A 72,089-nucleotide genomic window follows, 5' to 3' on the forward strand; every position below is an offset into this window, starting at 1 on the left:
GATCATAAATGTGAAATTGCTTCATAAAAATCAGTGGCAAATTTTGCTCAGAGCAACACAGAGATCGAGATGCTTTAATATCGGTCTGTGATCTTTTTAAAGCAAACTGAAGGACGGTTTTCTGGCTTTGGCATCACATGGACAAAATTAGCACTTTCTGTAAATAAAAATGCATTGACATTTATAACACAAAATGCATACATTTAAATTAATGAAAAATACATTAAAATAATAAATCAATCAAATTAGATAAAATATTATAGTATTACTTTTTAAATAATCATAAAATGTGGATCTCAGTAACAATATCACATATAACTAAAATAAAATATAATCCATTAAACTAAATTAAATTAAAATAATAAAATAAAAATATATCACATATATTTTATATAAAATATAAAAACAATAAAATATAAAATGTAATAAAATGTTGTTGCCAATAAAAATATTAAATATATGGATCACAAATAAAATAAAACGTGGATCTCCGTAAATATTTCACATATAATAAAAATAACATCATATATAATCAATTAAATTAAATTAAAATAACAAAATAAATATAAAAACTTGTGGATGTCCATTATAATATCACATATATTTTATATAAAATATAAAACCAATAAAATAAAATCTCAAATAAAATATGTGGATCACAAATCAAATAAAATAAAATAAATGTGGGTCTCGTTAACAACTTCACACAAGAACACAGGAGGGACAGCATGAAGGCCTTTCTCCTAATATTATTTCAGCACGTTTCTGGGAAACCAACATAAAACGCAACTGTTGCAGTCTGAATTTAATGCTTTAATAAGAAGAAAATACAGTAAAATACAAATAATAAATCTTAAAAAGAGAACAGACTATCTGAAAGCTGTCCGGACAGCAGAAGCACAGATGAACAGAGCTCTGTCCGTCTCAGAACCGCTGGGCTATTTTAAACACATCATTACTGGACACCTGATCCCAGAATAACTTCCACACGGCTCGAGACTCTCGCTTGAGATCTCAGCTCGTCACACTCACCAAACATCATCACACACACACACACACACACCAGACAGAGCCGTGTCAGCTTCAAACAGATGTTTGTCATCAGTGTGTGCCGATTCTCAAGTGTTCACAACACACAGTGTCTCAAAGCAGTTTCACAGAGAATCAGAGAAATAAAATTAAAAAAAATAGTAAATGAAAAAAAATAAAATAAATAAAATAATTCAATTAAAATAAAAAAATGTCCATAATAATATCACATATATTTTATATTAAATATACAAATAATAAAATTACATCAAATGTGGATCTCCATAACAATCTCACATCATATCTTATCTTAATATCTTCATGCATCATAGTTGAATATAGAGCTGGGTGATCATATATATATTTTTTGCAACACTATATATTTTTGATGCTTTACTGCAATGCACTTCACTTAGGATCTGCCAAAAGCATCGATGCAATTGTATTTTTAGCCAAATGACCAGAGACAAATTTGACTGCATGCATGACTTTTGACATTAACAACATTATATAGATTTTATATGTTTTTTTTTATTTGCACATAGCTGTCAGCAGACCCATGAAAACAGAGCTGTGAGATGCTCGTGGAGACACACTGCTCTCTAGAGGACACTCACATCACTGCAGTAAACACACACCTCTGGATCTTCTTCACTTACTCCACTACAGTAAGCTACATGAGTTAGTACACAATACAGCCTCGTGGTGACAGACTGAAGTACCAAACGTTTTATTGGAAATCTCATTAGAAACAAAACAAAAAGAAAGAAAATAAGACCCATTGTGTCAGTGTCATTACAGAGACTTGCATTAAAATAAGCAGACTTTTATTAAAATAATGCAAAAAATAAAAAAGAAACTAAAGCTGGAGTGAATATTTATTTAAAAGCTAAAGAGAAATATAAAAAAACTAACACTAATAGAAATGACAAAGACACACAACAAAATACTAAAACTTTTACTAAAATTAAAATACCAACAAATATAAAAAAAGGTAATTTTATGTATTAAAATTGCTAATACTGAAAAAATGAAGCCAAATATTAAAAATTGTGAAAATGTATGCTGAGTAAGTGAAATGAACGGTTGCTTCTGGTGATTATGTTTTGGTTGCACCAGCATCTGAGGTGTGGAAAACTTTTGACCATGTTTATAATGAGAATAATGACCCACCACTAAATGAGCCTATGTCTGTTTAGAGTGCTGAGGTGTTACGATGTTACAGAGGACTTATTATATTTCTTTGTTCCAACTTGAATAAAATGTTAAAACGTGTAAATGACTCATTCTTGACAAAAGGCAAAGGAGCTGTGTGCGTGCGCACATTTGAATAATGTCGGGTGTAAACGGGTTCGGGCTTTTAAACAGCTGTCAATCAAAATGTACTTGTCGGGCTCGGGTCCTGTTACAGCTCTAATCAGTATCCGGATTGGTATTGTTATTAGCATCAATATTCTTTTCTGCATTGGTATCCGTATCGGTATCGTTATTAGCATCGTTAACCGTATCGTTATCAGTATTTGTATGCGCATTGGTATCAGTATCAGTATTGGTATTAGCATTGATATTCATATCTGCATCGGTATCCGTATCAGTGTTGTTATTAGCCTCGATATCCGCATCGGTATCAGAACAGGTATTGTTATCTGCATCAGTATCCATATCGATATTGCTATTAGCATCGATATCCGTATCCGTTTCAGTATCGGTATCAGTATCCGTATCGATATCGTTATTAGCATCGTTATCCGTATCGGTATCAGTATACATATCAATATTGTTATTAGCATCGATATCAGTGTCGGTATCGGTTTCCGTATCGATATCATTATTAGCATCGATATCCGTATTGGTATCAGTATCGGTATTGTTATTTGCATCAATATCCATATCTGTATCAGTATCCGTATCGATATCGTTATTTGCATCAATATCCGTGATTACATTGATATCCGCATTGGTATCAGTATCAGTATCCGCATCGGTATCTATATCGTTATCAGTATCCATATCGGTGCATCCTTAATATTAATGACAGTAAAATAACACTGGACTGTCTATGCATCCATCAGTTTTTCCATCTGTCCTTCCATTAAATGAGCACCAGACAAATCCATTACACTCATCAAACCCTGATGCAGCTCATGTGTGTGTTTGTGTGTGTGTTTCCTCTTCTACTCAGCTCCCATAATACCCAGCTGTGAGTGGATACATAAAACACTAATGTGTGAGAGAGAGATTCAGTAGTTCTCTGTCGAGTCTCTAATGGGACACAGACACACATACTGAGTGAGAGAGGCGGATAATAAATGATTATTAGTCAAATATCCTAATAAGTCACATGCCAGCTAATTTTTGGCTCAATTGACATAACTTAAGAAAAAAAAAAGCTGGGAATGATATCAGTGTGAATCAGATTAAAGAGCAGGTCGCTGCAGGTTTGTGTTACACGACGAATCCTGCAGCAAAGGTCAAGCAGGACTTAAGAAGGGAAAGACGGAGCGTTTCCTCTTCGACTGACATTTCAAGCTGGAAGTTTGTGTCTAATTGGTCATAAAGTCCACAGCGTCTGGAGCTGGATGAACTTTTCAGAGTCTAGAGACTTCAGACTGCTTCTGTGCTCCAGGGACACATATGTATTATGATTTCAATAGGATGCTTGTATTATTACCTACATTATTATTTTGAAAACCATATTTAATTTTATTTTATTTAAAAAAAAAAGTCCATACGTCCATTACCATTAGTTTTTTTTTATAAAATAATAACATATATTGTATATATGTATTTTTTCATAACTGCAAAAAAAAAAAAAAAAAGTATTTTTAGAAGTATTAATTTTTTTATTTCCATAATCGTATTACAGCAAAGTGGATATTAATGCATTATGGTGATGATGATTTCAAGACAAAATGTGAAATAAGAGGGGGTAAAAAATATTAGGGTCTTAAAAATACTTTTTATTAAAAATAATAATAATAATAATAATTTGGGGTGAAATATGAACTATAAAAAAAACATATTACTCCAATACAGTAAAAGTATATAGCATATTTGCAACAAGTATACATAATGTAAGTATTTGTTGTCCTAAATGTATACTGATTATAATAAATGTTAAATGGTATATGATTTTCATGATTTTATTTTTGTAATGACGATATTAGACTATTTACAGTATATGCATTCATGGTCTTATAAATGGGTTACTTTATGCTTACGTTTTTTCTTCTAAATTTGAGCTGTAATATAAATCTAATGCTTCTTTGTGAGATTCACTCAGAGATGCTGGATCCAGACGGCCGTTTTTGAAGATTATTACTTTATTATTCAGGACTGTTGAGTAAATATTTTAACAGTGTTTGTACGAATCATCATCATCATTATCATCATCAGCTGTTCACACAAGACATTCAATAGTGTCATTTACAACAAAACTAAACCACCTACAGCTAAAAAAAACAACTAAAAATTAATATATAAAAGCAAACAGAAGTCACTCGTTTTAATTCAGGACAAAAGTCACAGCTAGTTTTAAAACAATCTTTTCATGTGTTTTTTTTTTTTTTGTGTGTGTTACAACAGGAAATCATTTAGTCCAAAAAAAAAAAAAAAATGTAATTCTTAATGAGTAAAATTTTTCATTATGGCTTTATTTTCATTGCTATTAAACACATTTCTCTCGAGGCGTTTAAAGATGCGATCTGAAACTGGTGAACATGCAGCATAGCAAAGATTCCCGTTAAACACCAGGAGGAAGTCTTTCATTAATTCATTTCCTCGAACAGTAACATCGGATACATTTGCGATGATACATTGTAGTGGTTTATAAAAACAGATGTGTTGAAGATGCTTAACGAGACGCACTTTGAAGTGCACTTCAGCAAGCATTTATTAAAATAATAAAAACGATCTTTAGAGGCTTTAATTAAAAAAGATTGATACGCTAAATGTGAACATGGTACAAAAACAAATCAATTTCGACCGCGTTATTGCCGGAGAAAAGCTTCCTCACTGGGTTTCAGACTTCTTTTTGTTTTTCTTAAGGAACGACGGGGTGTGAAACTTTTTCTTCTTTGACGGGGATTTGTTGGACGATTCGTCGCTGCAGTGATCACCAGCCACGTCTTCCCCTGTCACAGGCTCCTCCCCTTCTGACTTAGGGGCGGGGTCTGTCTCCTCGGGGGCGGGGTCTTCTGCAGGGAGGGCGGAGTCTTCGAAGACATCGTCGGGAGTCAGATCGGGGAGGTTCTGTTTTAAAGTGGCGTCGTCACTCTCGTCTTTAAACGTCTGCTCCTGCCGTGTCTCTGTGGAGGTAACAGGAATCATTTATATGGAAGTATTTTTAATACATTAATCAAGATTTGTATTGCATTGATTTTGACAGAACAAGACTATAACATTCATCTATTCATTGTTACACCTTAAGTTTAATGCAGTAAACGACAACCAATCAATTCCAGACGTAACAAGAAACTGCAAATATTTGAATGCATTTTAACTTTGGTCACAACTGCTTATAATGCTTTATAACATACATTCCTTTTTGCATTAAAACTGAAAAATACTTCTTTTTTTTTTACTTTCTCTTATGATTAAAAAAATTACATTAAAATTTCTAAAAGTTACAAATTTTCTATAATTTTTTTTTAAAGTAAATATTAAGTTTTTTTTTTTTTTTTACCTTTTATTTAAAACAACTATTTAAATCTGTGTCATATTACATCAAAGCAAAACTTGTTCAAATCAGTCAGTTAAATGTTATTTTATGGATTTCTATTTATTTGTTACATTGATTAACCTCCTCCTTGTATGAATTTATGTGGTTGTTTTTTTTTATTTGAAATTATATAAATTTAAAATGTTATTTTATGGAATTCTATCTATTTAAAAAAAGTCATAACATTCTATTGACCTCCTCCTTATGCGACTTATTTTTATTTACTTTTTTTGTCTTCTTTTGAGTGGTGACATTACTGAAAAGTAAAATTAACTAATAATGTAAAACTCTATACTATTAACATCCAATCAAATCTGGATAAAATTCATGCACATTATACAAGCTAAATGTGTTTCGTGCCGTTTGCGGTGTACATCTCTACTGGAGCGGAGCGGATCATCCCTCACAACAGATGAAGCCCAGAGGAACATGACAGAAGATGAGAGTTCGACAGCAGAGGAGTGAGCTGAAGGCGTGCAGCGGGACAGAAGAATCAAGCGTGTGTGTGTGTGTGTGTGTGAGGTGGGGTACTTACTATGGTAACAGGTACTCTTTTGCATTTCCATCTCCTGATTGTGATGCAGCCACGAAGAAGAAAAAGCACAAGTAGAGAGAGAATGAATGTCTATGCAGATCAAATCAAAGCCACTGCGTTAAATTAGAAAGAAACTAACAGAAACCCTGAAGAGAGACACAGAGCACTGGAAGTAAAGAACGGTGCTGAGCCATTCTTAAAGACCCCAGAGAAATGAGCATGAAGAATGAACGAGGACATTTAAGACCGACGATGCATTTCTGAGAACGGATTACACCTGAATTAAAGAAAAAAATAAATAAAAATAATAATAATAATAATAATATATATATAAAATTGGCCTATTATTATTAAAATAATTCTCATATTAATTATTGGCATCAATGTCAAAAAGGTGAAAATGTTGGTGCATACCCACATATAACACAGTGTTTATTATATAATCTCAATTGAACAGCTCCTATTTTGATCAAATGGGTGTAATCCACAGTAATAAAGACCAACAGGGTAGGACACAACCTAAAAAAAAAAATTGTTTGCTAAAAAAAAAAAAAAGTAAAAAAAAAAAAAAAGTATAATTTTTTTTTTTTTTACCCGAGCTTTAAAATTATTCTTAAGAATATTTTTTTTTTTGTCATTTATCTTCCATTAAAATCAGCTGTCATGCTAACATCAGTGTCAAGCCAGATTCTTGTACAATTATGAGGGTAAACAAAAACAAAACATGAATGCATACCCTTTGGTCTGTTATTACACACAGTGATAAATGTCTAAAAGTGTTAAGTACCGAACAGAGACACACATTAGTCATTAGTGTGGGCTCGTACCTTCCTCCACACGCACAGGTGAGCTCAGAGCATTCTCCTCTTCAGTCTCCGGTGTCTGATCTACAGAGAACACAAGCATCTTACAGATCAGAAACCTGCTCAAATACACCCATCTGGCATCAAAACACCGGAAACATTTCAAGGAAGTAAGGGACATGCTGCAAAAGTGGATAATACCAAAGCCCTCATAGACACTGAGTGAAGGGGAAGAAAACCAGTGCAATGCATGTGAATATGATCAAATGTGTCAAACTGAGGCGAGTAATGCACTCTTTCAGGAGACAGAAGCATAAACACTGATCAAATATATCAGCAATGATTCAATACAGATCTGATAACATCTACCTCAAATCACCATGAACTAAACCCCAAAAAACTAACAAACATTTTATTTCAGTTAGTTGCCAAGCCCACATTTACATAATAAAACAAAAAAAAAGAATAAAAAAAAATACATTTAATAAATTATAGAAACATAAAATTATTAAAATAAACTAAATTAGAAAAATTAAATAATAATATATAAATAATATATATGTGTGTGTGTGTGTAAAACCAAAATGACAAACACATAAAATGATTAAAACCAAGTAAAATCGATAATTTAAAAATAAACACTAATTTAAAGTATTAATAAAAATATTAAAGCTACTAAAAACAATAAAATGAAAATAGATCCAGAATATTACTAAAAACCATTATAGTATACTGATGATACTTAAAATTGAAAAAAAAAAAAAAAAATTAACAAAAATAAACAAAATTATTAGAAATTCAATACAATTAAAAATGATATAAATTTAATACCAAAGTATTTTAATGATAGAAGAAAAAAAAATTCTGAATAGATTATATAAATTTGATTCTTTCCGATTTAATAAATCATATGATAACAGTACATTATAGTTTATTGATATAACCTTATAACAGTAATGTTTCATTGCATTATAAAGTAAAAAGGAAAACCACCGAAGCACCATGAAACAAAGAGACGGAGTTCCACCAACAGCACATCAACATTGAGTCGAAACCGGTTCAGATTCAGAGACGCTCCAGACAGGTTTAATAAAGAGCATCAATCCCACTTCAGAGGACAGCGAGGAGCCCGCGGGGGAGCTTCAGTGCAGGACCGAGACTGTAGTGGGTGGGACGGAGACAGACAGGTGTACTGGACCACCACGGTTCGAAACCAGGGACAGCGAGAGGCAGGAAGAAAGACAGAGCCCAGTGAAGTCAGAGTGAACCCAGAGAGAGCTGCTTCCACAGGAGATACCTGCAGACGGCTCACACTCATCACAGCCCAGAGCTCGGAGCACGGCCGAGTGGAACTCCTTGTGAGGGGATGCTGGAGGATCTACAGGGCTGTCCCGACCTGACCCGGTCCCCCGGCTGGGGATTGTGGAGGGCGGGGGGGTTGCAGTGGCCTGTGGATCATCGTTGTCCTGTGTGGATGTGACGTCTGGAGTCTGGACTCCTTCGACCTGTGCTGAATGCAGTACAACAGTTTCTCTCCAGACCAGAGGAGGGCGCTGGAGGACTGAGCAGGAGTCACGCGCAATATATCCAAAACTTGGCACAAAAAGCTCATTTGTTTGGCCGACATTACTTGTGCTCATACAATTGCTCAGATTTAAAAAAAATAATGATTATCATCATAAAATATTAAATAAGTTTTTTTTATTTTATTTATATAAATATATTTTTTCTCAGCAAGGATGCATTACATTCATCAAAAGTGACAGCAAAGACTTTTATAATATTACAGAAGCTTTCTATTTTTAAATAAATGTTGTTCTTTTGAACTTTCTATTCATCTGTGAATCCTGAAAGATAAAGTGTATCACGGTTTCAACAGAAACATTACTGTGTTAAACACTGATAATAATCAGAAAAGTTTCTTGAGCAGTAAATCATCATATTATTCTGATTTCTGAAGATCATGTGACGCTGAAGACTGGAGGAATGATGCTGAAAAAACAGCGGAGCATCACAGAAATAAATTACACTTTAACACAGATTCACAAAGAAAACTGTTTTTTCAAATTGTAATAATATTTCACATTTTAACTGTATTTTTGATCAAATAAATGCACCCTTGGTGAGCAATAAATACACTTTTGAGGATGCATATAAACATATATATCTCATCACAGCTCATTGTTTGCATCCGCATCAGTTTCTGTGAGGAGAAGTGTGTTGATTGGACAGCATTTGTGTGTTTTTACCTTCTGTTCCTTTCTGTTTGAGCTCCACTTCCTTGCGATACTCGTCCAGCTCCTGGTCTGTGAGCTTGTTGAAGGGGTTGGGTCCAGTTTTACTGACCACGACGCGAGGCTGGTACTCCTTCTCAATGATGGCTTTAGACGCGGTCACTAGCTCCCCCTGCAGGACAACAGAGGATAGAGACAAGCACAGGTTCAGCGGTGTACATTCACAACAAAAGATCAAGAGTTAAAGAGTTTAACAGGGTGTCATCCAATAAGAGGCTGGACCTGACGCACACTTAAATCTGTATTCACCTTTTATTATAAAACTATTGTTATTTCTGCTGGAACGCAAAATCCCAGCACAGACCTTATAAAAAAAATTATAATAAAATAAAAATAAATAAACAAACACTTTTAACTTGTTTTAAAAAATAACAAATATTTTTAGGGGGAAAATCAACAAAGGAAAAATAACTTCCAGAACTACTAAAAATAAATTAATAATTAATTACTTGTAATAAAACTCAAGATGGTAATACATTGGCAGCTAGGGTCAGCAAACATCATGAGAGACATGCAGAATTATTATTATTGCATGTGTTAAGAGTAATTTCACAACAGTATCATCCTGTTAAATTTGATTATAATCAATGAATCCAACAAAACGGAAGAAAAAGGGCAAACATGGCACTGCAAACCAATCAAAATGAATGAAAATGGACCCAGCTGTGGCTTACTGGTCGTGTGCTGTTCTCACGTCCCATAGAGTCACTCTCTGGGGTCAAGAGACACAGTTCAAGGTTTACACACACGGGAACAGAACGTGCTGGATCTAATGGGAAGAGGAGAAGTGTGCGGACTCACCTGGACATAGGAGCGGTCAACTACGGCACCTGTGAGCACCTGCGACTGTGGACCTGCCGTCTTTTTGTCCTGCAGGTTCTGCTCACGGATCTGAGGACGGAAAAAAACACGGTCAATACAATTAGAGAAATAGTTCATTCAGAAATTAGAGTTTGCTGAAAATTTTTATTATTTGGAGAAATGTAGCATTGAATCAGTTAAAAAAAAAAATAATAATAATAATAATATCAAGCCACTTATTAGTTTAGATCTGTTTAAACGCTGCTTGATTTCTCTCCTGATTCAGACCACAACACTTTTTCACTGGAGGAAGTGTTATTCTGGATTATAGACTCTATGTGTTTGAGTTAAAATCATCTTAATGCTGGATGTGTTTCAGGTTTTGTCTTCTCCAGATGTTCACTGATGGACTGGAGTGCTGTGGATTATTGTGATGTTTTTATCAGACTCTCATTCTGACGGCACCCATTCACTGCAGAGCATCCACTGATGAGACACTGATGCAGTGCTACATTCCTACATTTCTGGGAGAACCATTCCTGTGTTGTCTTCAGTGAAATGTCTTAAATCTACACGATACCTTGTTGCGCATCTCTTGCACCTCTTTGGGGTTGGTGTTCAGCGGGACGAACTGATTGGCCACAGCAGCCTGCCGGAGACTGTCCTCCTTAGTCCACTGAAATCATCAAAGCAGAGACATTAAAAATCAACCAAAACTAAAGAAAACCTCAAATAAAGACTCAAATTAAAAATACAAATGGTGAAATCATGCCTCTCAAACACAAACATAACTGGTCGATTATAATAGTCCACTGAGCAACGCACCAATGATGATGTACACTTTGCTTCGGGTAATTTAAAAACTCCTCGTGCGTCACAATAACACACAAATTATGAATTCAAAAAGTCAAATTCTTATCTTAAGATAAACTTAATATTACACCACTTGGAATCTGTATGTATTGCCAATCACCACATTATAAATTTGATTATACATCTCTATAATCTATATTTAACATCAGTGAAATAGCAGCCACTATCCTCATCATCATTGATACTGCTGTTGGGCGTATAGTAAGGAGAGAAAAGGCTAAAAGAAAAGAAAGAAGAGCACAGATAGAGAACAACAGAATATTTAAGAGGATGATGGATCATGAGGGAGGAGGGTGTGAGGTGGAGATAGAAGCTGTTCTCGTGATTAGAAAACCCCTTCAGCTAGTGTAACAGGACCACACCACAGACTGTATGAAAACATGGACGTAGTGTCCGTGACGGCACCCATAGGTTTCCGAAGAGAGTTTTTTAAACCAAAAGTGGGCGGAACAGGGCGGAGCCATCTTGGCGGCACGTCACCGTGCGTCAAAAATAGGCAAAAAGGCGGGAGCTAGTTGCTGAAGCCACGCCCACCTAGCAATCCACCTGTCACTCAAGTGGCCACGCCCTTAACAATGCAGAACTTTAAGGCTTAATATAATTAAACGGATGAGTTATTAAAAAAAATTCACCCCCCTCACAGTTGTAATGAAGGGCAAAATTAGATATTTAGACCAAAATATGTTTTTGCACCAAGCTGTAAACATGTTTTTTCCTGCTGTAAAGTTGGGTATTTTAACATGGGGAGTCTATGGGATTGACTCTCTTTTGCAGCCAGCCTCAAGCGGCCGGCCGATGAATTACAGTTTCAGTCACTTCTGTGTACACACACACACACACACACACACACACACACACACACAGGTTTCATCTTAAAGTTTGAGAGGTTTCCTCAAAGCTCTGATGCATGGAGTTAATGGACTTTAAATTACAAATAAAGATGTCCAGATGGTCAGCAAGTACTAAATATTTTCAAAGCGAAGCTAGTTGGCGTTTGGTCTGGGTAAGAACAGCACGAGTTACTTGCCTTAACCAAAATGATATAAAGCTTTAATCATGGAACCAAAAGTGATGGAGAATCGGGGCACATGGGATGAACAGGTAAACATGAAATACTCACTGATCACGATTAGAGCCCCACAACACAACACGCTCTCCCCAAACTAGAGACAATCGTTCGGAGAGTTAACAACCACTCATCAACCAAGGCTTCTCCTTTTGTTTTTTGGATCATGATTTTGACATTTGAAAGTTATAACACACTCATGCACGGGAAGAGTTCAAGAAAATGCCAATCCAATTCAGGAGAAAGACCAGGAAACTCATTACACAAAGAACAGAAATTAAAAAGCCAACACAAATGTTTTGAAGAACATGGAGTCATCAAAAGCCAAGCAACATCATAAGCAGACCAGAAAAACCTCTGATATTTCCTTAAAATCTGATTGAGTTATTCTCTTGGCAGTATTTTAATATAAAACACTACATCTAGAGACTATTATCTTAAAAAATATAGTCATATAAATATGCTAAATTCTTTTTACTAAAAAGCATAAAAGTCTGTACTGTAAGTCTACTGTAGTGAAAACAAACAGCTCTCTTAAAATTCATTCTGAAAAGGCTCTGAAGAGACATTAAATGGAGTTAACGGATCCATTAAAACGCTTACAAAAGATGCAAAATAAAGCAATAACTGAAACAAGCAACAACAGAAACGGGGGGGTAACCAATAGCAGCTGCGGAAGGGATTAGCCACACCCACTTTACACATGCCACGCCCTCCTGGTCCTCCAGGGGAACACCCACAATGCATCTGCTCAACCATGCAACACAGCATGCACTGAGCAGCTGGAAAGAACCCCGACACGGTCTGTTTCGGTCCATTTTGATATTTTGGCTGTTCACAACTGGTCCAAGATACACTTTTATGTTTTCGGTTTATATCACTTTATCTGTGCGCATCTGTAGATTTCAATTTCAGTGTTTTCTTTCTCCAGTCTAGTAACACTTACACCAAACTTTACAGTTGTACTCCTATATCTTTATTCTGAAGGTTTTTACTGAAGGGATTTTTTTTTCTTTTCTTTTGGCTCGACAGTATTTTCTGATTCATGTAATGATGAAAAAAAGCTAAATCCAAAATCCCCTCAATAAACAGCTTCAACTAATAACTCAACAAATTTAAATGAACCTGGCTTTATCCAATCCTCAGATTTCGGTTATGGAAATTAATGCAAATTAGAGAATATTTCATTAGATAATGCCTAATTTGTGTTGCATATTTAAAAACTGCATTTCTATTAAAATACTATTACAGTTTTTAATAATATTTATAATATTTTGTGTTTTCATTAAAATTTTATGCATTTTTAATAGTCAACCAGCTAAAATAAAATATTTTCAAGTTTTCTTAAATAGTTTATTTTAAATGTGACTTATTTCAAGCAATGTATTTTTAATTTTTGCTAACTATAATAACCCACGATGGTGTTATCCATTCATTTTTTAAATAAGGTTAATTAAGAGTAAATTAAAGGTAAATAAATGTTAGCTCTGCCTTAAGAAATCAGCCGCCCAAAACACTGGAGAGGAAGAAAAACACACCCGAAACTCCTTAAATGAGTGTTTTGTGTGCCTCGGTGTCGGGGTGCTAACCAGCTGCCCTCGCTAGCTCTGTAGCGCTACGTTTCTGAACTATGAACAATAAGGTTGGCACAGACCAAGCAGTTGGTAATACAGCTTGGCACGCAGACACCGGACGAGAGAGACTGCAGCAAGGGTTTGACGTGATCGTGTGTAATGTTCGTCCACACCTTAGTCTTCGCCTTGGGGCTAGCGCTGCCGTCCTGCCCCTCTTCTGCAGATTCGGAGGCTAGCCAGCGAGTCTTGTCCCGCGGCTGCCGCTGGAAGCTGTGCTTTAACGGGGAGCGCACACCCGAGTCACTGTCCTCGGCGTACGAGTAACCCGTGGCTGAAGGGGGAGTCTCAACATCACTGTACTTCTTTGCTTTATCACGCAGCGCAGGGCAGCGGTACGGATAACCCGTCCTGTATCCCTGCAGAGAGAGACGCACGTCACATCTCGAATCAAACAGAGAGAGAAGAGTCTGACCTCTGACCTACCAGATTATCCAGCATCCTCATCATAGCCTCAAACTCCTGCTCCCCGATCTGCCACTTGGGGTGTGAGCTGGACCCGTCTCCGAGCGGCTCGAGGTGCGGAGGACGGGATTTATACTTGCTCGGGTCCAACATTATTAGGTTGTTAGGACCTCCTGCACTGGCGAGGGTGCGCACCTGTAATATCAGACCACAAAACATTAGCATCCAGCTACACAACTTTAGCTCGACTAAAGGTCAGAATAAGGTCAGTGATATCTCCAGATGAACTCTTCCTGGACTGAAGCAGCTCAGCTTTACTTGATTCTCCATCAATCATGTTTATAGAGTATGTTTAAGTGGAGGGTTACCTGAATCTCGCAGGCTGTGACCAGGTTGTGAATGTAGTAAAACGCCTCTTCGACCGTTTCCCCGACAGACACCAGACCGTGATTCCTCAAAATCAACACCTGAACACACAAATTCCAACTAAATATACTCATCAAATATACTCAACCTCTTTAATATCCAGTCTGTTTTCACAGTGATGATCACACCTTTTTGAGTTTGTTTTGGACATGCATTTGATTCATCACTTTCTGGCATTGTGTTTTAACATCAGATGTGTATTTGTGGTACCTTGCTCTTGGGCCCCAGGTTCTTCTGTATGAGGACGCTCTCCTCCTCGTCCACCAGGATACCGTGGTAATCGTGGTATGAAACCTCGCCCAGAGACAGAGCCTCGGGGGAAATGGGCAGCAGACCACACTTCATTGCAGACACCTGGAACGCAGAATATTAAACTCTTAATATGACTAAATCAGACGAAATTAAAATAAAACATCAAATGTTGCACTTAAATAAATGCAGTTTGTACTATTTATGCTCTTATTTTATTGAATAAAATATTTTATAGTAGAATATTTCGAGGTGCATTTGATGTCTCATTTCATTTTAATGAACTTTAAAATCAATAAAAAGAAATACAATGAGAGATTAACAGTGCAAAATACTTATAATTCATTGCAACATTTATGGCCTACATTTTTTTTTTTCTATAAAAAATAAAATAATATATTTTCTTATTTCCTATAATATTAAAAAATTTAACTACTGTATTTTGAGGCGAATTTTGTCTTATTTCATATTAATAAAGTTTAATAAATTATTAATTAAAATACATGTTTAAATAAATAGTGCAAACTTTATTTATTGCAAATTTATTTATATTCTTATTTCATTGTATTTTATTTAAATATACATTTTATATATATTTAATACATTAATTTTATATTATTTTGATGTGCATTTTTTCGATGGCTCATTTGATTTTAATGAACTTTAATAAATTCATGAATAAATAAATTTTGCACTATTTATTTATTATAATATTTCATAATTTAATTTTGTCCACTAATACACGTCTGTTAAATAATAAATGAATTAAAAAAGTAATTCTGTTAGTTGCCAAGGCAAAATTTCTAACTTCTGTTAAGTTTAAGTTGAATTACTAAGGTAACTAAAATATAACAGTAAAATAATGACAAAAACTGAAAAAAAAATGTAAGATTAAAATTAAAAATAGAAAAACTATTTCAAAATATTTAATGTCTAATTTTGATAAACTTAATTTAATAAATGTGCTCATTTCATTGTATTTTTATTCATTCATTCATTTATTAATTTGTTTATTAATCCAAAATGAGACAAAATACAACTCAAAATATAATAACAGACAAAAGTACATTATTAAATATTTTAAAGTGTATTTGAAAATCTGGAATCTGAGGGAGCAAAAAAAATCTAAATATTGAGAAAATCATCTTAAGAGTAGTTCAAATGAAGTCTTAGCAATGCATATAACAAATAAAAAATTAAGTTTTGATATATTTACGGTAAAAATATATTCATGGAATATATTAATTTTACCCCATACAATGTTTTTTTTGGCTATTGCTACAAATATAATATTATAAAATGTAAATGATGATATAATTGTTACCGCGGCGCCAGCGGCTGTGTGGATGTGCACGATGCACTTGACGTCGGGTCGAGCAGCGTAGATGGAGGAGTGGAGGGTGAATCCGGCCTGATTTACTCCCAGATTAGTGCTGCCTCGGTCCACGATCTCCCCCTGCAGGTCAACCTTCACCTGAGGACACACAATCCTGCTCAATACAGAAGAAACACACTGCAGGATAATATCTGTCAGCCGTTATCATCTGAAGGCCGGGTTACCAAACTGGAGGCAGTGACTTCACTGTACAGAAGCCCGAAAGGGACAATCAGAAAACGCTCCTGTTCAGAGTTGAGCCGGACCTGAGGAGACACAAGAAGAGAGGTTTGACTGGAGTTCTCACATGTAACGGGTATGTATTTGTGACACGCTCACCGTCAGGTGGTTGTAGATGAGCTGAGACCAGCTGAAGAGGTCGGTCAGGCGGTAAAACGCAGCGAGTTTACAGCGCAAGAGCTTCTCTCCTTTCTCATAAGCGATGGAGTCTGAACCTCTCAGATCATTCACTGGAGTCACCATCCCCAAACCTGAACACACACACACACACACACACACAGAGAGAGAGAGAAACACACACACACAGAGAGACACACAGACACACAAGCGCGCACAAACACACACACACACACACACATCTGTTAGAGCTGCAGTGCCATTTGAACATAAAAAAAATTATAATACAAAAAATATTTAAAATTAAATTAATAAAATAAATTAAATTAAATACTGGTGTAGAGTTTTTTTTAAGACTAAAAGTTTTTATCATTAATTATAACTTTAACCCTAAAAATAAAACGTATAATAAATAATAATATAAAAAAAAGTTTCAGTTAGTTACCAAGACAATATTTCTAACTCTAATAAAATAATGATAAAAACAACAAAAATTAAGATTAAAATGAAAATGGAAAAACTTACTCAATATATTATATTAGGGCTATTTTTCAATTAATTAAAATTATAAAAGTAAACAAAAAAATTAATTACCTTTTATTTTAGTTAAGCAAATTCAGTATTTTAAAATCACATGAACAAATAAATGAAAAAAAAAAAAACTAAAAATAACAAAAATAAAAATGGAATATACACACACATACATACATACACACACACTCACTAACTCAAAATAATACAAACTATTATAGTATATTAATGATAGTAAATATAGTAGCCATAAAACACACACACTATATATACATTTATGTATAATATTTAATGGTTACATCTCTCTCTCTTCTAATTATATTCTTTATCACAAACTGACACTATTTATTTACTGCTTGTTTTCTTAAAATCTAGCTTCTCTAATCTTTTTGCATTCTATCTATTCGTTTTCTTTTTATTTATTATACAATTAACAAAAGGTCTCCAACACTAGCTTGCTTTATTCCTTTTCTATTTTATCGGTTTTTCTTCTTATTTATTATAGGATTTAAACCCTTGCTGTGTGTGCGGTGTTAGACACTCACTCATGTTGAGGGCCGCCATGCCTCCCTGGGGGGCCGCGGGGTACATGGGGGGGGCACTGGTGCTCATGAAGTCAGCGATCTGCTGCAGAGCCAGTAAACTGGTGGGGGTCTTCCCCTTCTTCATCTGATCCTGGATCAGAGACTCCAGCTCGTCACAGAACGCCTGAGACACACAATCACAATCACAACCAGAACCACACGTGTGTGTGTGTGTGTGTGTGTGTGTGTGCTCTCACGGGACTCTGCAGGATCATGGAGACTCTCTTGCGCTGCTCCATCATGTTGAAGTCCTGCCGCAGGTCTGGTGCCATGTTCCTCTCTCTCTGGTACTCCGGGCTGCTCTCGTCCACACGGTCGAAGTAGCGCTCCTTATGAGGGGGGTTAGTGGGCGGGGGGGCCGTCACCACCCCTGCTCCAGAGTCTCCGTTCATCACACACCTGCAGCACAGGTCAAAGGTCAGCAGGGATTATGCATACTTCAGCTATGCACTAAAAACTTTAGTTGTGATGCAAAACACATATAATCTGATGCTCATTTGATTTTGAAGTGAAATTCGATCCGGATGTGAGACTGAACCACTTTAAAACAGTTTAACGGCATGAGAGACAGAACACTGTATAGCGAGTGGTTATAACGGCCCGTTTACTGTCGAGCGCTCTGGACATAATGCACTTTCTCCATCCATTAAGCAGAGTCGTTGCGGGGGGAATTCTGATAAAAAAAAACCTTTGATTTTAAAATGCAATTAAATTGCTGAATAATTTGTTGACATTTTTGTGAATATATATAAATCAGACTATAATAATTAAAAAGCAATACTAAATAAAAAATTACTAATAACTATTAATTTTTTCCCTTTTCCTTAAATGAGCAATTTTGACAAATATCACTGCAGGACAGTAGCATGTCTATTGTGAAATATTTATAAAATGTATATATATATTTTAATAATAAATCAACATCATTTATCATCAATAATCATCATATTTTATTTTACAGTACAACTACAATTACAGTACGACTACAGTAAAATTACAAGACTAATATTTAAATTTTTTCTCTTTTTAAAAAGGTTAAACTAGCTTTAATTTTGGTGAAAACTGCAGGAAGCCCTTCCAGCGTCTCTTTGGTTTGGTTTATAGACATTTCTCCGTACAAGTTTATGTCACGTCTTCATACACACGTTTCGGCTGATTTTAGCATTAGTTTAGTAAACAGATCAGTTAAAGCAATGTTTTTGTTTCTTTGCCTGAAATTGCCAGAAATGGACAGAGATGGAAAAGGAAACTTTTGGTGCATCCCTAAATAAAATACGACAGACAGAAATTATGTTTATAGCTCAGAGGTTTATTTGCCGTTACATTAAGCTCGGCACATGTTTCAAGGGCACAGAGATGCAGTTGCTATGGAAACAAAACATGTTTCCGTGGAAACCGGGAGGATTATGTAACAGTATTCGGTCACTTGTGTCATGTTTTCTGCCCACTCACTGAAACATGAACGGGAAGATCTGCTTCTTCAACATCTATGGTTTTAATATCTCTGACTTCTTATGGCTTCTCAGCTTCTGAGGTCACTTTGGGTTTCAGGTCAACAAGTTAAAAGTCTAAACGGATGTGTATTATCCTTAAAATTCCTACAAATGCCAAGGAGAGAATGAGAAATGGTGTACGCCGTTTACTCAAAAGTGATTTCTCAGCAAAAAAATGATTTCTCACCAGGGTTATTATGGTTAAAAATAAATAGTGTTATTTAAATTTAACTGAAATAATATAAAATGACAATCTTAGCCGAAGCAAAATTTCTTAAAGTTTAGCTTAAAGTACAAAATAATAACTAAGACAAATAAAAAAATCTAAATTAATAATATGTAATTCTGGGATCTGGTAGAGCTTGTGTGTCTGGTGAATGTCTTGAGTCTGAAAGCTGCCAGGAGTTCAGCGGCATGTGTGTGTGTCTTATCACAAACTCATGAGGAACTTCCTCATTGACTTAGTTTTCAGAAGAGAAGTGTGTGAATTATCTCAGCCGTAACACTACACAGATGTGAGGGAGGGTGTGGAGCAGCGCTTGTGTGTGTGTGTGTGTGTGTGTTTCTGTAAGATCGAGCTGCTGCACGAGTGTTTATGTTGGTGCGATCTTAAGTGAAATGCTTGGAAAGTGACGTTAAGTTTTAAAATTCAAAGATTTAGATTTACAGTCTATAGTCAAATAATCAAAATTTACCTCAAGCCAGACATCAATCCTCTAAAATACCTAATTAAAACTTACATTCATCAGCCCAGAGATTTACTTTATTCATACCCCAAGGTTAAAATTCACTTTATAGCACAACATAACATAAGAAATGCATGCAAAAATATATGTATAATACTAATAATAATATGAGAGAAAAAAAATCTACAAAATATAATTATCACGTTATTTTTTGTAAAAATAAAAATAAATAACCTGTATAATATATCCAAGTTTAACAACATAACATATAATAATAATATAATATATTTTATAATTATAATGCCAAAATAAATTGACTGCTATAAATTAGAGACACTAAAGTTGTGCAGAAAATCATAAAAATTTCAGCCAATGCAGTTTTGTTTAGTGTAACTTAAAATAACTAAAACTGAAATAAACTAAATTCAAAAAATTACAATATTTAGAAAATAGCTCTGTTATTCACAGGTAACACCCTTCAAAATAAAAAATAACCCATTTGAAACACTCAACATATCGCGGTCAACAATAAATGTACCTATTTATATAAATCAAAATATGCATGATATTTTATGCATGATATTCTTTATGAATTTTGTGGGTTTTTTTTTTTTTTTTACTGCACATGCAATTCTGCCTTAGACTTTGCCAAACGAAAGCATCCTACAGCAGCACAATCATATTTCTAATAGCTTTTGTGTATAGATCATGCTTCAGAATGCTCTCTATGGAAGTTCAACCTTTGGAACAAAATCGTGTTTTACTGTAGATGTTTTCAGATGATTTACACTGTGCAAAACAACAAGAACACACACAAGACTGTGTTGCACACAGCTGCTCATGCAACAGAAAATATTTCCTCTTTAAAGCAACAGGCCACTGCATGCATGAACATCTGATTGACAGAAAAGGAGGAGAGAGAAAAAGAGATAAAAATGAGAAACACATTTTCATTTCTCCAGAGGTTTGACGGAGAGAGAGAGAGAGAGAGAAATCACACTCAATCCAGGGGTTTCAACATCAAAATAGTTGATAAACCTGATCATTGACTCTTTATTAAATGACTCATGTTCTAATCATTGACATATGTCCATTATACATTAACACGCTAAGTTTCAACAACTTCTGACAACTGTAAAGATATTACAGAACTACTACTTGACAGAAAAAAGCAGGTTTTACACCCATTCGCTGTAGATCTGTAATGGCCTTATGGAAAAACAAGTAGACAGACGTTTCAGTCTTTCTCTTTCTCTGAGTGACAGACTGTCAAGACACCAGTGAAGATCTGTGATTAGAGTAAACACACACACACACACACACACACACACACACACACACACACACACACATCTCACAACACAACAGACCTAACGATAACTAGTGATGAACCGATATATCGGTCAGGCATGGATGGTCACTTGGTGTCAGTTCCAAGAGGATGGAGTGCATTTTCATGCCACAAAACTTCCTGGTATGAACTAAAGCAAGGGTTTTAAAAGTGGGGTCACAAGGGAGTGAGCCTATTATTGTTAACATATCATATCATTATATTACATATTACAAATATTACTTTAAAACAAATCAAACTGCCAGAAAACAGTCGACTATCTTTCTGAAGTCAGAGAAATGCTAAGAGATTTCTACAATTTGCAGAATACAAAATACTCGCACCTTTGAAAGTGGCAAATGCAAAGATTTTATTTGCATTCGTGCGCGTGCACGGCTGTAGTGACCCTTGCGGGTGCGCGCACTCTTTCTACACCTACTAAGCGTTAATCTAGGGTGACAATCGTGTCAGAAAACGCTCGAGTAACCTTAAAATCATGAGAAATGTCCTAACATACACGACAAACAGGTTCGTCCTGCGGAAAGCGAGCGCTGGCGACACTAGCGAGCGCGCTACTAGCGTTCAGGCCGCGCTACTAAAGCCCTCAGGAGAATAATCCAGAAAGAAAGAGAATTAGAAATTAAAACTTACGCTTGTTTGGGTCTAGATGCGCGGTTGGAGTGGACAGCAACTCGGGAACAGACGGGTAGCTCGAGGTTTTTCTCCGTTAGCAGGATTTTGTCCGCTGTTTCTGTCTGCAGGCAGCCGTTTGTTTCTGTACGCGTCTCACAGACTAGGGCGCGCCGCCCACCGCTCGCTGAGGTGAAGAGGCTTCTGATTGGTCAGCGTCACACGAGATCGCGCCCACTTCACGAAACAGTCTTTGATGTGAGCCGCCCACATCAGCGATGGGCGGGGCCTGTCCGTCCGCTCAAATACAGCGAGCTTTTAGTTTTTAGTTTAAATCTATTTATTTTTTAAATCTATAATGCTTATAGTTTGAACCTGTATATTTTGTAATGTACATGCATATATAAGTATGCAATCATTAAAATAATAAAGTTAATGTGCATGCTGCAATGAATGTAGTAGTAGTAAGGCAGTTTTTATATTTTTTTATATTTGATATATTAGTTTAATGTTTTATATATAGGCCTAACTCAAAAAAAAAATTGTAATGTGAAAAATTGCATGGCACTAGCAAAAGGTCATCAAGGTCATTTAAAGTAATAAAATGTATAACTTACATGCAATGTAATTCAGTTTAAATTTACAGTTAGTCATTTAGCAGATGTTTTAATCCAAAGCGGTTTAGAAATGAGGACATTAAAACAATCAAATCCAACAAAAGGGTATTAATATGTAACTGCCCTGACAAGTCTCAGTTAGTCTAACACTGTACAAGTAGCAAGGTATTTTCTTTAAATAATAAATAAGAATAAAACAAGTCAAAAGAAATGAAACAATAATAGAAAATGATGGTGTAAGATACTTATTTTTTATAATAAATAAATAAAAAGCAATAAGATTACTTATTAAGAGAATATAGCATTAGAGGCTCTTACTAACTCTAGAAAGAGTTTTTAGAGTTAGAATAGAGAGCTATTTATTTATATATATTTTTAAAGAAGATTTAAGGTTTGTCATTTCTCAAACTAACCACATGAGGTCGCCACTTACACTACTTTATTAACAGTAAATTATTAATTTCACTTGTGGTCATTAGTCGTATTGTATAGATTTTAAATGTTTTAAGATCTAAAATGTTCTGGTAAAAACAAGGTTGACCATGTATATACTAATGTGACTGGTGCCTACAAAGTCACATCCCTCACCCACCTGGGTCAGTCTTTGTTCCTGCTCCCGAAGTATACCGTGTTCGTCAAATGTCTGAAACCTACAATAAGAACAGTTAAAATCTGGCTGGAAGGTGCTGACTCCACTCTCGTCAATCAATTGTGGCAAGGCATACAAACTATCACAGACTACAAAACACCCAGCCAGCTTGGAATCAGCACATCCATCTGCAACTGGATTCTAGATTTCCTTACTAACAGACCTCAGTTTGTTGAATTAGATAACCTCTCCTCCTCCATCATCACCCTGAACACCGGTGTGCCACAGGGCTATGTACTGAGCCCTCTCCTGTACCTGTACTCCCTCTTCACCCATGACTGCATTCCTGTTTAAGGCTCCAACACCATAATCAAATTCGCAGATGACATCACGGTGATGACATCATACTCTGCTTAATACTGTATATAGCAACTCCACTGTACATCACTGTCAATCATAGCTTCACTTACTCTACACTTATATGTATATACAACACTATATTCTTGCACTTCTGGTTAAATGCCAAATGCATTTCATTAGCTCTGTACTTGTATTCTTCATAATGACAATAAAGTTGAATCTAATCTTATATTGTAGTTAATGGATGACTGTTTGAATTATTATGCCATTTATACACACAGGTTCCTAGACTTCATTCGGCTCTTGTGCCTCAGGGATGGTTATGGTTAATAAGTTTTGCATATGGACCTTAGTGATGCTGTTGAGTTAGTTGCAGCATATGAAAATGTTGTTTTATGCTCATTTTAGCACAGATTTGTGGTTTGTTACGTGGTTGGATTCCATCCATCAAAAGATCTGGTCCAGAATCAATGCAAAAAGAAAAGCCTTGACACTGAACTCTTCTCTGAGTAAAGGCCCGTTCACACCAAAAACAATTCCTATAAAGATAACTAGAAAGATAACGATATCATTACAGTTATTGTAATGAATATAACCAGTGCTTTAACTGGGCCGGTACGCACTCAGTACCGCCACTTCCAAATATAGCTCTTGAGTGTACAACCACCTCTCCGTCTGCCCGGAACGTGCTTTTAGCGTACCGGTACATTCATTTGGACATCTGTTTTAATAGAGGTTTTAATCCTTCGCCTTCAATGCCGCTTTTCAGAGCCCCCTTCACAATACACGCTTCCTAATTCTTCCTAGTTCGGAGTATGGAGCGTGAATCATTTGAAACAGTTTGGGAGTTCGGAGCTGGATCGCGAATCATTTGAGTCAGTTTGGGGATCGCAAATCATTTGAATCAGTTCGAGAGTTCGGAGTGGAATCGCGAATTTGAGTCAGATCGGGAGTTCAAAGCGGATTCGCGAATCATTTTAGTCAGATTGGGGAACGTGAATCATTTGAATCAGTTCGGGAGTTCTAGCGGGTTCGCGAATCATTTGAGTCAGTTCGGGAATTGCGAATCATTTGAATCAGTTCGGGAGTTCGTAGCGGGTTCGCGAATCATTTGAGTCAGTTCGGGAGTTCAAAGCGGGTTCGCGAATCATTTGAGTCAGTTTGGGAATTGCAAATCATTTGAATCAGTTCGGGAGTTCGTAGCGGGTTCGCGAATCATTTGAATCAGTTCGGGAGTTCAAAGCGGGTTCGCGAATCATTTGAATCAGTTTGGAAGTTTGAATGCAGTAATGCAGAAGCTCTTTCTAAGGGTATTTTTTCAAAATTCTTTTGCACATTTTATTTATGTTCAGTAGTTCTTTCTAGCTCAAGCAAATCCACAAACTAATAAAATGATTTATTATTAAGGTTGCCTGTTGACTGCTGTATATAAAAGCCTTTCAATATAGTTGTTGTTACCTCAGGGGATGAGGGGAGTCATCAAAAAAATAAAATAAAAATAAAAACAGAATATATATATTTTTTGTGGCTATAATAGAGTACCGGCACCTCTTTTGGGCCACTTAAAGCACTGATAACAAAGATAAGGTCAACATTAGAAGAAACAAAAAAGAGGTTGAAAACCAGTTCAGGCGCATTCTCCATAGCTTCATGCATCATAAAATATTTTTGAGACGTTTACTCGGTCACTTCCTGTCCTTTGTTTATGACGTCAGAATGGCATGATTTCTCTTTAATATTGATGCATTGTTATGTTTTCTGCAAAGGTTCCTGCCAGCAGGATGACAAGAAAACTAAAAGAGATGCTAATGAGACAACACAATGCAGAAGAAGAAGAAGTAAACAGCATGCACTGAAAGACAAAGATTTGTGTGTCCGGAAATGAAAAACCAGACTGGGCTTTTAGCTAAAAAAAATAAAAGTGACTTTTATCAAGAACACATGTGAAGTGAAATCCTGCAATAATAAATATAAATGTATTATGTCACATATTAAATCAAATACTTACTTATGTTTTAAGTAAGAACATTTAAATTGACTGAAAATGCGTTCACCCCCAGGTCATCCCAGATTAGGATGAGATTGTTTCTTCATCACATATTGTGATGTTTTTATCAGCCGTTTGGACTCTCATTCTGACGGCACCCATTCACTGCAGAGCATCCATGGATGAGACACTGATGCAATGCTACATTTCTACACTTTACAAGAAATACTATTTCAGTTGTTCTTCAAAATTGCACATTTCATTCACTGTTACTTGCAGTTTCTTTGAAATAATTTGTTAAATTTACTAGCAATTTCTGAGTGAAAATTATTTTTTATTTTAAGATATATATTATTTGTTTGAGTATCTGCATTATAATGCTTTTTCTTTTAATAGCACACACTAATAAATCATCTTTTAACTGGACTTTTTATTAAGAAAATAAAAATTTGAGATGAAATTAATTTTCATAGATGCTAATTGAGAAATAAACACAGTTGACCTTTCGTTGAACTATAACACACACACTTCTATCCTCATGTTATGTGTGAGTTTATCCATGTTTACTTCAGCTCTCTTTTGATGAGTCAGCACACACAATGTGATTGAGTAATTTACTTCTGGTTCTACAACTCTTAACTTCTACACAAGATCAGCCTGATGTTTAACCAGTTTGCTTCATTTCGATTAAGGAACAAGTGAACCAAATGTTGAATTGAACAAACTGCTTTACATTCAGATGAGATTTGATGTAAATAACATTTAAAATCATTGAAAAAATACAACTAAATTAGTTTTGTGTGTGTGAGTGTGTGTGTGAGAGAGAGAGAGAGAGAGAGAGAGTGTGTGTGTCTGTGCCGTGAAATGAGAGTGTGTGTGTGTGTGCGTGAATGTGCCCTGAAGCGAGAGAGTGTGTGTGTGCCCTGAGGTGAGAGTGTGTGTGTGTCCCGAAGTGAGAGAGTGTGTGTGTGTGTGTGTGAGTGTGTGTGTGTTTGTGTCCCGAAGTGAGTGTGTGTGTGTCTCGAAGTGAGTGTGTGTGTGTGTGTGTGTGTGTGTGTGTGTCCTGAAGTGAGTGTGTGTGTGTGTGTCCCGAAGTGAGTGTGTGTGTGTGTGTGTGTGTCCCGAAGTGAGTGTGTGTGTGTCTCGAAGTGAGTGTGTGTGTGTGTGTGTGTGTGTCCTGAAGTGAGTGTGTGTGTGTGTGTCCCGAAGTGAGTGTGTGTGTGTGTGTGTGTGTCCTTAAGTGAGTGTGTGTGTGTGGGTGTGTGTGGGTGTCCCGAAGTGAGTGTGTGTGTGTGTGTGTGATGCGATCCATTTACGTCATGACCTGTCAATCATCCTGCGCTAACCTTTATACAGTCAGAAAATTACAATGTTGGAAACTTCCAGCTGAACTGAACAAAGAAAGCCCTGTTGTTTCTCAATGTGTGCCTCACGTGTCTGTTCTGATGTAAACAGAAAGGGAAAAAATGAAGTAAATAATCACATGCAACCAACCAAATAATTATGCAGAGTTAAACCAATTAAATTAGAACTACTGTATACACTGAGGGGAAATGATTTTACAGATTGTTCAGAGATCATTAAAAAAATATAATAATAATAATAATAATAATACCTTAATTAAAGTACACATAACCAAAAATGTTTTGAACGTTCAGAAAACATTAGCAAAATGTATATAATGTGACCCTGGAAAGCAAAAGCAGTCTGAAGTCTCTGGGGTATATTTGAAGCAATAGCCAAAAAAACACAGATTTTTCTTTTATGTCAAAAATTATTAGGATATTAACTAAATATCATGTTCCATGAAGATGTTTTGCAACTTTCTGTAAATATATTAAAACTTAATTTTTGATTAGTTATATGCATTGCTAAGAATTAATTTGAACAACTTTAAAAATGATTTTCTCAATATTTAGATTTTTTTGCTCCCTCAGATTCCAGATTTATAATAGTCGTATCTCAGACTAATATTGTCCTCCTAACAAACCACACATCAATGGAGAGATGATTTATTCAGCTTTCAGATGATCTATAAATCTCAGTTTTGAGAAATTGACACTCATAACTAGTTTTGTGATCCAGGGTCATATATTTCAAGTTCAGTGACATTTCTTCTTCACGTTTGGATGCATTAGGCAATCAGTTGGCTCTCATTGGTGTCTGTGTGAGTGGGTGGAAAGCATCTGAAAGTGTCGGCCTCACCAAACAAGTTTCATTATCTCTCCCTGTATCTCCCGGTGTGTTTCTTCTCTCCGAGCGCTTGTTCATTTCTCCGCAGTCTTAGGGTGAAATCACAAGATTTTCAGTCACACACAGATCTGACGTGGATGCTTCTGCTCCTCATCGATTCACTTTATACACTCATCAGAAAGTGAGTAAAACACGTTCATCCTAATGTGTTGTAAAGCTGAGTTTGAAGATGCCATGTTTATGAAAAGGAGATTAATTATTTGAGTTTGGGCGAATGTTGGCGAATATAAAATCATTGCACTTGTCTTCTAGAGGAGATTGTGGAGGGACGGATCACACGTGGAGTATCAGACCCTACAGAAGAGATAAAGGAATTAAATGAGAGATGGACAACAGAGAGAAAGAGTCAAAGCCTAAAGAATCACTGAAGCTTTTTCGCAGAGAAAGCATGCAGCAAAAACCAAACAGTGAGTATTTTGTCTGCAGTTATTATTACAGAAACGGAAGGACGAGGCTAGCTGTCACAGTTTTTGATTCAGTAAATATTAAACAGCATAAAAGCTTTGAAGAATTGAATGAAATATATCATTCAATGATAAAACTAGGTTTGTGGAGGTGGATGATGGTGTGAGATGAGCAGCTGTTGGTTGGCACTACGAGTAAAACATTAAGCTCCTCCCAAAATGTATTTCCTGTTTAGTTAACACATGTTGACATTTGTGCGGGGCAAGTTGTCACAAAGAAACCTGACATTACACAGGTTGTTATTATAGGCTTTTTAACACAAGGTTAGAAACACAAAACTCAAATTGTTTGTCTAATAAAAAGTAAAAAAAAAAAAAAAAAAAAAAAAATTAATTTCTAAATTTCTAAATGTGTGACAACTTGCCCCTATTAGGCTTCATTATATGTTTGATTCATATCTTAATGCACGTCATTGAGTTTTATTGCATTCATTTTAATTTGAAAGACTGAAATACACAAATATTATCCTAATTTAAGAACGTACAATATAAAATTATTTTGTGTCATTTACTAAAAACGTTACTGAAATTCAGACCCCGTGACAACTAGCCCCGGTCTCTCCTGTATGTCATATTCTTTTACTGATGAAGTCCTGATTTAAACTTCACACTGTTTTTGTTTATTCCAGTGTGTCTGGATTCAGACGGACATGTAGAGTTTCGTTCAGGTGAATCAGAAACTGTCACAGAGGAGGTGAGATAACTGATGTGTGGAACTGAAATAAGAATGAAATGTGTTTTAGCATTTGAAACAAACTATCAACCACATAGCAACATCAGAACACACTAGCAACTTAATAGCAACACACTAGAAACAGCTTCAATTCAACATAAAGTCAACATAAAGTTTGTATTGACAAATTTAGTTGTAGAGCATTACAATTTCTTTTCTTTTTTTTTTTTGTCTTTAGGTCACTTCAGTACATCCCGCTTGTTCTGAGCTCTTCATCTTCTTCTTCATCTACATCTTCATCTGTCATTCAGCAGTCAGTAATGGACCAGTATGTCTCCCTCTGCTGGACACATGCGCGTAGCACAAGATGACAATTAAAGGGACAGTTTACCAAAAAAAAAAAAGAAATTCTGTCATCATTTACCCACCCTCAAGTTGCTCCAAACCTGATTTTATTTTTTATTTTTTTATTTTATTTTTTTAAGAATGCTGATAAGAGAACAGATTCTTGTACCCATTGACCTCCATAATATGGAAAAAAAAATACTATGGCAGTCAAAGGCTACCAGCAAATGTTTGGTTGCCAGCATTCTTCAAAATACCTGCTTTTGTGTTCAACAGAAGACAGAAACTCATACAGGTTTGGAATAACGTGAAGGCGAGTGAATGATGAGAGATTTGTCAGTTTTATGAGAACTGTCCCTTTAAATCTTGTGTTGGTTCTGAGGGAATGACATCATCAGTGTAAAACACTAGATTGTGTTAAACTCTCTAGATCATCTGTGGTATTAAGCTTTTCTGTCATGGTGGTTGATCTGAAAATGAAGCTCAGAAAACATTTCACCAGTATTTTGCACCTCGTTTGACATGTTCCCCTCATTTTACTTGTTTCAGAGCCTAGAGAAACAACAGATATTTCTGACCAGTCACTGTAACAAAGCTCAGATGAATGCTGCTTTACTCCTTTTCTGTTTATTTTTATATTTGTGTATAACTTGTATATAGTTTTTATTAAATAAAACCTCTGTGATGTGCATTACATCTAATGTTGTGGGGATTTAATCACATTTGAACAATGAATAAAAACTTTATGTTTACTGTTATACACTGAAGATAAACGGTTGTCATCATCTTTGTCCACTAGGTGGCACAACAGAGACAGAATGAGTCAGAGATCTGATCTGAAGCTGAATGAAGATCAATGAAAAGAATAGAACTGGTTTAACTACATTAGTCAGTCTCTGTCTCCATCGACCGCCTGCACTTTGAGTTGCTCTTTCCAAACTTTGAGTGTTTTAACATGACTTTTAGATCATGCATGGGACTACATCTAAAAGTGTAATATTTCTACTTTCCGTCTTTCTCTTCTTCAGTCTTTCTTAAACCTGTAGAAAGTCATGCAGTGAGAGACATTGACAGATGAGATATAATAATGATTATTTGTCTGGAGCTTTAATAAAGCGTTATTACTAAAGACCCAAACTAGACAACAGCGCAGGACTACGGTCTGTCTGTCTGTGTATTACACAGATTTAGTCTGAAGATGTCCAAATGTTTTCCTGAAGAATGGACGGATGGCCCTTCAAAAATAAAACATGGATTATAAATGTTTGACCTCAGAAGCTTTTGTTTATGAACAAAGTGACTAAAATCATTTGGGCCAGCCAGGGGCGGATCTACCACCCCAGTTGGCAGCAACGAATTAAAGGTTATGGCCAATTTGAAAATTTACGTTTCATGATTCGTAATCCCGCTCCGAACTCCCAAACTGACTCAAATGATTTGCGATCCCCAAACTGACTCAAATGATTCGCGAACCCGCTACAAACTCCCGAACTGATCCCGAGCACAGAAACTGCACTTGTTAAAATTACAAATGACCTGCTTCTTGCGTCAGATCAAGGCTGCATCTCATTTCTAGTCTTATTGATCTTAGTGCTGCGTTCGACACCATAGATCATGACATACTCATAGATCGATTACAAAACTATACAGGTATTCAAGGGCAGGCTCTAAGATGGTTTAGATCCTATCTGTCCGATCGGTACCATTTTGTTTACTTAAATGGGGAGTCATCATCAGTAAAATATGGAGTGCCACAAGGATCCGTCCTAGGTCCTCTTCTATTTTAAATATACATGTTGCCCATTGGTAATATTATTAGAAAACATGGAATTAGATTCCACTGTTATGCTGATGATACTCAGCTATATATCTCAACGAGACCAGATGAAACTTCCCAATTATCTAAGCTAACAGAGTGTGTTAAAAATGTAAAAGATTGGATGACACACAATTTTCTCCAATTAAATTCGGATAAGACAGAGATATTAATTATTGGACCAAAAAACACTACACAGAATCTTGTAGATTACAATCTGCAACTAGACGGATGTACTGTTACTTCCTCTACAGTCAGAAATCTGGGTGTTATATTAGACAGCAATTTGTCTTTTGAAAATCATATTTCCAATGTTACAAAAACTGCATTCTTCCATCTTAGAAACATTGCCAAGCTACGAAACATGTTATCTGTTACTGATGCAGAAAAGCTAGTTCATGCATTCATGACCTCTAGACTGGACTATTGTAATGCACTTCTAGGTGGTTGTCCTGCTTCGTCAATAAACAAGCTACAGGTAGTCCAAAATGCAGCAGCTAGAGTCCTTACCAGGTCAAGAAAATATGATCATATTACCCCAATTTTACAGTCTCTGCACTGGCTACCTATTAAGTTCTGTATCAGTTACAAATTATCATTACTGACCTATAAGGCCCTAAATGGTTTAGCTCCTGCGTACCTAACTAGCCTTCTACCACGCTACAACCCATCACGCACCCTAAGGTCACAAAACACTGGACTTTTGGTAGTTCCTAGGATAGCAAAGTCCACTAAAGGAGGTAGAGCTTTCTCACATTTGGCTCCCAAACTCTGGAATAGCCTTCCTGATAATGTTCGGGGTTCAGACACACTCTCTTTGTTTAAATCTAGATTAAAAACACATCTCTTTCGCCAAGCATTCGAATAATGTATCTTTTAAATTGTGAGTGTAGTTGCATCTGATCAAAGGTGCATTTTTATTCATTAGCTTGGGTTAAACTAATTTTACTTTGTTGGATCAGCAGCTATGCTAATGATGTATCTATTTTGTTTCTATGTTTTGGTCACTAGGAATTACATAAGCTCAAGTCTGGATCCAGAACACCTGAGAAGAGATGATGCTGACCATCAGAGGACCCCAGATGATGCTAACCCTGAATCAACAAACAGAACTAACATATATTGCTACTAGTGTGACTGCATCATATAATAATTATTAATTAATAATGTTAATAATGTTCATCGTCTGGCTGACTACGTCTTGTATTAATTTTTCTAAAATTCCTGTCATACGTGCACAAACTGACAGTCACCACCATAAGCTATTACTAAATATTGTAGAAACATAATTTTCTGTAAAGTTGCTTTGTAACGATTTGTATTGTAAAAAGCGCTATACAAATAAACTTGAATTTAATTGAATTGATTCAAATGATTCGCGATCCCGCGCCAAACTCCCAAAATGACTCAAATGATTTGCGAACCCGCTCCGAACTCCCGAACTGACTCAAATGATTCGCGAACCCGCTCCGAACTCCCAAACTGACTCAAATGATTCGCGATCCCGCTACGAACTCCCGAACTGATTCAAATGATTCGCGATCCCCAAACTGACTCAAATGATTCGCGATCCCGCTACGAACTCCCGAACTGATTCAAATGATTCGCGATCCCCAAACTGACTCAAATGATTCGCGATCCCGCTCCGAACTCGCAAACTGACTAAAATGATTCGCGACCCCGCTCCGAACTCCCGAACTGATTCAAATGATTCGCGATCCCCAAACTGACTCAAATGATTCGCGATCCCGCTACGAACTCCCGAACTGATTCAAATGATTCGCGATCCCCAAACTGACTCAAATGATTCGCGAACCTGCTCCGAACTCGCAAACTGACTCAAATGATTCGGGACCCCGCTCCGAACTCCCAAACTGACTCAAATGATTCGCGATCCCGCTCCGAACTCCGGAACTGAAGGAGGCCCGTAAAAGTGATAAACGAGGCCCGTTTATCACTTTCAGGCACATTCCTGTGAAAGTTTTTTTTTTTTTTTTTTCAGGTTCCCTTACGAAAATTACCCATGGTTTTAACAATAACACCACAAATCATTGTTCTTGAAGCCATGGCAACTGCAAATTAACCATGGTTTTGTTACTTCAAATAATAACTTACAAAGTATAAATATACTGTAATATTTTTGTTGTTGTTGTTGCTATAAAAACTGACCTAAGCCATCAATAGCCTTTAATATGACTTAAAATGCATTATATAAAAAATAATGAGGCAATAATGATTGGTTAATAATAACACTGTTAATACATAATGTAGGCAAATACAAAATAAACAATTTATGTACATGTTATTACAAATGCCATGTGATTGCTGCTGTTACACTTACAGGACAATCAAATCCTTGTTTAGGCTACTGACCAAACATTTAATTCAAATATTCACTAAATCTTTCATTTTTGGACACCTTTTTGCTATAGATGACACAGGCTTTATAATTTCTTCAACAAAAAACGTGCATACCACAACCCTTACAAAAATAAACCATGGTTTTATCAGAGTAAAACTGCTTAGTTTCCTTTTGCATGATTTCTGAATGCTTGAGACTATAAAATAAATTAGAGTCATAATAAAGTTAAAGCCACAGGTAAATGTCGAAAGCTACAATTGTGATTTGTAAATAATACAATTTATTCATTTAGTTTTTATTTGATTAAAGTTCTTTTTTCACCCCTATAGTAGGTTTTTTTTCCATCATCATATTTGAGGAAGGGTGCACAACAATAAATCCTGCTTATGGGAATCCTTAAGGTGTTGTTATACACGTCTCTGGGAATGTGTGCTCTACTACACACACACACACACACACACACACACACACACTGAAGCAGGCGTGGTGTTTTCAGCTCTTCACTATATTGATGCATGATGTATGCTACACATGTGCACTCCAGCGCGCTATGAGAGGATTTCATTTGATAAAACTATCGTCATTCATTCGTATCATACAGACAGACACAAACTGCAATGTCTTTACAACAACCTGTCAAAATAAAATTTCAGAATAACTTGAAGAAATTCAAACAAAAATATAGTAAGAAATTGCACAGTAAAATATACTTAAAAAAAGATATACTATAACATTATTTTAAAGGAATATCACACAAGGTTTCACAGACGTTTTAATTTAAACTTGCCAAAACAATAACACCATATTTTTCAGAAACAATTTCTAAAAGTACATTTGTATTTGTGCCTATAATGCTTATTTATTAATTATTATTGTCAGCTAATAAAAGCTATGCTTCAGGACCATATTCATATAACATCTAAGGCTAAATGTAGCTCTTGACTGGTTGAGTTAGATGATGATTAACACTAAACTGTAGAAAAAGCTGTTAAAATCTTGTGTTTCTTCTAATAAATTGACATATTGATAACACTGAACCTTTTATAATGCTCTTAATTACATGTGGATGCATACTGTATGCATTAGTGAGTGTGTGGTGCTTATGGGGTATGGTCACTTATTCCTTATATGAACTGTTTCAAATGCAAGACATTGATTGCATGAGATTAAGTTTGTAAATGATAGTCTGTGTCTTTTTGTAGTGTGCACACATATATTTATCATCAAACTGTGATAACTGTGACTAAATTCAGTATATATACATCTGCCGTATGTTGCCACCCCTCAAAATTTCCTGCCCCCTTCTCACCACCCCATCAATATTTTTCTGGATCCGCCCCTGGGGCCAGCTCTATAAAACAAGCAAGAGTTCTGTCAAGTGTCCTATAGATATACAGGTAATATATAGTATTATATTATTACAGTAGTACCAGTAAATATACAGGTTTTGCACACAATGCAATCTATCTGCTTGGACGTGAATGGCGTCATCGAGAGCAAAATAATAAACCTGCCCAGCAACAAACTTGAAAGTCAAAGCAGGACACATTGTTCACATAGCATTGTATTACACATTAACCCCAACAGAGTTAACATGACTCCATTAACAGAGCTGTTATTCTTTAACCTCTTCTGCTTTAAAGGTAAAAGGTAAAAAATGCAAGTTTTAATTTCTATAAAGTTAAAACCGGTTCAGCTTCCAACATTATCAGTGATAGAAGAAAAGATTCTCGAAGCTTCACAGCAGGGAGAGAGATGTTAAACATTCATTTACTGATTGAGCGTGTGTTTGCGTGTGTGTCTCTGTGTGTGTGCGCGCGTGCGGGTGTGTGCGCGCGTGCGCGTTGGTGCGGGTGTGTGTGCGTGTGTGTGCGCTTGAGTGTGTGCGTGTGTGAGTGTGTGCGTGTGTGAGTGTGTATGTGTGCGCGCGCGGGTGTGTTTGTGTGCGGGGGTGTGTGTGTCTGTGTGTGTGCGGGTGTGTGTGTGTGTGCGTGCGCGTAGGTGCGTGCGTGTGTCAGTGTGTGTGTGTGCGTGTGTGTGTGTGAGTGTTTGTTAGTGAACCACCTGTGTGAGGCAGTAGAGGAGTAGTGCCTTTGTTTTTGTAGCTCATTCAGCCTTTACCCTTTGCTCCTATTTTTGGACAGGTCAGGGTGAGGTTAGATGGTTGTATTTTTTTATTTATTTTTTTTTTTTTTGGTGCACAGGGAAGTTAGTTTATTTATGGGAAGTTAGAGGGTTGTTTGTTTGTAGTTTTAGGATTTGCTCACCTCTGATCATTTGCCTCAGTTTCTTCTAATTTGTTTATTTATTTCGGGATTGTTTGTACTCAAATTGATCCAAAGATCAACCGAGAGAATAAGAGTTCATTGTGCTGTCATTTATGTTGCGGTCCTGACCTATATATATTTCACAATTTGCTTGATTTTTTTTCGAATTATTATTATTTTTTAATATAGTACAATTAATTGTTAATATATTTGCAATTTACTGTTATTAATGGAAACATATTTGTAATACAATAAATTGCCAGGGTGAAATAAGCCAAAAGTACTACGGGCATAACACAAAAATAATGCATTAATATGTGGTTTTTATGTTTTGATGACATTCTTGATAAACTTGTGATGATCTAATAAGGTGAATTTCAATCAAATCGATCTTGTGATTAATCTCTTCATGGACTTAAAGCATATTAAATATACTTGAAGTTGCTTTAATTCAACACATAACTGCAGTAAATAGACTTTAAATTCTGCTTTACTTCAATTTTATTACAACTTATACTTAGCACAAAATACGTTGTTTGAAAAATAGCTACATTTAAGTTCAGTAATCAAGAACACATTTGATGCACACCAATCATTAATCTGACTGCAAGTACACTAAAGTAAGCCGAAAATTAAGATACTTCTCATATGTATTAAAACACTTCACAAAGATCAGTGCAAAGCGTTATTAAACCCTAAAACAACTTAATTCTCCTGAATGCATGATGAGAAAATTCAGCACAATTCCAATCGGTTAATAAGCTGTAATTGATATGTATTTCTCACCATATTAACGTATTGTCATAATTATACACACACTGGTCTATATATAGCTCAAATAGTTTGAATGCACTCAATTCTTCCAGACTATAAATGCTAATGAGGTCATAGAAAGAGTGTACTTCCTCATTGCATCATCGGTTGCTGAACTGGTTCGGTCAGCTCAGACTGTATTTAGTTTCCGTATAAAAGCAGAACACATCCATGAATGCAGACCAAACCTCTGCTGGCTATAAAACAAGGATCCTCCCTTTGGATCTTTACTACTGCGTGACTTTGGTCATCTACATCTCTCTCCGTCTCACAGGTGAGAAACATGTTTCTAACACACCATTTCATTCATCGTTGATCCCTTTTATACCGAAGAGCTGTGACGGGTTCTTTGGGCATTTATTAGTAATGTTATAACACTGCATTCCTCGTTTCATATCGTATAGCACAGCTGGCTTTTTAATCAAACTGCATTTGTGCAATTGTAGACACGAATGGAGTGTAAAAAGACAATAAAGGAAACAAAAGCTACAGGAGCATCAGAAAGCACAGATGAGCAAACAACGAGGACAGAGAGAGATGGAGGTCAGGAATAGGACACAAACCTGGGAATCACAAGAGAAGAGCAGACAGATATCAGCTAGATGTGAGAGTATGGAGGCGCTAAAGCCGTACTGTGAGTGTGTGTCAATCATTCATCACGTCTCAGACACATTCAGACTGTGTTTGATCAAAAACATGCTACATGTCAATGAGGATAATCTCACATGTGTTTGTGATTTCTAGTGTAATGTGATCCAGAGAAGATTCTCACATCGAACCCTTCATCGCTGAAGTCCATCATCATCATCATCATCATCATCATCATCAGACGTCTGATCAGCTTTTACACTCGTCTGAGCACAAACACACTTCAAGAGCTTGTTTCCCAGAGAATCTGCACTTTACTCTCAATCATAAGATTGTTTTGATTTAACTAAATTTGTTTCAGTTACACTGCCTCATATTTCATGCATTTTCATTTACAATGCATGTTTTTGTATTCCTGAAATTTAATCGCTCATCCTGATTGGAATACAAAAACATGCATAGTAAATGAAAATGCATGCGATATTATATGGATGATATTTATAAGATTTATATGACACAATATGATATTGTGATTTATTTCATCTGATTTCAATCAGAATGGCCGTTTGTGAATTGAATGCATCTGGCTTCGGCTCTCATGCACTTCCAGTTATTATTAGCTGTTCAAAACAGCTGTTTAAAATAGCAAAACCTGGGTTTTATTATGATATTTTAATGAATTGTCATTATTAATATGTTGTTCTGTAGTGCAAATTGTTATACAATTTATGACACTCAAATCTTAGTATTTTCATGAATCTGAAGTCTCTCACGTTCAGGAAATCCATTTTGCTATTTTATTTTGTATCCTTCCATACCGTTTGTTGTATGTATTTATGAACTTTTCTCCCTATTCTTAATAGACTGTAATGATTCAGTATTCTGTTAGTTATTTGTGTACTATAGTGTCCTCCGTTCTCAAACTGCTAGTCACATTATATCGATGCTGGAGTCTCACACACACACACACACACACACACACTCTCTCTCTCTCTCTCTCTCTCTCTCTCTCTCTCTCTCACCCACACACACAGATCTCTGTAATGTATCAAGTTACTGTAACTGTCAGCTTCATGTTCTACAGGTGTGTGTGTGTGTGTGTGTGTGTGTGTGTGTGTGTGTAATAAATGTTATTATTCATTAAACAAGTTTTAAACTCTTTCTGATGTAGATCTGTAGATCTCTAAACTCAATCATCATAAATGTCTTCAGTATTCCTCAACAAGTATTTCTAGGTGTTTCTAGTGATGAGCAGGATCTGATAACATTGAGCACAGCGCCACCTTCAGGCTGAATAACACAATGACACTAAATGAATTGTGATAGAAATGAGAAATGTGGAGGGAAATCTCTACTGGATTGATTTAATAAAGTCACAAGAGTTTGTGAGGAATCACTAAACACAGACAGAATGTTTGAGACATGACTGAAGTGGATCTGCTGACTGGAATCCATCACTTCTGCTGATTTCATCTGAATCCAAGATCCGGATTCACAAAACATCTGAACGCTAAAATCAGCTCAGAACTCACCAATTTAGGAGAAAATCTTAAAATAATGCTCATGTCAATCCTAAATCGTCGTGTCTAACAACGTCCCTCAGCTGTTATAAATTCACTGTAAAACTGAAATCTCTTTTTATGAGCTTTTGAAGGTTTCTTTGGTTTTGTTCGACAATTGAATTATTGATTATTGCTCCGTGTGTTTCTTGTGTTGTCTGAGTTTCAGTGGCTTCGTACAGGACCAGACCTGATCTGACGCTCATGTTTCAGGTTACAGTGTGTGTGTGTGTGTGTGTGTATGCACTGTGTCTTTTCCACATTCCTTCCTTCTTTGTGTAAGCATAGAGTGTTTCAAATTTCTCTCTCTTTCCTGATTTATTGAGGGATGGAGATCCTGGAGATAAACCTCTTCTGAGCTTCATCACGTGTGTCTGCTCAAAACACTGAGGCTCAGAGCAGTTCTGTCTTAGTTACTGTATATATATGGATATATATATATATATATATATTTTTTTTTAGTTTGTAGGTGTTACAAACACCCCAGGTTTCACCTCCACTCAATCACTAAGCACGCCCTCAACTGAATACTGAGCACATCCACCTGATCCTCATCATCACCTAATCACCTCAGCACCATAAATACCACACACACGGTCTCGGTCTCGTTCGCGACAAGGTCTTAACTGTATGCTAACTCTAAGGACGAACTCTTCCTCTACTTACCTCTCTCCAGCGATTCTCCGAAGATCCAGATCCCCAGTGTGCGTGCGTGTGTGTGGTTCACCTTCCTCCTCTGACGTCTTCACCAAGACTGCCTTCATAACCCCTACTGGCCACTATGAATACTGCATGATGCCGTATGGACTTGTTAACGCCCCCTCCGTATTCCAGGACTTCATCCACGTGGTGCTCCGGGAGTTCCTCCACAAGTTCATCCTAGTCTACATTGATGATATCCTCATATACTCCCGGAGCCTGGTAGAACATCAACGCCACATTGCGGAGGTCCTGCAACGCCTGAGGGCCTTCCAACGTCATCTCAAGGGCGAAAAATATCTCTTTTCATCAGCCCTCAGTGCAGTTCCTTGGATACAACATCAGCATCAGAGGCATCCGGATGGACGAGGGGAAGGTAAATGCTGTCAGAGATTGGCCCACTCCAACCACCATCAAGGAGTTACAGCGGGTCCTTGGCTTTGCCAACTTCTATGGACAGTTTATACAAAACTTCAGTACCATCACCAGCCCTCTCACTTGTCTCCTCCGTAACAAACCCAAATCTCTCTCCTGGACTTGATGATTTACAGTAAAGGTTTTTTTTTTTTTTTAATAATTATGTACTGTACATACAGTAAGGGAGGGAATGGCAAAAATTAACCTGTAGTAAATCAGTCTTGTAGCTACAAGTGTACTACAACCTTTGGAACATTAAAAAAAAACCTTTTTGGTGATTTACAGTTTTTTTTAAAGAATTATTATGAACTGTATGTACAATAAGGGAGATATTGGCAAAATTTCACCTGTAGTAAGTAAGTCTTGTAACTATAAATTTACTACAACCTTTGGAGCACGAAAAAACCCTTTTGGTGATTTACAGTAATTGTTTCTTATAATCTCCTGTTTTGACTTTTTTAGATTAGGTCTCTGCATTGCCCTGACTATAAACGAAACTTGTTCCAAAAACTATTATTATTACTATATTACTATACATCTTCCCAGCAGCACTTAAGAACCTACATGATAGTTTTTTCTAAAGGTCTCAAACACAACCAATCACATCCAACAGATTTAAAACCATTTTATATTTCATTGTTTGTTGTATTGTTTTATTTAAATCTGAACATCTGTTTGTTTTCAGAAAAACTGAAATGTAAATCGGTAAACACTTACATTACAACACAAAGTTATGAAATAATACTCATTTTGTGATATTACATGTAATATTTTTATGTCTAGGAATTATGATCAATACCATCTATGAATATTTTTTCACAGTTCATAAATACAAGGACTATTTATGTATTAATTTATTGCGATTGTACTCATGTAACACTCATCTTTAATTCAAGACAATTGAGTAAAAAATTACAAATGTAATAAAATAATGAACTGATAGACATCACCATACTTCCCCATGTAATTAATTACGAATGGCACACAATTTTTTTGGATTCGAAGTTTTTTATTAATATTATGATGAAATATTCAAATGTGGCATTGTCTTATTACATATGTACTAATTTGCATACATTTCCAGCACATTAATCTGAATTGAAAAGGAGAGTTCAAAATTCTTGTTTGATTTTGATTTTATTACTACATAAATCACAAAAATAACTACCAAAAACAAAACAAAAACACACTATTACTTTTTTTTTTTTTTAGGAATAAAATATATAAAATTAGGCAAATTGTATATATTTATATTAAAATAAAACCAGTAAAAGCATTCAGAAAATAGACTAAAAATTGAATAGATTAAAACTGTTTGGATTGTGCAAGTGATGCTGAAGTGAAAAATCTCACTTTGAGAAAATGGCCCTAAAGATCTGATTGATCTGATTGATTGAAATCCAACTGAAATCTACAGACACATATAGATCAAGTTTAATAAAATAAACCCTCATATTCTGTATGTTTTCTTCCTCTGTCTTTAATCCCTCACTCTCTGAAACACACGAGAACACTGAAGAACATCAAGGAATGAAACATCACTCTGTTTCTAAAATAACACAAACATCAAGAGTTCTTAAACTGTATGATTTCATCTGAATTTGATGCACTGATGTTTGATTCATTAATGCACCAGCTGTAACTTCACCGTTAATCATGTTGTCTGCATGATTAAATAGGAATAAATGAGATGAGGACATGGAAAAACATACGCAGAAAGATGCTGGAGCAGAAACCACAGAGGAGCAAAGAACAAGAGGAAAGAGAGAAACAGAGGACAGAAATGAAACCCAAACCAGTGGAGAGAAAAACAGACAGAAGCTTGTTAGATGTGACAGTATGGAGGGAAGAAGGCCAAACTGTGAGTGTTGTTCATCATGAAAATTATCTTGCTAGATATTCTTCACATTCCTGTTATAAAGTGATATAATCAAACAGATTCAAGACTTCCTGCAGTCACAGATGAGTGAAATATTTAAACGTGTTTCATTGATGTATTTCTTTGATAATACTAAAAAAATATAAATCAAAACCAATGACAATAATCTATATATGTTCATGATTTCTAGTCTCAGATGATCCAGAGGGGCCAGTAAAGATTGATTCTGATGTTCTCAAGAGCAGAACAACATCATCATCATCATCACAGACTCAATGCACAGAAGTCTGTAGAGCTCCAGGGCCCGTATTCATAAAGAATCTTAATGCAAAAAGTAGCTCCTAGTGACAAAAATCTGAGAAATTTCTTAGAAATGTGGGCGTTTACTCCTAAAATTAAAGAAAAAATCCTAGTAAAGAAAAAAAGTTATTCAGAAAGCATCTTAACCCTTAAAAGAGGTCTTAAGGTCAAACTTGTTAGGAGCACAGACAAGGATTTTTAAGAGGCTTAAGAGTTTCTTTAGCAGAGGCAGAAAATGGCAGAAAGACAGCAGAAGAAATGTGTTGTAGACATTGGATGACAGTGAGTTAATAAGACGCTATAGATTAGATCGTGCAGGGATCATGTTTGTGACTGATCTTATTAGAGACGTGCTAACATCTCCGACAGAAATTAAAGTAATTACTACATTACAGTGTTGTAGTCGAGACCAGCTCATTCGAGTCCAAGTCCAGATCGAGTCCAGAGAGGGTCGAGTCCGAGTCAAGACCGAGACCAGAGAGATTGGGTCTGAGACAAGACCTATAGAAATCTTCAAGAGTATGTCAAATGTTTGGTGGAAACAATAAAGGTTAAAAGGGCCACATAGTATGTGGTGTAAAGGTAATTTTATTAGTATTATGAAGTGTTACTTGTCAATATTAAGTGCTCATTTTCACATAACATCGTTGTACCACTATACACATCATTATAACCTTTCTAGTACACATAATATTACTGTACGACTCTATATTGTAATTCTACATAACACTTCTAGTACAAGTAACATTACTGTACCACTATACCTGTAAATGTTCAACTGTAACAGCTTTTACATAACTTTTAACCTTGAAGCTTAACTAATGACTGCTAATATCCTTACAATGTCTTGGATTATGTGCACTTTAGATGTTGTGAAGATTACAGATGGGCAAAATTACTTTTCAAAAAAATAAGTGAGGAGACCATCCTGCTACCCAACCAAGCACGATGTGGTCTCATGATCAATCCACCCCAACTAAAAACTCTCTCTACTGGTGCAGAGGAAGCTGGGACTGACAACAGTTACCATTTCATCACTTTCTGTAACAGCAACGGATAATCTAATGCTAATTTCCCTGGATGGTGCGTTTTAATGCAGGGTAAAATACACACTATTTTTTTTAGTTACGGAGGGTATACACACAAGAGCCGACTGACTGTCCAGGAAAATTTCATCCAAAAGTGTGTATGTGCCAGGGGAAGAAAGAAAGAAAGCTGGATCAAATGCCATATAAGTTCAATGCATTCTGTCAGACATTTTTTTTGGGGGGGGGGGGGTGTTTAGTGTTGAGACAGTCAGTCTGTGTCTGTATTCATTATAAAATTTAATTAAACAATATTTGTTTTTTTTCTGTGACCATTTTGTCCTACTTTGTAAAAATAACACAGTTGAGAGAAATAATGTAGCAATGTGGCTTTCTGGAAAGCGGGATCACTACAGGCGGATGGCAGGAGGGTAACTTAAGGCCGGTGACACACTGGCTGCGTGCCAGAAGCGTGGTGGCTGCTTCGCGTTTTCTGTGTCTTTACACACCAGAAGCGTGCCTGCACGCGGCGCTCGGCGCGCTGCAGGTGACAGAGGGAGGCCGTCCCGAATCTTCCTTTAAGAATGGCCTTGAGTTCATCCACTAACTGGGCTAACAGTAAACACTGTTCCTCTGTCCAGTTTGGTTTTCTCGCCCTTCTTGGTTTTGATTCCATGTTTGATACATTAAAACCAACATTCATACCGCCACTTAAATAGGACAGCAATCACTGGAATTAGAAAGAGTGGAACAATTTTTATCATTCTAAGCCAATCAAATACCTTATAGGAAATTAAAAGCATGGTAAATAAAAAAAGGATTTATATACACACATATAATGTGTGTGTGTGTGCGTGCGTGCGTGCGTGTGTGTGTAAGAACAGTCAAATAGGAAAACTCCTACGTAAAATTTTTTAAGCTAGAATCTTCATGAATACGGGCCCGGACTTTTTTCAGACTCAATCTGCAACAGCGGTTCTTTCCCTGATGACGGATGACTGATGATTAAGATTTATTTCTGGATCACACAAAGGGCTTTGTGTTTTACAAAACTGTGCATATTGCACTGCGAATTCTTACTTGTCAGCGTTCCACTCTTCATCTCTTTCTATTGCTTTTTCATTCATGCTTCTTTTTCCTCTACAATGTTCCAATAATTCCTGCTCAATAAAATCTGCACAGATATATTCTCTTATCACCCAGACCTAACATGCAGTAATGCTTTACACATCTGACTAGCTGGTTGGTAAAAAACTACAGCCAATTAAATAATCTTAAATGTATTTAAATGCAAAATATTATTTTGTATTTAAAATACATATTTTAAATGTATATTCAATATTGCCCATCCCTGATTATATGGTATAGATATTTATTAATATTTTGCACTGTTTAACCATTACAGTCATAAAATACACATTCTGTTGTTCATCATACACAATCCACCATCCCCTGTATTGGATAAAATAAATAAATCAAAAAACCCTATTAATTCTGAGGGCATTTACCAATGTCTTCATGATGCAATAGTGACATCATTATCAAAATGAGAAAATTCAAGTGTTTTCTATTAAAAGTGCTTTTGCAAACTGAAACTGTTGGGAAATAACAGGTAAAGACCAAGTAGCATACTGGATTGACTGCTTAGAGAAACAAACAGCTTCTCCACATGAACTGTCATCTGGTTGTAGGCTGTTGGTGAATGAGTCTTTTCTTTTTCCTTCTTTTCCTAAAAAGGGGGATGTACAAACCTGATTCAAAAAAAGTTGGGACACTGTACAAATTGTGAGTAAACTAAAAAAGAGCTAAAAAGATTTCATGAGAACTACACATTCCAAATAAAGTTGGCACAGGTGCCGGAAAAGTTAAATATAAGGAACAGCTGGAGGACCAATTTGCAACTTATTAGGTCAATTGGCAACATGATTGGGTATAAAAAGAGCCTCTCAGAGTGCCAGTGTCTCACAGAAGTCAAGATGGGCAGAGGATCACCAATTCCCCCAATGCTGCGGCCAAAAATAGTGAAGCAATATCAGAAAAGAGTTTCTCAGAGAAGAGAAGTTATCATCATCTACAGTGCATAATATCATCAAAAGTTTCAGAGAATCTGGAACAATCTCTGTGTGTAAGGGTCAAGGGTCAAAACCATACTGGATGTCTGTGATCTTCAGCTCTTAGACGGCACTGCATCACATACAGGAATGATACTGTAATGGAGATCACAACATGGGCTCAGGAATACTTCCAGAAAACATTGTCGGTGAAGACAATCCACCGTGACATTCACCGTTACCAGCTAAAACTCTATAGGTCAAAAAAGAAGCAATATCTAAACATGATCCAGAAGCGCAGGCGTTTTCTCTGGGCCAAGGCTCATTTTAAATGGACTGTCATGATGCCATGTCATCCGGACTAAAGAGAACAAGGACAACCCAAGTTGTTATCGTTGCTCAGTTCAGAAGCCTGCATCTCTGATGGTGTGGGGTTGCATGAGTGTGTGTGGCATGGGCAGCTTACACATCTGGAAAGATGAACACCATCAATGCTGAAAGGTATATCCAAGTTCTAGAACGACATATGCTCCCATCCAGACGTCGTCTCTTTCAGGGAAGACCTTGCATTTTCTAACATGACAATGCCAAACCATATACTGCATCAATTACAACATCATGGCTGTGTAGAAGAAGGATCCGGGTCTGAAATGACCAGCCTGCAGTCCAGATCTTTCACCCATAGAAAACATTTGGTGCATCATAAAGAGGAAGATGTGACAAAGAAGACCTAAGACAGTTGAGCAACTAGAAGCCTGTCTTAGACAACAATGGGACAACATTCCTATTCCTAAACTTGAGCAACTTGTCTCCTCAAGTCAAGTCAAGTCACCTTTATTTATATAGTGCTTTAAACAAAATACATTGCACCAAAGCAACTGAACAACATTCATTAGGAAAACAGTGTGTCAATAATGCAAAATGATAGTTAAAGGCAGTTCATCATTGAATTCAGTGATGTCATCTCTGTTCAGTTAAATAGTGTCTGTGCATTTATTTGCAATCAAGTCAATGATATCGCTGTAGATGAAGTGACCCCAACTAAGCAAGCCAGAGGCGACAGCGGCAAGGAACCGAAACTCCATCGGTGACAGAATGGAGAAAAAAACCTTGGGAGAAACCAGGCTCAGTTGGGGTCAGTTCTCCTCTCTCCTCTTCTCCTCTGTGCCTCAATGATGGCAATCAGTAGACTCATTTCTAATGAAGAGACCAATTTATATTAAATATTTTCATGTAGGCTTTAATTATAAACATTGTTTAATAGTGACGTGACATTCAGCCAAGTATGGTGACCCATACTCAGAATTTGTGCTCTGCATTTAACCCATCCGAAACGCACACACACAGAGCAGTGAACACACACACACACACACTGTGAACACACACACGGAGCAGTGTTCATCATTTATGCTGCGGCGCCCGGGGAGCAGTTGGGGGTTCAATGCCTTGCTCAAGGGCACCTAAGTCGTGGTATTGAAGGTGGAGAGAGAACTGTACATGCACTCCCCCCACCTACAATTCCTGCCGGCCCGAGACTAGAACTCACAACCCTTCGATTGGGAGTCCAACCCTCTAACCATTAGGCCACGACTTCCCTTAACTTCCCCTAATTGTCATCATAACTAGCTATCTCACAAAGGTTTGTTCACAGTGTATTTCTGATTTTACAGTGGGGTTATTTTGTTGCAGTTGATTTTAAAAAAGACAAGTAAGCAGCATGTAATAAAATAAGAACAAATCAACAAATCACTAATTGTAGCAAAAAAAAATAACTGACTTTTTTCAGGTAGGTCTAACAGTAGGGCTTTTAAGAGATTATGTTTTATTTTTTTCTACTAATTATATCCTAATAATGTTTAGTCCTTATCAGAACACGATCATCACATAGTGTTTAACAGATCAGTGAATGAGAGAGCAGTGTTCTCAGACCTGCACTATACATACTCAAGACGCACGCTACAGCAAACGGAAGCTGTACTTCATAGATGTTTCCTGTCTGCTTGATTTCTGAGTGTGCTTTGCTGTTCTTACTTTACGCCTTTAACATTTATCCCTTCTATATGAACTGGAGGAAAATAATCATTTATTTGTGTTTAATCTCCAGTTTCTCATGATTCAGACAGACCTGCAGAGATTCATTCAGATGTTTCAAACAGAGACATTCACAGATCAGGTGAGATATTAATAATATTTTATTTTATAGTACAACTGTAAAAATACAATACCAATACTAATATCTTTTTTCATTTTCAGATGATAAACCATCAAGATTTATTTAGTCAGAAAACCGCAGGAAGCTCTTGACATATCTGGAGAAATGGAGCATGATGTACATCAGAATGACTGAGAGCTGGGACTTTTATTATGAAGGGACGTTAGCACACACACACATTGGATTGGATTGATTTAATAAAGTCCCAAGAGTTTGTGAGGAATCACTAAACACAGACAGAATGTTTGAGACATGACTGAAGTGGATCTGCTGACTGGAATCCATCACTTCTGCTGATTTCATCTGAATCCAAGATCCGGATTCACAAAACATCTGAACGCTAAAATCAGCTCATAACTCACCAATTTAGGAGAAAATCTTAAAATAATGCTCATGTCGATCCTAAATTGTCGTGTCTAACAACGTCCCTCAGCTGTTATAGAATCACTGTAAACCATGGCTTCTGGGGGTTTAACAAGTGATGTTGTTGAGTGCTGAAGTATTATTAATGTTTGAAGTATTATGGAAATGTTTGATGATGCATATTTGTTTTTCTGTGTGTAACAGTCATGTTTGATTCTGTGTGTCTTAAATGTAAGCTAGTGTTGTTGTGTGTATGCAGGGGCGATTCTAGGATTTTTTCAACTGGGGGGCACAAGAGGGGCCACGATTAATACAGAGGGGCCAATCTTGTGTTGTTTGAACTGTATATCCAAATCATTTCAAGAGTTCAGTAACCTTTAAAATCAGTAATAAACAGTGATACCCTATTATATTTTAATAGCAGTTATTCACTGCTCTAAATAAAAAAAAAAATCAAATACAATTTGTATTAACTTTTCACTTTACAAAAGTGAAAGAAAAACTGTAATAAATAAAATAATCCAATGTATGAATAGTGTACAACTCACAAATAATAATAATATAATTTATTTATAATAGCCTTATATAATATATATATATAATAGCCTTATTTATATAAATGCAGAATAACATTAATAATTCATAGAAATAAATACACAATTAATTAATTAATATAACTAATATAAATTTAATATAATTTCATAATGTTTTTGTTTATTATCCACATCCCATTCAATTTGCATAGCAGCAGTTGCAGTAAATTTGCATTGATGAATAAACAAAATCTACTTATGTCAAGGCTAATTAATCTTGAGCATATTGATTTAAAAATATCATATATCCATACTTTGTTAGAAAGCTACTTGTTCAAAAAGGTAGCTTTAATTTAACATGTAAAATATGTGGATCCTATAAAACAGTTTAGAATAGCTTAATTAGTCCAGTGTTGTTTTAGTATTAGTTATTTATTTTGCTATTTAATCATGCATTAAATAATTATGTATGATTTTTTTGAGAATGTTTCTGGGTGTCATCAAATGACGTTTTGTCAATAACTTCTGTGAAGGGAGGGAGAGAGAGCTTTGCAGGGGCAGACAGCAATCGCGGAGCACCATGGTGATTTAGAACGCCAACTGAATTTATTAGGAATTTATTCAGTCATTATCTACAGACGCAAATAGACTAAAGGTGTAGAAAAATAAAGACCTATATGTGTATTTTGGACTTTTTTTTTTCACCACAAGTCTGAAAGAAGACATGTTACTGAAGACAAACAGGCCAAAATCTCAAAATTGACCAGTAAAAAAACCGATGTTTTTGCATGTGTCCAGAGGTGGGTAGAGTACCCAAAAACTTTACTCAAGTAAAAGTAAAAGTAATTCTAGAAATATTTACTCAAGTAAAAGTAAAAGTACTAGTCTTGAATAGTTACTTGAGTAAGAGTAAAAGAGTATCGGATAAAAAAATCTACTCAAGTAGTTAGTTACTAGTTACTTTAGGTCATATATACGGAGCCTATTTTTATTTAGATATATAGATAAATGTATGTAATGTATGTGTGCGTGTGTAAATGTATATATTTCATCAGCCTTTACTCCAATTTATTATAAAACCCTGTCTGTTTACTTAAGTAACAGATATAGGTTTCATGCCATAACATATTTTTAATACGACTGACTTTAACTTTCAATGTTAAATTCACATTTAATATAATGTGATATAAATATTGCTACTAATCTTTCATTGTTCAGAAAGAGAGCAAATAACATTTACATTATTAAAGATAATTTTCACTGACAGTCTAGATTGCAATCACTCTCAGAAACTCCCATTAAAATCACTGAAACTGTTAACACTGTGAAATCAATATCTTTATTATAGATTCGTACACACATCTGCACTTTGTTGTTTCTGACGAGAGGATTCGCCAGAAAGAGGTATTCAGTCAGTGAGCGAGTGAAGGAAGCACCGGCATTTCAGCGATGACTCATCGGAACACCTCTGATTGGCCATTGCATTCAAAAGAATCGTGTGTGATTGGTTATAATGCGCAGCGCTGTAAAAACACGTCTATCTCTGGCTCAGCGCCAGCAAGCGATCACAGATCTGAATTTAGCAGCTGATGATATGACTTGCTGAACGTACTCGCACCGGTGTGATTGTATTAAAATTAATAAAATCTTAATCGGCTATTTTTTGTCTTTTGGAAGCTGCATTCAACTTGACTCCCCTCTGTTATAAGTCACACACGCACAACAAACTACTGTCATAGTGGTATCGTGTACTGTAATCGAATGTAGCCCAAGTTATTACCTGTTAAACAGTAGACAGCACACACGTTCATCTAATAAGGATCTCCATCGCAAGCAAATAATAGCCTTTGCAGATTTGCTTTCAATTCAGTGCAGTTCCATAGCCACGTTTTCAACGCTGCTGATGATAAACGTTACAACTCTGAGTGAACCGCTTCAGACGCTCAGTGCGTGCGGCAGGGAACTAAACGACTCCTTCAAACTGATTCATGAACCAATTCACTCGTTTGCCAATTGGTTTGATCAAGCCTTTGAACAGAATTGACTCAAAAGAATGAATCATTCGCGAATGGGCATCGCTCATTGCCCAGAGAAAAATAGACGGCGCGTTTGGAATAAACTGAAGCATTTATAACATTTATTGCATTAAGATAAAGTAACGAGAGGTGCGTCGCTCACAGTAACGAAGTAAAAGTACAGATTTTTCCCAAAAAATTTACTCAAGTAAGAGTATAAAGTACCCATTTTTAAATATACTCCGAAAAGTATTAGTTACCCCGAAAAATTACTCAAGTAAATGTAACGAAGTAAATGTTACTACCCACCTCTGCATGTGTCTCACCCATATAGACTTTAAAAAAAAAAAGTCTTAAGTGTGGAGCGTTAGATAAACATTACACGATTTGTTTCGTCACCTCACTTGAGTGAAAAAAGTCGCTAATCGACTGCATGATTCAATAATGACTTTATTAGAATTGCTATTATAGTTTTTTTAAAACCATTGCTTTAAATTGCGTTGTTGCCTTTATCGGCTCGTTCGGCCGAAATCGTAACGCAGTAAACCCCTTTTAAATTCAGCATCAGAGGAACATAGTAAATATAATGATTAGCATCTTGGTCTGCTCTAGGAGATAACATCGTCATCGAACCTGGTCTGTCTAACACCGAAAGACGTTAACGTTAGTACCAAACACTTCTTGCACTGCAACAACTCGCTAATCGAAAAACATCAGCTATTTAAAATAGGTGCTTTTTTTTTGGAAAACAGCAGCTCGCTATTCTTAGTCCTCGTTGAGAAGCATCGCGACTCAATCATGAGTTATTTACTAAACTGAAAGATTATAATTTGAATTTGTGAGTGACAGACAAGTAGAAATGTGGGGGCACACTGGGGGGCCAATCAGTTTTCAGGAGGGGCCAGTGCCCCCATGGCCCCTCCCCTGGCTACGCCACTGTGTGTATGTCATGTATTGTGAGAGGAACGTGAGAGGACTGAGAGAACCACTTTTTATGAGCTTTTGAAACTTTGGTTTTGATCTATAATTTAAGCACTGATTATTGCTCTGTGTGTTTCTTGTGTTATCTGAGTTTCAGTGGCTTCGTACAGGACCAGACCTGATCTGACGCTCATGTTTCAGGTTACAGTGTGTGTGTGTGTGAGATGACATACAGACAGGTATGGTGACCCATACTCAGAATTCATGCTCTGCATCTAACCCATCCAAAGTGCACACAGTGTTCACAGAGCAGTGAACACACACCTGGGGAAGTGAACACACACACACTGTGAACACACACCCGGAGCCGTTAACATTACTGGACGTTAAATGCGGTGCGTTACTTTGCATTTATTTAATAAACTATATAATCCGAACGCACCCTCTGTCTCACACAGCGAGTGAGCAGGTGAGTTAATAACGAGATAAGCGTCGATTATGATTGGCTAAGGCAGAGTCATGTGTTTCATGGTAGCCAATCAGAGCCAGTACGTGTTTTTGCGCCAGCGGCGTCAAACACACACAACACACGCACGCACGCGAGATTCGCAGCAGCAGCAGAAATGGCGAGTCAGGAGCAATCAGATGAAAAGTTGGCATTTTCAAGGTGGAGATATAAGCACTACTTCAAATTCATTGTGGTCAAAGGCAAGAACGTGCATTTAATGTGTGACACGCATCTACAAAGCTAGTGGCCAAAAACACTGTGCAGGATAAAACTCTTGCTGTCTGTTGACATGCAATAAATATTGAAAGCTATGTACGAACACCTGTCTGTTCTACTCATTTTAACTGACTTGTGAAAACTGTTCCAAAAAAAAAAATAAAATAAAAAAAAATTGACATATAGCAGATTTTTTTTTTTTTTTTTTTACAGTAACGCAAATAGTTACTTTCCCTGGTAACGAGTTCAGTTACTAACTCAGTTACTTTTTGGAACAAGTAGTGAGTAACTATAACAGTAACGTTCCCAACAGTGTGAAAGAGAAGTGAATCTTCCCTCAGTGAGTTCTAGTGGTTGACTCTTTAAAACACTAGAAACATGATTTGTGTTGAGGTAAATGTGCAGAAATATTTTAGTCTCTGTAAAATCTGCAAAATGTTCTTCTAATATGCATTATTTATGTTAAGATCAGTAATGAGCTTATGAGCGGTTTTAGATGAAATTCATAGAAGAAAAACTACAGACAAAACAAGAATACACACACAGTCAGACTGACACACTGGAATAAACAGAAAAGGTTTTTTTTATTTCTCAATATCTTATAAAAACTCATACATACATATAAGGTATATCTGACTTTCACCAGTTCATAGTGAAAAGTGAAGAGACGTGTGACCCATACTCATTTAAAGAGGTCATATGATGCTGCTAAAACGAACATTATTTTGTGTATCTGGTGTAATGAAATGTGTTTATGTGGTTTAAGGTTCAGAAAACATTCTGTACATTATTGTTTCTCATCTAAACCCATCTTTATAGAAACAGCTGTTGAGCCACAGACACATCACAGAAAACAGTCCTCATCCTCCAGAAAATGAGCTGCACATCTGAATATTTTGTGCTTCTCTGATCCACAACAGTGTTGAAACACAACTTAACCACTGATTTCTTTTGGAAGTCCAAACAAAGTAGCTTCACTTTCACAATGAAACACACAGTGACTTCACGTCATTGCAGTGGCGGGAACAGAGAGAATAAAAGTCACGCTGTCTTTCTTTGTGCAAACATTTGTCGTTTGCTACTCTGCAGATCTTCTTCCTGCACCAAGAGCTTGTTACACTTCAAAGAGAAAGGAAACATTGAAATCGCATCATATGACCTCTTTAACACATCCAAGCACACACACACACACTCACACACGTTTGTTTCTGTGTAAAGTGTGTTCATCCCATAGGTGTAATGGTTTTTATTCTGTACAAACTGTATATTCTATGTCCCTTCACCAACCCTACACCTAACCCTAACCCTCACAGGAAACTTTGTGCATTTTTACTTTCTCAAAAAAACTCATTCTGTGTGTGTGTGTGTGTGTGTGTCTCTCTCTGTGTGTGTGTGTGTCTGTGTGTGTGTGTGTGTGTGTGTGGGCATGTTTTTGTATCATATCAGGACACAACTCTGTATAATGACATGGGTATGACACAGGTATTACAAGGAGAGGGTTCTTATGAGGACATAATCCATGTCCCCATTTTTCAAAACACTTATAAATCATACAGAATGAGTTTTTTTGAGAAAGCAAAAATGCACAAAGTTTCCTGTGAGGGTTAGGGTTAGGTGTAGGGTTGGTGAAGGGAGAACACAGCGTGTTGTTAAACAGATGTGTCGCCTTAGTGGCGCGAACATTTTCACGTAATCGTGCTGCTCGTATGAGGATGTTTGCAAGGTACCAGCTGAAGTGCAGCAAGGACTTTGCAGTTTTGAGTTTTTATGCGTTTTGCACCTCTGCCGTAGACCAAAGCGACCCTTTGCCTGCCATGTTGGTTTTGCAAACTCAATTTTTCCAGAGAGTTTTCTTATTCAATGAGCCATGGAAAGTCAAACTGACTTTACTTACCATTTTCATATTTCATATCCAAAACATGTGCATTTTCTATTCTTAAACACAAATATAGTTTTCAGACTATTAGCTTGAACAGAAACTTCTAGTTATAATTTCTTCTCATTTATCTTGTGTTGCACTTTGACATTTGTCTGATCAACTCTAAACACACACACACACAGGTGCAACATGTGATGTTTAAAATGTGAGATAATGCTAATATGTTAGTCATTGAATCTGTAATAACTCTTTTCACTATCAGTGTTATTTGAGTATCACTGAAATAATATAATAGATTTCATCATTTGTGTTTACCAGTGCCTCACACGCCCCCGGAGGCGTCACCTGAGGCGTCAGTGTTTATACTCAGAGACAACAGATGATCTCAGAGCTGCACTGAAGATAATCAGTGTAGTCAGACGGTTCTATTACATTGAAACCTAAACTCTAAATTGGATATCGGTTTTTGTTTTCAACAGAAAATGTAAAATATTTAAGAGAGATTAATTAATGTCAGAAGATCTGTGGAGCATCACAAACTGCAGGAGAATTAAACGGAGGAAAATGGCAAACAAAGAGGACGAGAGAAAATCTAATGAATCGAGAGAAAAAAAGACCCTGAAACTAATCAGACAGAACAGCATTAATAGTGGAAAACCAAACTGTGAGTATATACGATATTAAATATAAAACATTATAACTTTTCTTTCATCTCTGGTGTCTGAATGTATTTATCCACTCTATAAAAACTGATGTTTTAGTTTCTGATGATCCAGACAATTTCAGTGACACACAGACGAGGTGAGATTCTCACTGATCACACACACATACAGAGACTAAATACACTCAGTTCTATTCCTCTGACAGTGTGTGTGTGTGTATGTGTGTTATATTTCTGAGAGTGTGTTTTCTCTTCAGACAGGAGCAGCTCCCTTTACTGGACCTGCAGAATATTCTTTATATTCAGTCTCTGATTAAATACAATACATTTAACATTGTTTGTGTTTTAATGTTATATACATTCAAAATATCATATACCTATTTAATCAACATTTCGGAGAGCTCCTACTTGTTCCACCTGACAGATTCATTTAGGGGTTGATAGTGGTGCTAGAAAGCATAATTATTTCCCAGTCCTAGGACGTGTACGGCTCCAAATAGAGTGACGTATTGTCATCTTGAGACTGTGGAATAGGTGCAGCACGTGTCCCTGTTTGCCTAGCTACTTTGTTACCATAGTAACCTCCAGTAGTTCCTGATGTAATGAATTGTCATGGGAACTAATGATGGTAGCTATGGTAACAAGGCACGAAAAGGCAAACAGGGAGGCAGAACACAGGAGGAGCACAGACACACACGTTACAAAACAAGAGCCTTGAAACACAAGACAGTGGATTGCAATAAATTTTGTTTTAAAACAATGTTTTCATTTTGTTGTATTGTCTCTCCTAATGGTCAAAGATGAATGAGAGGGATATGGAGTTAGAAATGTGTCTTTATTACATGCGAGAAAATAAAAGATCTTAGAGAAAAAAAAAAGTTTGAGAGAAAAGTTATCACACTGATAGCAAAAAAACATTTCATGAGAGAAAAAAGAATATTTGAGAGAAAAAGTTTTCATGCCAATAGCAAAAAATAATAATATTTGAGACTAAAAAAAGTTTTGAGAGAAAGTATTTTCTCATTGAACATAAAAAAATATACATTTGAAATTTGTAATATTATTTCTGAGAAAAAAATCTCTCTCAAAATACTTTTAAAAAAACTCTCAAATATATATTTTTTGCTATCAGTGTGAAAATATTTTCTCAAAAAAAAAAAAAAAAAAAAAAAAAAAAAGTTTCTCTCGAATCCCTTTTCTTTGCTCTTGATGCAATTTCTTGCTCTGGTGTCAGGATTTTGCTTTCACTGTGAGAATTGTGTCATGGGCGGGGCCACGTTCCTATTGGCCAGTCGGGTGAGCATCGTCTTGTCTTGGGAGTCGAACTGAATCATTACACCATCACTAGTAAAGCTAACCAGCCATCATGCTAGGTAAACTTGCAAACTCACCTGGTTTATATTATGTTTAAATCAAATGCCAAATTAATGTTTTGATTTAGATAGTTTCACGCCTTATTTAGTGAGTAGTGAGCTAGTTTCTAAGTTTCTCTAGCGTGATGGCTGGTTAGCTTTACTAGCGATTAGCAAGCAAATAATATAATACACATTCATTCATGAATATGAGTGCTATTTTTTAATGTTTAATCTTCAGTGATACTGAACTTGCTCAGCCAGCTGTGCGTCATCATCTTACCCAAACATTGGAGTATCATATGTCCGTGCTCAACTTAACTAGCCATAAGGCAGAGGCGGCATCTATGCAGGTGAAACCGAACAATGGTGTAATGATTCAGTTCGACTCCCAAGACAAGACGATGCTCACCCGACTGGCCAATAGGAACGTGGCCCCGCCCATGACACAATTCTCACAGTGAAAGCAAAATCCTGACACCAGAGCAAGAAATTGCATCAAGAGCAAAGAAAAGGGATTCGAGAGAAACTTTTTTTTTTTTTTTTTTTTTGAGAAAATATTTTCACACTGATAGCAAAAAATATATATTTGAGAGTTTTTTTCAAAGTATTTTGAGAGAGATTTTTGTTCTCAGAAATAATTTTTAAAATTTCAAATGTATATTTTTTTATGTTCTATGAGAAAATACTTTCTATCAAAACTTTTAGTCTCAAATATTATTATTTTTTGCTATTGGCATGAAAACTTTTTCTCTCAAATATTCTTTTTTCTCTCATGAAATGTTTTTTTGCTATCAGTGTGATAACTTTTTTTCTCAAACTTTTTTTTCTCTCTCAGATCTTTTATTTTCTCGCATGTAATAAAGACACATTTCTAAATCCATAGAGGGAGACGTGTGTTTAAATGGATTAGTTAAATCACTGAAGCTTTGACAAATAAATACATGCTCTTACACTGTTGGATCGACTCAGTAAAGTCCAGAGTTTTTCTCTAACATACCAGTCTTCCCAGCTAACAAAAAAAGGTCCCCAGGACGTCCCCTTAATTTCCTCTGGGAACGTCGCCCGGAAGTCAGCATGTAGGGTCCCCTTTACGTCGAGCGGACATTCATGAGGACCGGCAGCAGCCATTCGGACGTTTAGGGAACGTATACTTTAAATCTTCTGAACGTCATTTTATTGTACTTTTAGGCTAATCAAAGACAACAGACACATTGTATGAATCAAAATATTTCATTTTAATTGAACAATTGTAAATTTGCAGTGCTCTTTTCGTGTGTGTGTGTGTGTGTGTAAATTAGTCAGCTGTGGTTAGTCAGGTAGCCATTCTTCCCATTGTCTTCTAACCCTAAAACAACAAAATGAACACATTCAGTAGTGTTATGATTTTATATGTCTAGGACTTTCATTTATCCATTGAAAGAAGATTTGTATAGACTGTTGACAGTTTAGACCGAGTGGTCTGAAATTTAGCAGACATATGCCTTTTTGCCACACACACTGTATGTTGGTGCCATGCCAGTGGTCTTCCTGTAGGCAAGCATCAGTACCTTGAATTTGATGCGAGCGGCTACTGGAAGCCAGTGTAACCTAATGAAGAGTAATGTGAGCTGTTTTTGGCTCATTGAAGACAACCCTCGCTGCAGTATTCTGGATCATTTGCAGAGGCTTGACAGTACATACAGGAAGAGCCAGGAGAGCATTACAATAGTCCAGTCTGGAGAGAACAAGAGCTTGGACTGAATGTGTGGAAACAAGTACCAAGCTGCAATACCCCAGACCAAACAGCAAAGGTCGTCACAAAACTGATTTTAAAGAAAGTCCCAAAGAGCAATAGACAAAATGAAACACTGGGTCACAGAAAGATATCATATCGGAGCGAGCTCTCAATGGCGTAGGTTTCCTTTTGACATATAAACCCAACAACCTGCAACAGTAACAAACTATGTGTGATGATGCTGTTCCAAATCCTGCGGCACCACAGAGTGCCACTTACAGTATATATATATATATTTAACATTAAGTCACATTGTATTTGTCCCAAAATATTTTTCATGTTCATACTGACTTTGTCCAAGGCTGGAAGATTGTGTATCTTTCTGCACAACCTTTTTCTATCCGTATGCTTTATATAGGGCGCTAATAATAGCCATAGATTGAGCTTTCTCTTTCTGTTTGCTCCGTTTTGTCAAACACCGTACTTCAAACTCATCGATGCAGCTTTATTACTCTCTGAAGTGAACTTCTATATTAACTGCTGTCTTGAATTGGGTGTAATGTCTGTGAGTTGCTCTAAACGTGGTGCTGTGCTTTGCTGTGTGACTACATTCAACACATTAAAACAATTAAATGGGCATCCTTGAAAGTGTGGAGTTTTCTAAAGCAGCCTATTTACTTTAACTTCTCACTTAATGCTATGATGTTTCAGATTTTCCGAAATTACAAAAAACATATACAGTACATATATCTACTTTTTTTCCTAAATTATTGGACAGTTTGGCAGTAGCTGGATATTGGTAGGGACATGTCCCATCCATCCCCCAGATTTATGTATGTGAAGAAACTCATTTCTTAAATAAAAATACAGCAACACGTACAAATGTTAGCTTCACACATGTGCAAATGTCCTTGCACAATCATTTCAACAGTTTGAACATAGGAATATCTATAAAGTGTTCCATAGGAATCAACAGACATACTGTTTTCACACAGTCATTGAGTTTTCTAAACAAATAGATTATAGGACCAGCGCAAAATTATAAAATGTTAAAGAAAAGGACACAGCACTCTAGAAATTTCAAAATGAAGGTGTGACCATCAGACAAAGAATTGAGTAACAAGCGAGAAAAAAAAGACACATAAGCTACAAAAGACTTTAAAACTAAGGCAAGGCAGTGAATACATTGTGAAGCATCAGGACCTCTCTGGTTTGTCAGACTTTATAAGCCAAGGAAGCCTTAAACATACAGCACAATAACACACTTCACAAACTGAAGTGTCAGAAAATACACAAAGACTGATTCTTTAAAGGTTCTGTGCACAGACAGGTTTAGAGTGATTTTTTTATTTGAACACTTTAGTGACGGTTAAATCTTATTTCACCAGTAGAATAAACTTCCTAATTATTATGCACTTATGGTATAAGACATTTTTCATTTCAAGCCATTCATCAAAAATGAGATTTCATCTATAAATGATTATATATACAGTCCTGATAGTAATTATTAGGATTGATGTTCAGTGGATCAGCGAGTGAGTGAGAACAGGTGTGGCACTGAGAACTATTAGCATGGACGTGAATGCAAATCAGAAAAGAGCAGCATTTGCTAGGCTTCAGACAGACTGCACAAGGTGATTAAAACACTTTTGGTTTGTTTCATTACTGAAATATAAATCTGTAATGCTCAACAATCATTAGTTAAACTTAAACTCTAACTGAATCTCTACTTTTTATCATATTTAATGCTAGAACAGAATTAAAGTGAACAGACTTGTTTCGTGGCTGAAGATCTGTGGAGCGTCATAAACTACAGGAGAAACTGAACGTTTGGAAAAGTGGATTATGGCAAACAAAGACGATGAGGTAGAATCTAATACACCGATAGAGAAAATTACGCCGAGACGAGTCAGACGGAACAGCGTTAATAGTGGAAAACCAAACTGTGAGTATTTATGAAAGATGATTGTCTTTCATCTATTCTGGTGGATCAAATAGATATTGTATTATATAAACTGTATATGAACATAATCAGACACTGTTTTCTTTTTTTTACACTGTTTATGATTTCTAGTTTTTCATGATGCAGACAGACCTGCAGAGATCCGTTCTGATCTTCAAGTCAAGTCACCTTTATTTCTGTAGTGTTTTATACAATACAGATAGATTCACAGATGAGATGACATTTACACACAGAGAAAAAAAATACTATAAAAAACTAATGCATTTGTAAGTTGTAATATCATAATGAAATGAATTTAGAATTAAAATATTTTTTCCCATTTAATTTCACTAATGAATCTGCACTATGACAACACTGACTGGCACTGACATTTATTTTGATTGGGTTTATGTTCATGTTGTATATTGTGTTTGTAAATTTTGTAAAAAAAAGACAGAAAACAAACAATAAATGAAAAACAAGCAAGTAAAGCAAAGCGCAATCAATACAAATCTCTCATGCACACTTTGCATTAAATCATTTGTATGTAGTATTTCCCAACCTTATTTCCATCCTCTATGCAAAGTTGCTGAGATTACCCTTTGTCATTGCCTGATACTGTAAGATAGCTCCACAGGATAATGGTTTTAACAGTTGTGAAATAAAAGCATTCTGATATATATGTGAGCTTCCTTTAGTGAAAATTGATGTCAAGAAAATGTCATGCCAACACTGATGGCACTAGCAGATCAGGTTCAAAATAAAGTGCTGTATAAACACATGAACTGGATGCTAATGCCTCATTTGTTTGTCGTGCAAATCACTTTCGATCACTCATAAGAGCAGATTTGTTTTTTAACATGGCTTTATAATGTACAGATTCAACTTGTTTTTCTGAAAAGCCATCAGTGGGTATTTTCTGCTTTGAGAATAAAATAGTTATTTACAAAACAAATTGAATGTATGGTTTAAATTTAACACTTCTTTTTTTCTTTTTTCTTTTTTTTAAGTTTTCACATTTGCTATCATCACAATAATGTCCTGGTTGTCCCTTCAGTCCTAAAACTCACAGAAATAGCTCAATGAAATGCAGAAGAAATGCTGGGTCACAAAACTATATTCAACCAGGTAGCCAAAATTGTCTGCACGCACTGGAAACATGCAATCAGACTAAAGAAGGTCTATCAAAAATATCTCTTTTATTTTTCATATACGAAAGTAGAAAAGTTGCAAAAGTGAAAGGTATCTTAAAAACAAACCAAAGAGCAAATGTTTCAACCCATGCTTTCTTTAGTGCACCAAAAAATAAAATATATATTTTTGATAGACCTTTTTTTGGTCTTATTGCCTGTTTCTGGTGTGTGGACAACCTGGTTAAATATATTTTCAAGAATGTATCAAATTACATTACATTTACATTATTCATTTAGCTGACACTTTTATCCAAAGCGACTTACAATTGCTATGTGTCAGAGGTCGCAGGCCTCTGGAGCAACTAGGGGTTAAGTGTCTTTGCTCAGGGACACATCAAACAATTGACAGTAAAAAAAAAAAAAAAAAAAAAAAAAAAAAAAACTTTAAATTAAGACATTCATACACATTAAAGTAATGAAAATTCCAGTTTCTGCAGTTTCTAATGCACACCCCCAGACCCAATAATATATATGTGATGCAGTAAAATAATGTTAAAGAATCAAGAGAGCTGAAAACTCATCTCTTCGGTCAGCACTTAATTTCATGATTTTATTTATTTATTTTTTAAATCCTCTGGTCTCACTTTTCCTATTTCTGGTTTGTGTCAATGTAGAAAACAAAGCGAACTGTATTTGCTGCATTCTCATTCTCTGCAGTGTTTTAGCGAAAGTATCAGTCAAGTTTCTGCTCACCTTTAAAATGAACGCATCATCATGTTTGAGTCTTCAGCGATGCGTACAAGGGGAGAGAACTTGAATGAAGTGCGTTTGTCTCAAGATTAAAATATAAAGAGGATACCGCACTGAAGGACCATTATCATAAACGACCCTGAGCACTGCTCCGTTGTTTAAAACGGGAAAATGTTTATTTGAGAACGGTATTTGAGATTGCCCGGTTCGTAATAAATCGATCAGTCCCTCTTTCACACCACAAGCGTGAGCGGCGCGCGCAAATTTTTTTCGGCGTCCACAGAGCGCATTCACACCGGAAGCAGTGCGTAAACCGCAGTGCAGCAGGGGTTTCGGCGTCCGGTCTATTTTTGCTGTGCTGCTTACGCTTAATTAATTGATTAGTGAAAGCACACTTTTGATGGACTAAATAAATGTGATTTAACACAAAACGTGCTCAAAATACACAGAATAAGCATGTCAAGAGTTTTAACAACAATGTCAATGTCTAGTGTTTTAACAATTATGTCAGAAAAATATTAATTATTCGTTTAGGGTGAAAGTATGGTGTATTATTAAAAAACAAAAATGTTGAAATAACTTACCCATTGTTTGAAATGGTTCTACTGTCTGCCGAACACGCTTTGCAGCCGCTGCTGTGATGCTGTACTTATACGCTTCCAGTGTGAATACTCGCGAGAGTCTGCTGCTGCAGTGACGCACTGCTCGCGCACCGCTCACGCTTGCGGTGTGAACCACGCTTGTAAGCAAGCTAAGCGGTCGTCTAGGGCGCGACCAACAGGAGGGGGCGCCAATGAGCGCATGATCTGGCGCTACATTTTAGCAGGGATGTGATAAAGAGGTTGCATGGCCACCCTGAAATATGATTGTAGCCTCCACTGGATCCCCAACATTATCGGGCTAGAGTACTGTCATTCTTTCGATGCCTGTATGTCACTTGATCAGAGCTCTGTCAACTGCTGCCTGATTGTTATGTGCAAAGTTTGGATTTGGAGCACTCATCAACACCATTAGATCAATGGGCTCTGTAAGTGCATTGGCAAGGTAAGTTTTTAAAAAAAATATATATATAGTTCAAGGCCAATTGAAAATAGATTTACAGTAAAACGTGCTCTAAATCAGTATTTTAGGCAGTTTCACGGAAGTGTTGAAATGCTGAATCAAGGGCAGCGTGTCATGTTATTTAAAGGTGAAGTTTACTCTTCAAAGAGAAACAAAGGAATAAGTAGCTGAATTCTGATTACTATGCCACTGATCAGGCTTTTATACGTAGTTTGGGGTAAGAAAGGGTTTTATAGGTTTGACTGAAATAATAATGCAATAACTGACCCAACAGCAAAACAATTGAACAAAAACAGATCAAGTTAAAAAGTATCCATTGATAAACATATTGAAATCCAAATTATATAAAATTAATTTATGTGTGATGAAAATTTCTTAGCAACTAGGGATTGTTACATAGTTATAAAGGCATCAAGTGGCTATAATGGTATTGCAGATAATAAATTGTGATATATATATATTTATACATGTACAATGGTGTTATTTAAAGTTTCAGTGTTTACATAATCAGTTGGGGGGGGGGGGGGGGGGTTGCATCAAAATGGCTAGAAACAGCCCTGAAATCAATTAATGTATTTCTCATTTGTAAGTTGTTTGAAATAAAAACAAGCATCTGCTAAATGAATACAATTAAAATGTCTGTATTACGAAAGCACTTTCAGACTGATACTGCATTCCAACAAACATTAAGTGAAAGCTTGACGTGTGAGTTATTCTCAAATGAAAGAGGAAATCATGTGGCTTTTTTATTTTTAGCAGTGTAATTCTTTGGAAACACTAAAAATACTCCAATTTTCTTTGAGTGCATGTATGCCCAATGTATCTTGTGCTCATTCACACCAGTGGGATTCTCATGTCAGTAAGACAATAAAGAATAATACAATAGAAAAAAATACAAATAAAATAATTTAGCCTACTAAAAATAATAGCCTACTGATTCTTATTAAAATTACTAAAATGAAGAGCAGTGAATTATCATTTTCTCTTGTTTGATTAACATTAAATGACAGAGAGAGCAACAGGTTTACATGGATCACGCGCACAGGAAACTGTCACAGAAAATTTGCCATCATAAAATTACTATATCAGTATTAAACTAGCAACTGGCTCTCTAGATATGAATCACTCTATCTGTATGCATATTTTCTGTCATAGTTTCTGTCATGGGTGGTGTTGTGAAGCAAGGAGAAGGAGACAGCAGGTAAAGTCTAAAAACTCTCAGTTTAATAATGGACTCAAAACTCAGGTAGATAAAATAGAGAAAACACAATTTAGTAAAGGAGCAACTAGAATACATAGACAGATGAGGATCATTGACTAAACACAGGTGATGGAGGTAAATTAATCAGGCTAAGTGAGACCAGGAACTACACAAAACAGAAGATGGGAAAACACCGAAACAAAGGTGAGCATACCAACTGAAGGCGTGACCGTTTCAGTCATGTGGAGCTGATATAAACAACACGTTCATCCCAGGAAGTATTTAAAGGGGTTTTTCCACTTCTTTCGTAGCAGCAGCAGATCACAGAGCTCTTTTCAGCTCATCACAAGGTGAATGAAACATTTTAATTGTTTAGTAAAGATATATATTTTTTAATTATTTATTTAAATCTGAACATTCGTGCTTGTATAAAATGTAGACCTGTGCTATTCAAAAATCATTACATTCTGAAATGCTTAAGTCTTAATGGAAACTTGTTTTTTTGAGACAGAAAATACAAAAGCAGAATGGAAAGAGAAATGAATGAATGAATGAACGAATGAATGGAGGAACAGGATATGGAGCAGCAGAATGTGCAGGATTATTAAACATATGGAGAAGAGAGAAAGAGAAAAATGGCAAATAAAAAGTTACAATCTAAAGAACCAAAGACACTGTTAATTAGACAGAACAGCATTAATAGTGGCAAACCAAACTGTGAGTATTTATAATGTTTAATATAAAATACTGATATATTTCACAGTAGTTCATAATCTCTGGTCTAAAACAGATTCAAAAGTGTAACTTGTCATTTACTCTGTAAAGACTTAATAGCATCATTTACAGTTGTGCTCCTAAGTTTGTGGATCATATGTACACATTTGTTACTGTATGTCAAATTCATTTCACGTCTCTTAAGCTTATTCAGGGCAGATCTAAACAAAGAATATTGATGATCCCTCTTATTTTGTTAAAATTATTCAAGCTTTGCTTTTGGTGTATGTAAATGTATGTCCACATGACGCTTTGATTCAAAGTGACACTGATTCATGATTGTGTTCATTCAATCAAACGCATTTCATGTTCTGCTGATTGAGTGAATTAATATTAAAAGCAGATGTTTGTGTTTATATTTCCAGTTTCTGACATATCAGAGTTTCAGAAGAGTCACAGACGAGGTGAGAGATTAACACATCATACAGAATAGTTAGTACTCACAAATCTGATTTTATAGTGATCTTGGTTCAATTTTTTATTTTTTTAGAAAGCAGCAGCTCTGTTCATCTGACCAGCAGAATATCCTCCATGTTCAGCCTTGATTAAACAATGTGTATTTTATATTTAAGCATTATCTGAACCAGAGCAAGGTTACAGTATTATAGCCTACTACATAATTTATAAATGTAAAGTCTATTTATACAATTTCTTCTTGTATACCTTTAGTATATAAGCTGAATGTGTATTTGAGGACCACAATGGAAATAAGTGTGTAACTTTCTTGTGTTCCTTGACAGTTCTGATTAATGTATAATTGTCACTGTGATGGCATCTTGTTATGCATTTATTTCTGTTACTTTCTAACAAATTAAATCAATCAATCATAAATGTATACATAAAGCATATTCAGATTTCATTAGTACAGTGTTTTTCCTAAAAGTGTGACTTCGAGAGAAATCATTGAAGTAATCAATATGTTTGCTCTACAGTATGTTACTGTATGATGTAACGTAGATGCTTAATATTTTGGAATTAAAATAAATTTTACTGTAACATCTAAACTACTTGTTTTGTGTTAACTTTCTTAATGTACTTTATACTTTAATAAAAATCAGCAAAAGAGAGATCAATGTGTTTTGACAGAACGGCGCTGCAAGAATCATGCAGTATGTTTCTGTATTCATAGACTGTGTGACACCATAAAAAATAAATAACTGTCAAAATAAGTGCATTAATGGAGGCGATTGATTTTTCATTTAAGTCATGAAGACCTGAAAGCCAATTAAAGCTTCCTTAAAACTGTGCATGTAAGTATTTGTTACGTATAGGAAGCACTGTCTCCCTCATCTAACCCACCCAATTTAACTTCTTCAGTAGGTCAGAAAATGTCAGAAAAGAAGCTCTTAAAGCAGACAAAATAACCTCATAACCATCTGCTGTGATGAATTCAAAGAACAAAAGAAAAAAATAGCAAAGATTCATCTTTAAGGATTCATCAATGTTTAATTTAGAATTTAGTGTTTGATAACTTTCTTCAATTTCTGTATATTTCCTACTCACTGAAGGGCACACAGGTAAATAGTAAATATGCCATTTATTATAATGGGGTTATGAGATGATATATTACACACAACAAAATACAAAAATAAAACGGCAAGCAACAAAGCACAACCAAAACCAAACCAATCCTGTTACAAAGCCCATGTCCTGCAGTTTAGCTTAGCCGACCCTATATTTAAAAACACATAAACCTCTAATCAAAGTCTTCAGGATGTTCTATTGCTGCTAAACACTGCAAAGCATTGGTCATTATATCAGCAGAACTGGACACCACTGACCTACAGCCTTTTCATGTCTGTACAGTTTTCTTTAAATATTAAGATTTGCTGAGATATGCACCAATTTTTCCACATTGTTGTTTGTTGAAACAGTAATGGTTATGAAAATCAAAAGATCATTTGATAACATCTGAAGATGTGAGATACATTAAGTGAAGACTAATATCAAAATGACACTGATGCACTGAATAAATGCCGATAAAATAGGAAAAAAAAATTTGTACACATACAAACAAATGAACCAGATGTTTCTTTTGTTTGCTTACACTGGAGAAAATTCCCTTTATTTATCACTCATTACCACAAATAGTTTTAACCTGCTTTCACATAATACATTTCACTGGAGGTTGTTCTGAGAAGTCAGATTATTGTGTCAAAGTTTCATAGAAATTGCGTAAATTTCTCCTGATGTCACTGATTGCACTGAAAATAAAGCAATGTTTTGAAAACATTTTCTTTAAGTACTATAAACATTTACAAGGAACAATTTAAAATTAAACCAAAACATTCATTCATTTTTTATTTGATTTGATTAGATTTTTTTTATTAATTGTGAACATGGACGTAGCCAGGCTTTGAAAATGATTGAGGTCCAGGGGTTTCTATAATGACCCCCTTATTATAGAATTGTATTTAGATTAATAACCCTTCTAAATACAACTAATTATATACACTAGCACTTGAAAAGAGACAGAATTTTAGATGTTTTTAGAGGGATGCTCATTTTTAAATCATACTCTATTTATTGCATCAAAGTTTGTTAATATTTTACTATATTTATGGGGTGAATAATTGTATCAGTTGTTTATTATTCATGCATATTGCTGTTATTGTTTTCATTTATAACCATTATATAGCTGATAACTTTGTCTACTGCTCTTATGATAGCATGATTTGTGAAACAACAATACTGAATGACTTCGACTTCTTAATGGCCAGTGATTGTGTATTTCATTTCATTCTGTACCCTTTGTTACTTGTTCTACAGATCTCTGCACCTGTGTTAGACAACGTTTGATAGCATTGATAACATTTCTGACAGGTAATATAATTTTTTCAACTTACCGAATGTCATATCTTGTCAGCAATACCCTGTCCATGGACTTCTTTCATACATTCGCTTGTCATTACCTCTAATGGTGCAGAAGATAAACCGTGTTTCGTTCATATTTTGATGAGATCAACCCGGGTTCGAATCCACCTTTTGGCCAACTTTTTTCTCCCTTTTCAAATCACATCAAGAAAGCAAAGTAAATAATGTATTGGGTAGGGTATAAGGAGGGCTTTATTGTCCCAATAAGGTGGCATTCATTAAATAATTTGAATAAAAATTACAATTTACACTCATTAATTATTGCATACTGTTTTATAATGTACTGAAATACTGAGGTCCAGATAATAGCCACTATTTGCAATAAGTAATATAAGTAGCATAAAATCCTGCTTTTTTAACATCTATAGCTTTTGGCACTTAGTGTAAACAGCCGCTATATAAAAAAAAAAATCTATAAATAAAATTAATCGAAATTATTTTTTATATTTTGGAAACTAGTTAAAATCTAGTGATCGCTTACCCTAAACCATAACTTCCTACTTTGTTCACTTTCTAAAAATATTCAGAAGTTGAGTCAGTGTGTTGTACTCTGATCTAAACTGATTTTACACACACTGTAATAGAATTGACCAAAACACTAGTGCACTCTATGACCCTAAATACACTCAAACACAAACACTAATATGACTGGATATGTGACTGGCGCCATCTAGAGACAAAAAGACAAACACAAGAGTTTAAAATGTGTTCATACAAACTCACTTTCAGACATTCAAGAGTCATTTTAGTAACATCATCCAGTGTTCAGATCTCTGCTTAGGTTTTTATTTTTCATTATTTAATTTAAAAGTCAAATGCTTTCGGTTAATAAAGGTTATGATTGTCTTATTTTTCAAGGATTAGAAATAAAACACTGCATATATAAATCAGTGTGTGTGCTATAATACAGTATGGAGCACAAGAGAGAGTGTGTGAAGAACAGTGCTCCAGACTCATAGCAGCAGATTCAAGCCGTTGTAGAGATGCACTCTCAGTTTTATCTTCAACATCATCATAAACAGCTTGCTCATTATGCTAATAATATTATCTTATTTTTATTGTCAGACTTTATATCACAGCTTTAGAGCAATATGATGGTTTATATGATTTGTGTCCTCTCTATATTATGCAGTTACATCAGAAAGGACATTTTTTAGGTCTGTTTGCATCAAGAGAGACTTAATCAGGTGTGGACTACTTCTGCTTCCTGTGGTGGCCACAAGGTGACTCCAGTCAAACCCCAAAGGAATCAAAACACTGGATCTTGACAAAGACAGCCTGCCAATGGAAAGAGCCCTGGACTACAGTGGTGCGTGGACTCTGACCATATCCAGTTTAACAACAGTTTAAGACAGAAGCCACATACCCAGAGTTCTGCCAGAGAGGCTTTGAATGGGACGAACCTTTGCCCCAAACTGTAGTTGACAGGTGGGAAGATTGGACAAATAATTTAGAAAGAATAAAAAGCTTCAGTGTTGCCAGTGTTTGAAACCAAAACGCTATGGGGCAACAGAGTGTGCAGAACTACACCACTGTGCTGACGCCAGTGAGAATGACTGTGGCTCAGTAAACTACATAAGACACGCTAATGAACAGGACATTATACATGTCACCTTTCTCATAAAGTGCAGAGTCCTTCCTTTAAAGAACGTCACAGTACCACCGGACTTAAGTACATTAGAAGTGACCCTGCAAGATTTCAAACGTGTGTAGCAAACAGGGTCTCGCTGATTCGGGATAACTCAGAGCTGTCTCAATGGAGATACGTAAGAAGTAAAGACAATCCAGCTGATGATTCCTCGAGAAGATTGAATGCAAGTGAATTCATGGAGCAAAGGAGGTGGATGCATGAATCAGAAACAAAAGGTATCGTATGAAGTCTGTACCCGCTCCCACAGTCAAGAGGCGAACCCAAAACTTGAGGTTTTCAGCACCAAACCCGGTGGACAGCTCCTCACAGTGGAAGATCTCTTACAGACAGAGAGGTCAGTTATCTCTTAAGTTCAGAGACGAGCATTCCCAGCTGAAATTACAACACTGCAAATTACCTAAAGTGAAAAGGAGCAGCAGGATCTAGGCTTGATCCTGTGATAGATGAAGGCATCTTAAGAGAAGGTGGCCGGATGCATAAATCTGACCTCCCTCCCTTTACCAATGTTCCCTTTACTTTGGCCCGAGGCAATGAAAGAAGCACCAATGAAACTAATGGAGATCTGTTTATAGGAATGTCCAGCAGAACTGTTCATTTGGAAGTAGCCTTCTCATTAGACACTGAGAGATATAGAGAACAATTAGGGGCCGGTGTGTAGGAGCCGCATTTGAGTTTATTTTTTGGTTTCATAATTTACTTATAGTTGTCTTTTCTATTGCATTTGAGTAGTACACCTTCTCCAGGTGGAGAGGGCGCTATCCTATAAACTGTAGCGTGTAGAACATGACGAGGAGAAGCCGTGCTGCAGATACAGTCTTTGACCTCGCTCTGGATCTGTGTTGCTGGAGCTTTTGCTTATAGGAGAAAACTAAACTCCAAGCGCTACAAAGGAATATTTAAAGACTTTTAAACCAGTTCGCATTATTTGTTTTGTACTTTATATTTTTTTGCAATAAATACCGACAAACATTCCACAACAACAATCTTGGATTTTCTTGGATTCGGGCTGTGAAACAATAACAGCGGGATACAGGGTAAACCCAACAGTGTTACATACAGTTACTCTGTTACTGTTAGTCTGTCAACAGATTACAGTACAGTGAGATTACAGTACAGAAAACACTATTACAGCAACACAAACACTGGTACAGTAAACACTTACAACTGTACATGTAACACTATACAGCACCTTCACACACAAGCAACACACAAATATGATGTTAAATAGTGTTATTTCAGCATATATATATATAAAACAGTTAATTAAGGCCAGTCATCTGAGCCATAAATAACAGAAATGCTGTTTCACAGTGTATTATAAAGAAACTAATAGCATGAATATGTGACTATGTTTGTGAGTGCATGAGTCCTGTAATGGAGCGCTGTCTGTTCAGATCGATTCACTCCTTCCAGGTTCTCACCATGATCTGATCTCACACATGACGAGTGGTTGGAGAACGGATAAAAACATGCAGATTAGTTTAGCATAACTCAGTCGTACAAACACAATAGTTGTTGCATTCTTTTAGAACGGACTGAAAAGATGAGAAATGAATGTTCAATAAACAGTATGGAAGAGTATGAAAATATTCAGAGATATATCCACCTTATTTTGCAACATTCAAGCAATTTTCTGTGAATGTGCAATTCTTTATTTCCATTAGCTGTAATGTGGAAATAACTAGGATTAGAGTGCTGTAAACGGTAAATCTAGTCACACTACAGACCGGTGTATTTATACAGTAATTATGACAATACATTAAAATAACATGACAAGCAATAAGGCAGTTGTTTCAGGGTTTTTCTCCAGCCCTCATCGAACACACCTGAACCGGTTCATCAAGGTCTTCAGGATCGCTAGAAAGAGTGAGTTTGATCAGGATTGGAGATAGACTCTGCAGGAAAGTGGATCCTGAGCCAGACTTGAGAATCTCTACAATACTGGACTGGTTTTTCAATGTCAGGAAACATAACGTGCTAAAAATAACTGGAACTGTACAACAGCGGAAGCCAGATACTGTACATTTAATAACAAATAGTCACGCCTGCGTTTCTGTTAGAATTAAATAAGGTGGATAGAATCTCTTAAATGATTCACAATATACAGAAATACAGAAATGAAAATGCATGGAATATATGATGCAGTGAACACTTGAACTGATATTTTGTCAAAGAAAAACGAGTCTCTGTGTGATGCAGATGTGAAAATAATCTCATAAAGTGCTGCTCCAGATCAATAAAACGGTTCTCAGACACAGATCTGAGAAAGAAACGGTTCATTAGTCTGTTAGTTTGTGATCAGATGAGTCTGAAAACAGTTCTGGAGCTGAAGAGACTGTAGTCTGGAGACTGGAGAGATGGAGTCTGAGATGATGAAGATGATGGTGATGAAGATGATGATGAAGATGTTCAGGTCTTCAGCTGCTGGTGTTTCACTGATGTTGTGTGTTCTTGAGAAAGTTCTGAAGAGCTTTTAACATCAGAATGAAACTTTCCCTCCACTCCTGGATCATCTGAAACTAGAAATATATATAAATCAGATTATCCACATATAGATTGTTTGAATGTATAACTTTATGTTCTTGATCAATAATACATGTCTATTAAACAATCACAGATCTGTTTCATTCATCTGCAGAAAGTCTGAAGAATCTGTCTGAATGTGAACAAACACTTACACGACAGTCTTGATCTCTTCATACTGTCACATCTCTGTCTGCTTTTCTCTTGAGATCCAGTGGATTGTGTTTCATTTCTCTCCTCCATTTTTCTCTCTGTCCTGTTGGTTTTTGCTCGTCTGTGGTTTCTGATGCACCAGCTGTTTTCTGTGTGTTTTCTTATAATTATAAAAACAAACAATCTAATGTTATATTATTACACACATTCAATAATGTAGCAGCTATTAAAACAATTCTGATAAAATTGCAAATAATCCAGTCACCATATGAAAATAAAGCTGTACAATAATAATAATAAAACAATAATAATAATAAAAGTTCTGTACCTGTGAGAAGAGGAAAAATGCAGAATTATCCAGAATGTTTTTAAAACCGTCCTGAATCTCGATTAAGAAAAGGTCTTGAAGAAATAAAGATCCAGAGTGAATCCTGCTGTCCTGATCCTCAGCGGATGAAGAGAGCTCCATCTGCACCGCAAGCTGACACAGGTACAGGTACAGCTCTTACACAGGTGTGCTCTTACTTTTTACACTGTGCAGGTGTGGGGCGGGGTTTTTTTTTTTTTTTTTTACTTTTACTTTTCAGTTCTTCTGGCAGTGGGCGGATCATGGCATGAGCAATATATACGGGTACCTAGTGTGGCTTTCTTCTCTTTGATGTAGGCCTTCTTCATTTTAAGCGGTTTCTATAGCGTTATCTTAATGTCGAGAGCTAATAATATCAAGTGATGCATGTAATGCGAGTGCACGAATCTCTTCACTCGGA

General features: G+C 36.1%; 1 protein-coding gene and 5 long non-coding RNA genes across 12 annotated transcripts; 4 read left to right on the forward strand and 2 right to left on the reverse strand.

Moving 5' to 3' along the window:
- Nucleotides 1-4,334: 4,334 nt before the first annotated feature.
- On the reverse strand, nucleotides 4,335-22,007 carry LOC113080775 (alpha-adducin-like). Of its 7 annotated transcripts, XM_026252830.1 has the most exons (17): nucleotides 21,840-22,007; nucleotides 17,877-18,078; nucleotides 17,641-17,803; nucleotides 16,547-16,698; nucleotides 16,393-16,473; nucleotides 16,157-16,306; nucleotides 14,794-14,937; nucleotides 14,526-14,624; nucleotides 14,179-14,352; nucleotides 13,776-14,111; nucleotides 10,763-10,858; nucleotides 10,183-10,272; nucleotides 9,337-9,493; nucleotides 8,385-8,597; nucleotides 7,112-7,171; nucleotides 6,285-6,318; nucleotides 5,289-5,336 (listed from the first exon to the last, which is right to left on the reverse strand). In XM_026252830.1, coding segments are annotated over exons 2-17 (2,145 nt in total). In that variant the 5' UTR covers nucleotides 18,072-18,078; nucleotides 21,840-22,007; the 3' UTR covers nucleotides 5,289-5,335. The 7 variants fall into 7 exon arrangements, with proteins under 7 accessions (XP_026108613.1, XP_026108612.1, XP_026108614.1 ...); XM_026252828.1 differs by lacking the exon at nucleotides 6,285-6,318 and having other exon boundaries at nucleotides 4,335-5,336; nucleotides 13,869-14,111; XM_026252827.1 differs by lacking the exon at nucleotides 6,285-6,318 and having other exon boundaries at nucleotides 4,335-5,336.
- Nucleotides 22,008-36,486: 14,479 nt separating this feature from the next.
- LOC113080759 (uncharacterized) lies at nucleotides 36,487-38,090 on the forward strand. The gene is made up of 3 exons (XR_003282012.1): nucleotides 36,487-36,638; nucleotides 36,811-36,998; nucleotides 37,109-38,090. It is a non-coding gene; the product is annotated as an uncharacterized LOC113080759 (long non-coding RNA).
- A 15,829-nt stretch (nucleotides 38,091-53,919) lies between these two features.
- Nucleotides 53,920-55,022, forward strand: LOC113080766 (uncharacterized). The gene is made up of 3 exons (XR_003282019.1): nucleotides 53,920-54,193; nucleotides 54,291-54,330; nucleotides 54,448-55,022. It is a non-coding gene; the product is annotated as an uncharacterized LOC113080766 (long non-coding RNA).
- Nucleotides 55,023-58,721: 3,699 nt separating this feature from the next.
- On the forward strand, nucleotides 58,722-60,601 carry LOC113080774 (uncharacterized). Its single transcript, XR_003282024.1, has 3 exons — nucleotides 58,722-58,893; nucleotides 59,012-59,204; nucleotides 59,334-60,601. It is a non-coding gene; the product is annotated as an uncharacterized LOC113080774 (long non-coding RNA).
- Nucleotides 60,602-63,640: 3,039 nt separating this feature from the next.
- Nucleotides 63,641-65,225, forward strand: LOC113080769 (uncharacterized). Its single transcript, XR_003282022.1, has 4 exons — nucleotides 63,641-63,697; nucleotides 63,859-64,064; nucleotides 64,487-64,525; nucleotides 64,612-65,225. It is a non-coding gene; the product is annotated as an uncharacterized LOC113080769 (long non-coding RNA).
- A 4,212-nt stretch (nucleotides 65,226-69,437) lies between these two features.
- On the reverse strand, nucleotides 69,438-71,818 carry LOC113080770 (uncharacterized). The gene is made up of 3 exons (XR_003282023.1): nucleotides 71,651-71,818; nucleotides 71,325-71,482; nucleotides 69,438-71,165 (listed from the first exon to the last, which is right to left on the reverse strand). It is a non-coding gene; the product is annotated as an uncharacterized LOC113080770 (long non-coding RNA).
- Between the last annotated feature and the right edge of the window lie 271 nt (nucleotides 71,819-72,089).

Source organism: Carassius auratus, unplaced genomic scaffold (genome assembly GCF_003368295.1).
Source record: "Carassius auratus strain Wakin unplaced genomic scaffold, ASM336829v1 scaf_tig00031959, whole genome shotgun sequence".
Classification (NCBI taxonomy): domain Eukaryota; kingdom Metazoa; phylum Chordata; class Actinopteri; order Cypriniformes; family Cyprinidae; genus Carassius; species Carassius auratus.

Coding starts and splice junctions, on each gene's coding strand:
- LOC113080775 (XM_026252827.1), bottom strand. CDS start 18,071: ATGAACGGAGACTCTGGAGCAGGGGTGGTGACGGCCCCCCCGCCCACT. Junction 16,699..17,640: donor CATGGCGGCCCTCAACATGA/GTGAGTGTCTAA, acceptor GTGTGTGTTCAG/GTTTGGGGATGGTGACTCCA. Junction 8,598..9,336: donor CAAACAGAAAGGAACAGAAG/GTAAAAACACAC, acceptor TACTGCATTCAG/CACAGGTCGAAGGAGTCCAG.